The sequence below is a fragment of the Ananas comosus genome, linkage group 17, assembly GCF_001540865.1.
Source record: "Ananas comosus cultivar F153 linkage group 17, ASM154086v1, whole genome shotgun sequence".
Classification (NCBI taxonomy): domain Eukaryota; kingdom Viridiplantae; phylum Streptophyta; class Magnoliopsida; order Poales; family Bromeliaceae; genus Ananas; species Ananas comosus.
The window spans coordinates 7,627,577-7,699,665 of NC_033637.1; the positions used below are offsets into that span (position 1 = coordinate 7,627,577).

The following is a 72,089-nucleotide window of genomic DNA, read 5'->3' on the forward strand; positions in this document are numbered from 1 at the left end:
TGCACTTTGCGGAGTTCAGTGTCAGAACTCCACCCTCGTATCACGCCGAATTCGTTTTGCGTCCAATTCGCTCCAAAACGACTCCGACTTGTCCCGATACTCTCCAGACATGTCAACAAGCCTCAGATGCTGAAATCACATAGACCGCTAAACACCAGGGACACTACACCGGTGGCAACCTAGTGCGTTTTTGGGACTCCCAGCTAGTTCGGAGGATCGATTTCGGAAAATCGAATCCGCCAGCGGTTTTGGGTTTGTGAAAGATATGTTTTGAGTCTAGTGGATTGGATCTAACTCGGTAGACCTATCGTAGGTCTGGTCGGCGTCCCTCGCCTCGTAGGAGCTAGACGCGTTGACGGACACAGGTGGGTACTTCGATCCGAAGTCGGTTCAGTGTTGCACGCTCAGTGATGTTCCTTTCATCCCTACTTTTTACTGCTTATATATATATATATATATATATATATATATATATATATATATATATATATATATATTCGGTAATTAGAGCTCTTTACCACATGACTTCGTTCTTGCTCTACTTGGTATATTTTTACGTTTGCCATGACATAGAAGTAGATCGGCAGTGACATTTGCAATTATATTCCCATTGACCTGAGTGGTCGATGCCTATGTACTTTTAGTGTCATTGATTTCACGCTTTTCAATTGACCCGAGTGGTCAGTACTCGTACACTTGAGAGAATGCTGAGCTTGTCCATCCTAGTTGACTAGAGTAGTCGGTCCTTTTGGACATGTTGTCGTTGACCTGAGAGATCGATTCTCATGGATACATCCTAGTTGACTAGAGTGGTCGGCTCCCTTATACTCTTGTCGTTATTGACCTCGTACTTCCTTGTTGACTTGAGTGGTCGGTTCCCTTATACTCTTGTCGTTGTTGATCTTGTACTTTCTTGTTGACCTGAGTGGTCGGTACTTACATACACTTTAGAGGATGTTGAGTTGTTCCATCCTAGTTGACCTGAGTGGTCGGTACTTATGTTCCCCTACAGTTCGATAACCTATTGGTCGGTGTGCCCCGTGGAGCGAAGATTATCAGCTATTTGCTGACTGTTGGTTATTGATCATATTTGCATTGATCGCCACAACTTGACAGCATTTCACGAACACTAGCGGTCTTATCCATCGCAGGAGGGTGTTCTTTTCCGGAAAAGTGGTTTGTTGCCAACCTATGAACCCAGCGGCCATTTGCTAGGGTTATATGCCAGACAGAGTGGTTGTGGTTTGTCTGAGGTCCTTTAACCGACACGGCGGTATAGATTGGGTATACTTGTGCCATCAGTAGCAATTGACACATAGTCAATTTTCTATCTCCTTTTTGCAGTAGTAGTTATTCATACCATTATTACGGTTGTTTCCATTTCAGTTATCATGCTATTACATTAGTTTGACTATTGATTATAGTTGGTCGTTACTTTATTATCTCAGTTTATAGTAATAGCTTTTTTGGTGATTATCAATAGATATTATTCACTGTTATCATGGCCGATTTACTTGTTATTACTACTGTTTACCCATCTTTCTGCCGGTGGGTACGACTTGCTTTCGTCGACTTGCGGTACCCACTGGGATGGGGAGACATGTTTACATGTTCTCACCCCACACATTTTCAGGTGACGCAGGTGGGATTAGCTAGGATGCAGCGTAAGGCCGTAGCTAGTGGACGGTCCTAGAGGGCTCAACCTACGGTATACGTTCTTGATTACTTCATACTTAGTATAGACATACATGTGATAGTATAATTCACCTCTACACCTGATAGTGGATAATACATGTGGTTCAGTTGATGCCTTACTTGCGGATTTTTGGATGATATTGTTATGCGTTTTGGATACTCATGGCTTCGATCATTTGTGGTTTTCGAACAAATGTGATTTTAGACACGGATTTCTATCATTGGTTTTCTATCCCTCGCGGTAGTGTTTTCAAAATAATGGTTTCCGTGTAGGAAACGTTTTTAAATAGTTTTCTCGAGATTTTTTGCAGAATTAGAGTTTTAAAAAGAAAGTCTTCGTGTGGGAGACATTTTCAACATCTATAAATGATCGTGAAATTGAAGTGGAATAGTTGTGACTAAGGACGGTTAGCTATATGATGTGAAACTTGTGAAATAAAAATCTTTGTGACTCGTGATTATTATTTGTGTGAGTGAAAGCCATGGTTGACAATTGTACATGTGACATGCCGTGCAAATACTGGAAAGACTCTGTCCGCTTATTTCAAAAATCTCGTATATTTGTGGCGGTTCTATTGTGCGTCTTTGGGGTCAAGATTTTTTTTAAAAAAAATGGCAGTTTTCTGCTTATTATGAATTATAAAGATAGGCCAATTTCCAATTGGTTTTCAAAAAAAGACCCTGCGGCGTGACAGATCTAGAACCCTTGAAAATTTAAGAGAATGCTACTGACCTTAAACAAAATTTTTAATAGGATATAAATTTCGCTTTGTGAGACTATAGGTAGTTCTATATATTAAGATATAATATGGCTAAAACTCTTATTCCGGCTTAAGTATTTTGCGTGATTGCTAGGTCCAAGAGGTTAAGAGAATTTAGCGTGTTAGGATGAGAATAGTCTTAAGATGGGTGACTTTCTAGAAAGTTGGGGCATCACAATTGGTATCAGAGCCAATTACCAGCCAGAAGTGTGAAATGAGTTTTGACTGAGCCAGAATTTTACAGTGGGAAGAGTGAGACTCTCTCATACTGTTGACTGTCGTGAGTGAAGCGCAGCTCACCACAAAGTTGGTTTAGGCTAGCGAGATGAGTCTCACATCGCCAGGTACTTATGAGTCTGAGCCTGACGAGAACGTTAGGGCTTAAGGTAGGGAGAATGTGAGACCTCAGATAGTTTTATATATAAAGATATAAGGGGCAATTGCTTATATACCCCTGAAAAGTTTCCGACTTTTCGATTTACCCCTCTTAAAAGGCTAATATTGAAAATACCCTTTCTACATTCCAACCTATTTCTAATATACCCCTAGAGTTAAAATCTGTTAATGAACTCTATTATCTCTGTAAAATTACTATTTTGCCCTTTCAAATATACCCTTCCACTATCACTGACTTTCTTATTTGCCCTTAAAGTCAGGGGCACAAAAAGTATTTTGACTTTTGATCTTTTCCAATATACCCCGCTACCGTCACCAACATTTCTTATTTGCACTTAAGTTAAAGGCAAAATTGACATTTTAATTTTTTTTAACTGTGGTAAATGTTTAACTCACGTTTAACCCAAGTTAACTTAACAGAAAATAACTGCGGGGGCATTTTGCAATAACGGTGGAACGTATGAAGGGTATTTTAGAAAGAAAAAAAAAAGTAGGGGTAAATCGGATATTTTCAAACGTATGAGGTGTATATAGGCAATTATCCCAAGATATAATATGGCTAAAACTCTTAACCCGGTTTAAACATTTTGGGCGGTGGCTAGACCCAAGAGATTAAGAGAGTTAAGCGCGCTAGGATGAGAGTAGTCCTAGATGGGTGACCCTTTGGGAAGTTAGGGCGTGACAATTTTTTTGTACATGAAAAATATAATTTTCTTGATAAAAATATTGATGATGTTGTAGTTGAGTCGGTACATTTAATTTATTTGTGGCTATTGAATGAACGAAATGAGTTGAGATTAATATCGGTCATATTTTAAGATGTTTCCAAATATTGATTATATTATTAAATCACTACAACAAAAACGGTATATAGCGACACTTTTAAATGCCAGTACAGGTAAAAAAAGTGCTGCTGGCTAAATTACCGACACTTTTAAAAAGTGTTGCTATTTATGGGTCGCTAGGTATATAGTGACAGTTTAAGAGTGTCGATATAACCTAAAAAAAATGCTGCTAATTTACCAATACTTATTTAAGAATTTAGCAACTGTCGGAATCCTATCTCGTCGGCTGCGGCGCGGAGGAGGAGGAGAGCGAGGGGCTTTTCATCAAGGGTTTCATTAGATTGAGTGGGGGGAGAAGGGAAGATGGTAATCGATTTTTTTTTTTCTTTTCTATTTATAATCGGACCGAATGGGTTGGGTAAGGTGGGTTGAGTAGAGTAACCTTTATTTTTTAATTGGATTGGGCTTTATATTTAAGCCTTGGTAGAATTTTTTAAAAAATTTTGACATAAATGGAACACTTACACAAAAGTGTCCCAAAAATATGTCGCTATAACATAATTCTGTTGTAATGAATATTTTCATGTTTGTTTTACAACATGATTTCTATTTAGCATCAGTGCATGTAATTTTTTTTTTTCTCAAATTATAAGCGAGAGAATCACTCCAACGATTATACGTCTTACTTATTTCCAGAATAATTCAAAATACTACATTTACGAAATTTACTATGTTGAAACATTTGTTATTGTGGGCATAAAAATTATCAGTTACTTTGGATGCGTGGATAAGTTTATCTGTACACATTTTTATTTATTAGTTATAGTGCAAATTCAACACACGTTACATTTAAAATTAAATTTAAATTTAAATTTGAAGTTAAAATAAATATTGAATCTGTATTTGAAATTTAAATGATTATTGATGGCAAAATCCATTTTTTAATTGATTTATTTTTGAAATTTGATTTGTTTCTAAGCATGTTTCTAATTTAAACATAAATATTTTTATATGTGTTCTAGAATATACAATTTTTTAAATCTTTATCCAAAATTTAGAAATTTGAATTAATTTTAAATTTTAAATTAAAGTTTGAATTTAGATTAAAGTTTATTAATCAAATTCAAAATTTAAATTTAATTTGAATCTATTATTTAAATTTTAATAATTGTTGATTTGATAGATATTTTTTAAACCACTTTACTTTCTAAACCCTATTTATTTTTAGTTAGTTAATTATTTAAAAAAATGTATCCGCAGCCAGGCTTAAAAATGAAGCTATTACAGTTTTTCCTTTATTTTTTTGAAAGAAAAAAGCGATGCAATTAGACTTCAAAATTGGGATATGGGGCATCAATTATTAAGTTCTTTATCACTTGTGCTATAGATAGTTTATGAAGGGTCTTTTTTATAAAATGACCCTCCAGAAATTCGATTTTGGCAAAATAACCCTACCAAAATTTTATTTGTAAAATTAGCCCTCTTTTCGCCACGTGAGCACCACGTCTGGGATTCCTCAAAAAGACGGTGAATCGTTCACCATCTTTGTAATTTTTGTTGTAAAAACGGTGAATGGTTCACCGCCTTTAGAAAACGGTGAACCATTCACCGCCTTTAGTGCAAAATTTTTCTTTCCGCCCTTTCCCCTTTCCGCCCTCTCAAGTCCGCTGTTTCTGTGCCCTCGAGAAAATGGAGAACGATTCACCGTCTTATCAAAGACACCATATTAGGACTTGGAAAGATTTGCGCAGAGTAGGGATTTGGACTAAAGACGGTGAATGATTCACCGTCTTATGAAGACGGTGAACCATTCACCGCCTTCACAACAAATATCAAAGACAATGAACGATTCACCGTCTTTTTGAGAAATCCCTGACGTAGCGCCCACGTGGCGAGAGAAGGGTTAGTTTCACAAATAAAAATTTCACAGGATTAGTTTGGCAAATACGAAATTTCACAGGGTTATTTTCAAAAAAAGTCCTTATGAAGCTATTACACTACTACAAAAAAGCGAACCTAAGTTTACGGCCTAAATGCAATTTAACTTAACTAAACTATAATTACTTAAACACCGTGAGAAATAAAAGCTCGAGTCCCATTCACCTCCAAAAGGAAGTGCGAAACTAGCTCAAATAAGAAACGAAACGAAACCAATACTAGAGAGGGTTCACGAAAATATTTAAGACCAATATTTTCCCCGAATTACCGACTGTACCTAAAGCAAGTGATAAAGGGATTGGTGGTTGATACCCGAGACCCAAGTTCGAATCCTAGTTGATTCATATTTCCATCTAAGTTTATTTCTAAATGAAATAAACGAAACGGGTAGTGTGCTACCTATCTCTCAAAAAAAAAAATATTTTTCCCGAATTTTCTTCAGATCTTTCTACAATTAAACTTGCTCTAAACAGGATATATATGAAATCTTTTCTGATTCAAAAATAGGATCATCTTAACGGAGATTAGATATCCAGTATAAAATGTATGATCGACGAGCAACATATATATAAAGCAATGAAAGTAGGGTTAGTTGCATTCATACCACTCGAACTTTTATCAAAAATTTCATCTGCATGCTATTCTTTTAGAATAAACTTAATGACTCCTATTTGTCCCGCAAAGTATTGGGAAGCGGGTCAAAAGGTTGAAATGTTCGTTTGTGACGATATTTTAACCTCTGAATAGACAATCTATACAGTTAAATATAATTTAAAGAGTTTGAACTATCGAGAAATAAATTTTTTTAATTTTTTGACATCATGTGCCGCACAATTAAAAGACCTCAAAATTGATAATTTTATAGATGAAATTACACTTTTGGTCTTCAAATTATAAGGTGTATGACCCATGTGCCCTCAAATTTTAGTTTATTGCAACTTTTAATTCGAATGTTTCAAATTATTGCAATCTAGTTTTCTACTATGTGGGCAGCCCACTCTCCACCACTTGGCAACCCCCATTCACTAAGAAAATCTTCTATGTAGCAATCATACCACGTCTCTCATATCCTAACCAATCATATTCTTCTATCTGAGAGAAAAGTACAATATAAATATTTTCTAAAGAGCCATTATGGCATGTATAAAACTTTAGAGACTAAGGCTTCGTTTGGGATTGCGGGGAGATTGCGTTACGTGCGGTGAGAAAGTACGTTGGAAAAATATCCTGTTTGTTTCCGTACGTAATATTGTGTTCCGCATATTGCGAAGAGTCGGTTACGATATATTTTCTGCGGTTCCACCGGAGAACGCAGAAGTATATCCCTATATGCTTTTTCTCCAACTCCATTTTATCTAACAGCATTTCATAGGCCTCAATACCAAACTAAACCTAAATATGATTAGTTGGAGATGCCACATTATTCATGCAACCATCACATTTTAGATATTTTTCGTTCGCCACCCAACACTCCAGCTGCTGTCATCCTTCTCCTTCCCTGCTCTCCTCCACCTTTTCCTCTTCTTTCTCAATACTTTGTACTATGAGAGTATGACTAATCCTACTTACAAATAAAATTAAATTTTTGAAAATTTTAATTTATGTTGAATAAATACAAATAGCCCCTTATTCTTGAAATACATTTATATTTTGTAGATATTTTTATATAACTTAAAATCATAAATTAATTTAAATTTAAAAAATAAAAATGAACTTTAAATAAACCGACTATAATTTTTACTACTTTTTTGCCAAATTAGAAGATTATAATTATATAAAATTAATTAATATATCAAATTTATAACTAACATTTTAATTTTTAAATTTTAAATTCTTTTAGAGCAAAGCGTGGCATTGTAGGCCCACTTGTAATCAATTTAACTATAATTATTTTATTTAGTGCTAAAATCATTATAATTGTGATTTTGTATTTGTTAATATTATATTAAGTTTGTAAAACCAAAAATATTTTTTAGTCGATTTCGAATAATTCAAAATACATAAGATTCATAAGATGAGGCACATATATTTTGAAATTTAAAATTTGTGAAGAGAACAAATAGATAACGCCAAATACCTAAAAATTTGGAGGAATAAAATAATAATTTACAATGCTTTAAAGTCACGAATATGAACAAAAAATGATCGATATGTAACGTGTCATTTGTTAACGGCATTGTTGGGCCAATAAAGCACGGCTAGGTGGTACACCGATACTCTATCCAATTGTTCCTTAAGAGTAGAAATTTTTATGTACACCAGGAGCATCGAAAGATGCACCGCATATAACTGAGGGAAGTTACAGTAAACGCAAGCGGTTACAAGCGGTTCCGATCGGCTGAAAGTGGCCCCGAAAAATAGGGAGAGTGGCCGATCATGGGTGAAAAATAACTGATCAACATGGGCACGTTCTAAATAGGCAAATAACGCCCTGAAAAGATGTCTTTTTTTTCTGAGAACAGAAGATCACCTTTATTTTTCTCTGCAATTTTCTCGCATTTCCTAGAAGTAGTCTGCTTGTAATCCTTTATTTTCTCGCACTTACTGTTTATCCCTAGGAGTAGTTTTTAATTTAGATCAACCAAGTCTGTATGCTCTCAGGCACACTCGACCTTCGTACTGCTTTCACAAGTCATCTTCAATATATATAAAGGCATTCGACTCTTTCAGCCAACCAGTCGATGTGTATTCCATCCATTCGGCTCTTCGGCCGACCCTAGTCTTTGTGCAGTCCGTACATTTGGCTCATCTAGCCGAACCGGTTTTATAGTGTAGATTTTCGAACTCGGCTGATCTGATCCCTCATCAGCCGAATCGCTTGATCCAGTCGAAGGGCGCAAGCTTCGAGGGTCATTAACTGTAGCCGTTCCGCATCCCTACACTCTTCCCAAGGGAGATATTTGACCAGGTCAAGGATCAGGACATTCGGCACCTAATAATTTTTTGGCACGCCCGGTGGGACGCCAATTTAGGTAAATTTATATTTTTTGAAATTATGGCTGATATAACGCCATGAATTTACGCAATAGGGTCGTCCCTAGAAATTTCGTGAGCAATCAACCCAACAATTCTGATAATGCTGCAGAATGCCAAGCAGTCTTACCTGTCGAAGGTGAGACTAGTGGTCAATCTGACCAACAAAAGCCTAGTTTGGCTCAAGCGCTCGGTCAAATGACACGGGTCCTACAAGTATTGGACAAAAACAGTCATAGAAGCACTGAACGGTTAGATGCAGTGTTGGCCGCAATCACGACCTTCAATGAGAATATTGCCCGAATAGGGCAATTATTGACTCGTAATGAGCAACCTGTAACAGGCCTACAAGGGCATACAATGACACCGGTATTACAAAATCCCGTAACACCGGCAAGTGGTCAACCCCAATACCAGGGGGCACTACTTCAGGTAGCTTACAGACCGGTTGTTGTTAATGCCGGTCAGCAACCAGAAATAGCATGGGTATTGCCACCTCCTCGGCTAGTAGCAGCATATCAGCCCCAAAATGTAGGGGCTAGAGCTGGGGAGCAAGCTCCGAATATACAAGGAGCAAACCCTGTGGTACAAAATTTCGGACTACCACAAAGACCGAATGTAATACAAGCACAAGTTCCCTTGCAGGGGAACAATAATGAAATATACGCACAGATTGAAGAAGCCATCCGAAATACTTTAGAAGTAGGCGCAAGGCCGGCAATGCGGCCTGTGTTTAGATCTCCTTATCCTGCAAATATAGATGCAAAGCATCCTTATCCGGCAAATTGGAAATGCCGAAGTTTGACAAATTTTTCGGCGATGAGACCGAAAACACGGTCGAACATGTTGCTCGGTTTACGGCACATTGCCGAGAAGCCGCTGCGGACCCCTTTTTAAAACTTAGATTATTTAACATCTCGTTAACCAAGACAGCTTTTACTTGGTATACGAGTCTACCGGCTAATTCCGTCCGAAATTGGGACGAATTAGAAAGAAAATTTCACGAACAATTTTATAGATCAAAACCAGAATTGTTGGTAGCTGATCTAGCTCAATTTAAATAGAAAACAAGAGAATCAGTTGAAGAATACTTGAACTGATTCAAAACGGCCAGGAGCCGTTGTTTTGTAAGGATGCCGGAATCCGAATTTGCCAAAATTGTATTTAACGGCTAACATTTCAAAATAAAAGATCATTTTGAAGATAAATATTTTTCAAATCTTTTTGATTTGGGAGTTCGGGTTGCTCAGTATGAGCAGTTCCGAAAAGGAGATAATGAAGATCGGCCCAGATAGGGCCGAAACAAAGATTGGAACAAAGGGAAAAAGAGGAATATCTCTTTCCTTAAAGAATCTTCGGTCACGAGAAGCCGAATACATCTAAAGAAAAAGAGGATTCGGCTGATGAAGCCGAAATATACGTGGCAGAGATGGTAAGAAACCGCTAGCCATACAAATGTGCTTTGTTAAAACCTGTTAAATCAAGCGATGCAAAAGCACGAGTATCAGCATATACTTATTCATTTGATGTATCGAAGACCGATTTAATTTTTGATCGGTTATTAAAGGATGGTCAAATTCAGCTACAGGAAGGTCAAACTATACTTCCTGGAGAAGAATTGAAAATAAAAAAATACTGTAAATGGCACCACTCATGGAGCCATAGGACAAACGAATGCACTGCCTTTAAGAGGCAAATTCAAAAGGAAATAAATGAAGGTCGGCTCATTTTTGCCGACCAAGAAAACAAAAACATGGAGATTGGCAAGAATCTGTTTCCATCGCAGGTCAATATGGTGGATGTCAAAGTAAAGGCAGTCGCAGACAAGAAGACCGCCGAAAGCATTGCCTACACCAAGAGGACTCTTCGGCTTTGCATTTTATGCAAAGCCGAAATAACAAAGAAAGATTGGGAAGCAATCATCAGTGAGAAGAAAACGCACAATGAATGGAGAAAATTCATGGCGTTTCCTGAGGAATGGGAGGAAATTTTTGAAGAAGACAACAAATCAGAGGACGGCTCAGATGAAGCCTCCAATGAGTCCGAGTCAGAAGTCGACTCAATGAAAAACAAGAAAGATTTGTTGATGCAAAAAGTTTTGAATGACTATTACAACAGCCGGAAAGAGGAACACAACAGCCGATGGAGTTACCCAGAAAAACCATTCGGCTCAAAATAGAGATTTCCAGGGTATCGGCCACACTGGCAACATCATGCCAGGCCGAGACCAGAACCAGAGTTTGAGGGGATGACCGAGGGGGATATAGAATTCCTCGGTCGGAGATTAGTCTATGAGCTCGGCATACAACCGTGGCCGAAACCATGGACAAGAAGAGAAATTTTGAGAAACCATTTAAAAACGGTGAAAATACCGGCAAACGTGCCAATTGATCAATGGCACGAAGCCAAACCATCGGCCAAATGGCAAGGGCCGATGTTAACAAAAACACAAAAGCGTCGGCAGCAGAGGTTGCAAGCCGAGGCAAGGCAGCACTACGAAGAAGCGAAAGGGATAAGACTGAATGTATGGAGACGACCCAATGAACCATAGCTTCCCTTTTGTCTGATGCGGAATGATCACAAAGCAGGCGGTTCATCACCCATTTCTTGGCTAAAATCGAAGATAGAACGGCTAATTACGGCCGAACCGGAGGAGAAGATAAATCAGAGAGAGCTAAAGGAGAAAATAGCCTCTCTCGAGACAATTATCAAGTGAGAAAGATAGCCACCCAAGAAAAGGGAGGTGCGAATGGAAAGCGACTCCTCAGCCGAGACGGCAAAGGAGTCTGAAGAAAAGAAACAGAAGATACAGGAAAAATCGGCTAATGAAAGTCCAGCCGATGTGAATATGGTATATACTCTGCCTCAATCGCTCAAAGAAGAGTATATTGAATACGAGGAGATGGTAGATGAAGAAGATGGGCTCACAGTGGCCCAATTGTAGCTGGAGGACGCTAAGCGAGCCGATTCGGTAATTTTTGAAAAACCATCGATTATGCAAACAAGGTTTGTCAGGACTCTATTTATAAGGGCCTTAATAGGGGGATGGCCAGTAGGTCGAGTCATGGTGGACGGCGGAGCAATGGTCAACGTCATGCCTACTTCATTCTTCAAAAAACTGGGCAAGAGCGAAGACGAGTTGAAGCCTACCGACACAATTATGACCGACTTCACCGGAAGCGGTCAACAAGCCAGAAGAGTGCTCACAATCGAGATTACGGTAGGATCTAAAACCTTAAGAATGACATTTTTTGTAGTGGATGCAGATAGCCATTACAATTTACTGCTTGGGCGTGACTGGATTCATGCCAATGAACGCATACCCTCGATGCTGCATGGGAAGCTGTTCCAGTGGGTAGAAGATAAAGTGGAAGAAATTCGGGCCGAGGGGCGACCCCAAATGGTAGACATTAATGTAGAAGGAATTGGCTACATCAATTGGGCCGAAATTGTGACGCACTGGACTTTTGCAAATTGTAAGGTTCGAGTGTTTGTTTCGTGTTCTGAGCTTTTCCACACTTCGTGGAGGGTCGTTTACAGTATTCCGACCCATGGTTCAAACCCCGAGATTGGAGGTTTAAAATCTAGCACAAAAATCCAAAAAGTCGAAATTTTGGTCAGCTCTCGGGTAGCCTCAGCAGGGCTGTGTACCGGTACGGGGTTGATGGCTGTACCGGTACGCGCTGATGGCTGTACTGGTACGGGGCTGGTGTACCGGTACACAGACGGATTTCGTGCAAACCCGAGGCTCGGGTTTGACTGTTTCGCAGGTGTTGTACCGGTACGCGAGCCCATGTACCGGTACACAGTGCAACGCGAGCAATTTTTGGGCAGGGGTGTTTTTGCAATTGTTACAACACCTATATAGGTGACCCCAGCCCCCTTAGAGAGCCCTTTTGAGCCCTAATTCGTGGAGGAACCTGGTGAGGGCCTCTTCTTTGGATTTTACCCCATTTTGGCTTGGTTTTTATGGTTTTGATCTCTCTTTTCTCCTTCTCCTTACCTCATGTTGGATTTCCTCCATTGGAGAAGCTTTGAGGTTTTTGTTGGAGCTTGTTTGGAGGGAGAACTTCAACCCTAGAACCTTCCTAGCTAGGTTTGGGACTTCAAGAGAGGTGAGTAGGCTTGATCTCTCTTTTAGATCATGTTTTAGTAGATTTCACATGATGAAACCCTAGATTTTGGATTTTAGGGTTAGAAATGGGGATTTTGAATTTGTAGCTTCTAGAACCAAATTAATTGGTTTAGAACTTTGATTTAGGTTGGATTTGAAGGACTCTAGCTCCCTTTTGGAGATAGAGAGAGGTTCTTTCGCATTCGGTGGGTTTCTTCACCTTAGCTTAGATAGCTTAATGTTTGAGCTTAGCTTTGTTCGTAAGGTCCGTTTAACTCTCATTTCTATACCTTTAGGGTGCTAAGAGAGTAGCGGGCAACTTCGTCGGAGGTTACGACGCGCCGCGAAGACTTTGGTGGGTTTGGCTTCATTGAAATAGGGGGAAATGCCTCCTACGTGGTTAAATGTTTTCGTATACTATAAATGCATGCATATCCATGTTGAATAGAATTTATATGAATTTTAGAATGCTTAAAAGTTCTATGTTATGCATCATGAAAAACTGACTCTATGTTGTAGAGAGAAGCATCTGCATTGTTAGTATGCATGAGTTTAATGTTCGAATGAATGAGGTAAGATCATGTTTCTCGTGTGGAAAATGATTAGAATGACAAGCTTTTAGACTTATTATTCATATTGGGACATAGTAAGCAAAAGTGTCATAAAGGGGCACTTGAACTAGAAAATCGTTGAACTACAACTTAAAGACATGATGATAGGCCACTGAAAATCTGCTATATTCCATGTTTTAGACATGCATGATGACATAAAGATAGGCCATTGAGACAGTTACTATATTCCGTGTTTTAGACACGATGACATAGAGGCAGGCCTTTGGGACATGTGCTGTATTCCGGATTTTAGATCCAATGAAACAGTGATGAACCACTGGAACCTGAGACGGACTTATTCGCTTGCATGCTATTGTGCTCAATCGTACATACTTGTGAGGGTCGCTCCCTACAAGTCGGCACTCCGGAGATAGCCATCGCGACATATGCTCGCCCGTGCGAGATTGGGCGCCAAAATGGGATGCTGTGGGGGAGGCTCATTCCTAGAGTGGGGATGTTGACTACCACGGGGTCATTGTTGGCACGGCGCAGGCCGGACTACCTACGGGTAGCTTCCACAGGATTGGATTACTGGTGACATATTGTACCTTTTGGACATTGACTAGAATAGTAAACAATGACATCTGTACTATTTACATTGTGGACATTGGGTTAGTTGCATACTTATGCTTTTACATGTTGGATACTCTTTTGCACTTACTTGTAGTAGTTGCTTTGTTACTTATGCAAATCCATGCTAAGTAGGGAGCACGTGGTAGATTATTGCTGATGAAAGTAGAGACTTCATGCTATATTGAGCTTCCATTTCAGTGATTTATTTGTTCATATTATTCTCACTTGCCTTACTTACCCTACTTGCTTAGTTTTGGGCCTAGTGGTGCATTTCACTGAAGTCGGTAATTGCCCACTGGGAACTATTATTTAATGGTTCTTACGCCCTCTGTTTTATGTTTTCCTTTCAGAGCCCTCTGCACCGGCGGAGGCACGGGACCGCGGCAAGGGGATCGCTAGCTAGATAGCGAGGATTCACTTTTACTCTTAGGTGGTTTCCCCTCTCTTTGTATTTTGGGAGAGCAAGAGATTTTGTTTACCATGTATAGAGACCACCTATATACTCTTTTAGTATTTGGGTTTGGATCTTTGGTTGTACTACTTTATGGGTTATTTAGTTTTTTTAGCTCTCTACTCTTCGCATTGCTTTAGTCTCTAGATGATGTATATTGCTCTGATACTTCTAGATGTTTTCTTTTATTGTCTCATTTATCGTTTTGTTTTAGACGCCTTATATGTTTTAGACGTATAGCGGGTCTGTGCACGTGCCGGGCCGGCTTCCGCTGAGTCCCGGGGCGTGACAGAAACGGACCCTGATCAAATTTCTTTTGTAAGAGTGACCGAGAGGGAGTATAATTAATTCTCTCTAAAGATGAGGGAGCTATGGTGGCAACCGAAGAGCCACCAAGTTGGTTAAAATAGAGTACCAAAAATTAAGAGCCGAAGCTTTAGAAAAGCTTCGGCAGAATAGGCCGATCAATGAGGTCGGCTATGAAAATGATTCGGCCGACCAGGCCGATGAGATAACACTTAGCAAGACGGCCGAACTGGCCGACAGTGATTTGTTAGTGAAATCGGCCATCAAGGCCGATAAGGAAATATCTAATGAACCGAAGAGGCGAACAACTGAGCTAAACATTGAGGAATCACCTATTAAAGTCGGTGACAAGAAGTTAGAAACTCAGGATCCACTAATAGAGGTGAACCTGGAATCTAACGGAGACAAGCAACTGACTTACATCAGCGCTAAACTTTCAGCTCAACAACAGGAGAAGCTAAAAGAATTGCTGATGGAATACAAGGACTGCTTCGCCTGGAGTTATGAAGAAATGTCAGGCTTGAGTCAAGAAATTGTAGAACATAGGCTGCTTATTAAAAATAGGTATAAGCCTTACAAACAGCCGGCTTGTAGGTTTGAGCCGAGTATTGTACTTCAAATCAAAAATGAAATTAAAAATCTTTTGAAAGCCGATTTAATTAGAGCGGACCGTTATGTTGATTGGGTATCCAATATAGTTCCGGTACGAAAAAAGAATGGTAAACTTAGAGTTTGCATTGATTTTAGGAACTTAAATTTGGCTACGCCTAAAGACGAGTATCTAATGCCAATAGCCGATATGTTAGTGGACTCGGCGGCCGGGAATGAAATCCTATCCTTTATGGATGGGCATGCCGGTTACAATCAGATTTATATTGCTGAAGAAGATGTAGCTAAAATGGCTTTTAGATGCCCAGGGTCCATTGGGACCTTTGAATGGGTAGTTGTGCCGTTCGGTTTAAAGAATACCGGAGCTACTTATCAGAGAGCAATAAATTTCATTTTTCATAACTTGATTGGCAAGATATTGGAGGTTTACATCGATGATATCGTTGTAAAATCTAAATCGCAAGTCGGTCATTGGACAGATCGCAAGTCGGTCATTGGGCAGATTTAAAACTCACCTTCAAAAGGATGAGAAAATATAATTTAAAAATGAATCCTTTAAAATGTGCTTTTGGAGTTTTAGCAGGAAATTTCTTGGGATTCCTAGTACATAAAAAAGAGATCGAAATTGATAAAACAAAGCAAAAGCTATATTAGAATTGCCGCCGCCAAAGAATAAAAAAGAGTTGCAAAACTTACTGGGAAAAATTAATTATTTTCGGCAATTCATATCAAACTTGGCCGGTAGAATAGGAGTTTTCACTCTATTACTTTGGCTCAAAAGTCGGGAAGAATTTATTTGGACAGAGGAACAACAGGGAGCATTTGAAAATATAAAAAGATATTTGGCAAATCCTCCAAGTTCTTATGCCTCCTAAACAAGGACAGCCGATGAAATTATACATTTCGGCTGTAGAAGAAAATTTAGGATACTTGTTGGCTCAAGAAAACGAAGAAAAAGAAGAACATGCCATTTAATATCTAAGCAGGCGACTGTTAGATACCGAAAAACGATATTCGGCAATTAAAAAATTATGTTTGGCCTTGTATTATGCCTGTACAAATTAAGATATTATATTTTACCAACCGAAGTATCGGTGATATGTAAAACCGATCTGGTGAAATATATGTTATCTAAGCCAGTATTAAGAGGTCGAATCAGATGGTGGATGTTGGCCTTGTCCGAATTTTCTCTTAATTATGTTCCAGCAAAAGCTATTAAGGGACAGGCAATAGCCGATTTTCTGGCTGATCATTCATGTGTTGAGTTTGAAAAGTCGAAACAAAATTTAGTCGGCTGTCAACCTTGGATACTTTATTTTGACGGCTCAAAAACAGCCGAATCCGCAGAAGCTGGGGTGGTTATACAGTCTCCTGAGGGATATATTTATCGATTTGCTTTTGAATTAGATTTCGGCCGTTCCAATAATCAAGCCGAATACAAGGCCTTAATAATTGACCTCGAGATTCTACAAGAATTGGGAGTATACTCACTCAAGGTCATCGGTGATTCACAGTTAGTGATTAAACAAGTAAATGGAGAATACCGATGTGAAAACCGAAATTTGCAAAATTATTTGAGAAAAACATTAGAATTACTTTGCAATTTCGGGGAAGTTGAGTTTGAGCATTTAGCAAGAGAAGAAAATGAACAGGCTAATGAATTAGCCCAATCGGCTTTGGGGTATAGAGAACCGAAACAGGATTTAGTAAAAATAGAACGAAGATTATTACCATCGGTTCATATACGAGAACCGATTATTGCTCCTATAGCGATTAAAGAAGACTGAAGAAAGTCTATAATTGAATATTGAGAAGACCCTAACAAGCGAGTCGACTATAATATTCGAAGAAGAGCACTCGGCTATTGTCTATTAAATGGACAGCTTTATAAGAAAACAGCCGAAGAAGTATTATTGAAATGTCTAGGGCCTGAAGAAGCTCTATTAGTGATGGGAGAAACACATGAAGGTTTGTGTGGAGCCCATTTAGTAGGAAAAAGACTAAGATGGACAATTCGGCACCTAGGATATTACTGGCCGACTATGCATCAAGACTACAAAAAGTACGCAAAAGGTTGCCAAGATAGTCAATTCTATGGCTCAGTACAGAGAGTTCCTGCCTTTGAAATGTACGCGATAATTAAACCTTGGCCTTTCCGAGGTTGGGCTATGGATTTAATTGGAGAAATTCAGCCCAATTCTTCGGCTGGTCATAAGTTTTTGATAGTGGCCGTTGACTATTTCACTAAGTGGGTGGAAATAAAACCTGCTAGATTAGTCACTCAAAAAGAAATTATTGATTTTATTGAAGACTTTATAATTCATCGTTTTGGAGTTCCCGAGACGATTACAACTGATCAAGGAACAATGTTCACTGGAGGATAATTTGTTCGGTTCATTGAATCCAGAAAGATAAAGTTACTTCATTCATCACCTTATTATGCTCAGGCCAATGGACAAGCTGAGGCAGCAAATAAGGTAATCATAAGTCTTATGAAGCTGCATATTGGAAAATATCCAAGAAAATGGAATGAAAAACTTTCCGAAATATTATGGGCATACCGAACTACAGTAAAAATGGCAACAGGGATTACGCCATTTCAATTAGTGTACGGCCATGAGGCCGTGGTACCAGCCGAAATAACAATCCCCTCCTTGAGAGTGAAAAAATAAAAAGATTTGACGGTTGGTGAATATAATATTCTAATGAATGAAAGAATGGAAGAAATAAATAAAATTCGGCTGATAGCAATAGATCATTTATGAGCTTATCGGAGCCGAGTACGCAATGCGTACAATAAGAAAATTAGAGCTAGGTCCTTCGCAGTCGAAGACTTGATTCTTAGGCTAATATTTCCAATTGGTCGAAAGGACCGAGAATATGAAAAATGGTCTCCAAATTGGGAAGGACCATTTCAGGTTAATAGAATTACAAAAGAAAATGCATATTATTTAAAAAGTATAGATCGGTTAGAAAATGAGAAACCAATCAATGGAAAATATCTGAAAAAGTACTACCCATCCATGTGGGAAATTAACTAAGTTAGAGTTAGAATATTACAAGTAATAAGCCGAATCAATGTAGTAAATCCTTAAGTTGGTTCCATTCGGCTATTAGGTTGGCTTGAGCGGTTTCGGCTGCTTTCCTCCTGCGCTTCATTAAGGGATGTACTTTGTAGAGTTGAGAAAGTTTATCTTGAAGCTTCATCCCTTCGCTCTTCTTGATCTTCAGTTGATCTTGCAAGAGAAGCCGGCACTCAGAAGTGCGAGCCAGAGCCGATTCGGCCGCAGCTAGTTCCTCTTTAAGAGTTGAAATCCTTTGCTGCAAGGCCGATCTTAGTTTTCTAAGGCTTGATCTTCTCGGCTTATGTCAGTTATTGGAGTCATCACTTCAGGAACTGTCGATTTGAAGTGGTCGACTTGATGGAAGTGGTGGTCAAAAGATAAAAACTCGGCGGCTAGAGATTGTTGCCGAGATAAAAAAAAAAAGAAAGCTGAGATGATAAAGTCTCCACAAAGCATTTGCCAGTGGAAGAAATGTCAGGCTAATCGGCTAAATCAAACAAAAGTGCGCATAGCCGATCAAATTGCTCTGAATTTTGAGCCAAGGATGGAAGACCACGACTATACAATTTTAGACACTCATCAAATTTTTGTTGAGTGTCTATTGACATCACGATGGTTGATGAGTCGTCTCCCTCGTTGGAATTAGGACTCGAAACCAACAGAGCATGAAGAGATGCAGAAAGAGGGTCTTCAGGAACAGATGATGAGGCCTCAGGAGTCGAGTGAAGTACTGGGCTTGTCTCCTTAACACCCTCCTCCAAAGGTGTGCTTACATCTGCCCTCTCGGTTGTTGTCGTTGGAGTAGATAAAGGTGGTGCCACATCACTTGTCGGCACTTCCTTACGCATTTCTTGGGCGGCCCGTTTCTTTTCTGCCTCTCGCTTCTTCTCAAGACGAGCCTCTCGGCGGATTTGTCTATCAATCTTCATCTCCAAAGAAGAAGCAAAACGGGTTCTTGAAGTTTCTTCAGGAGGTGACTGTTTTATCAAGCATAAATGATGAAAAAGATGAAATAATATAGAAGAAAAAGAGAGCTCGATTAATTAAATCAATTACCTCAATCGTGATTGGCTCAGGAACAGAGGCCTTCTCTGGAACATCAGCCGAAGGTGTTTCTTCGGCTCTTCCTTCTAGAATATCAACCGAAGGTGTGTTTTCGGCTCTTTTTTCCAAAACATCAGCCGAAGAAATGCCTTCGGCTCTCATAGAAAGCGGTTTCTTAGCAACCGACTTGCACCGCTTCGGAGGCGGCGGGGGAGTAGAATGTTCAGGTTCCATTGGTCGTTTCTCTGAAGCTAGGACCTATGAAGAAGTCAGAATTGGCTATATATGAAACAGATATATAAAAGTAAGCAATAATCATATAAATAAAAGAAAAATCAAATCAAGAAAGAGTAGAGCTTACTACAGAAGAAGCAGGTGGGACGTCAGAATTATGATCGGAGTTCTCTTCCGATTCTTCTCTTGGTGCGGATAGAGCAGCAGTATCAACCGAACTGGTCGGAAAAGGCACCGCTGTATATGAAAGAAAAGTAAGTAGAAATCATTTTAAAGAAGAATAATTATAAGAATTAGCAAGGAATTTACCAAGTGGATGGATGGTCTTGCGATGTGCCCGAATAGTGGATAAATCAAAACTCGATCAGTAAACTGATCCCAAGTCACGGTATAGCGAAAAAACACCACACCTGTATAATTCGGCCTGAAGCTTACTAATTTGAAGAACCGCCGAAGACGGTTCCCCATGGCCGAAATCCGATCAGTTTCGGCTATACTTTTGGTAGGAGGCCGATTGACGGCTGTATTGGCCGTAAAGAATTTGGCTGGAGCAGAAATCGCTTGTACAAATCCAAATTGACGCGCTACGTATTGAGGGGAATAAACTTCAGTACTCGGTACAGCTTCGAGCGCGATTTCAGCCCCACATGCAGATCCCTTGGAGCCAAAAAAGAATACCATACGTCTGAATATTCACTGGCACGAGAAGAGGCCAATTCGCCTTGAATGGCCTCGTACCAAACAAGGAACAAGGATGGGGCCAGTGAGACGATCAGCGAATGGAGACCAGGAAATGGCAAAATGAGGACGCAACTCATAAAAAGTTTGAAAATAAGTAATAAAATCAAGAGGATGGCCCGATGTCTTCAGCTGTGGACAGCCGAGAGCTAACCTATAAGAATCATATTGAGCAGCCGAATTTAGATCTAAAGGATCTCGGCACAAATCAGGAATATAAATTTGCAAAACATTTGCAAAAACCAAAAAATACCACAACCAGAGCTGATGGTTACACCATCTCCAGAAGGTAGTGGTTTGATAGAATCAAAAATCTCCCTATAGACAAAAGCAAAAGAATAGGATCCTAAAGCTAATCTATCGTCGTTAGCTAAACCTACGGCAATCGGGACAAAATCTCGATTAATTTTCTGGAAATGGGTACAAAAAAGATTATGGCATAATCAATACAGAAGGAAGGCTGCGTGCTCCTTTCTCGTAACCGCAGCAGGAGATTCAATTGCAAACTTGCGGAGAAATTTGGACTAAGCCAAGTCATTGAGGTCAATGTGAGCCTCAAAATCAGACACGCCATCAGGATTGTAAGACATGGAGAGGGTAACTCCATGAGGGCATAAGCCAATGATGGCGGCAACATCAAAAAGAGTGGGAGTGAGGGGTCCTTTAAAAAGAAAAACGTTGGAAGCAGGAGACCAAAAGTAGATAGCAGCGGCTAAAGGAAGATTGTCGGCTACAGGGGGTTGTTGAGATAATTTGATCGCCTCGTAAATACCTACTTCCCTCCAAAAATTACCATAGGCAACTTCCACCCGGTCTAGCCAAGTCAGGTACGCATCTGAGACACTCGGCCAAGTCCGGAGGCTTTTTCCTGTTGAATCCGATAGATACCAAGACTGGAGATGAATGGATCGGGCCTTCAAGGGGAGGCCATCACTAGAATATGGGAAATTAGCAGGGGTCGGTTCATCTATGAAAGAAGGACATAAAATGAATCGAGAAGGGTCTGATTCGACGAACTGTCTAAGTATGGTATAATCTAAGGACGAAGAAGAAGGAAAGGGCGGAAGCGGCACCATTACTAAAACTAAGGAAAAGTGAAGAAAAACCCTAAGGATGGAAAGAAGGGGGTTAAAATTCAGATAGAAGAGAAAGAAGCGGAGAAGACGATAGAGAGAAACAAAAGAAAAAGGCAAAGAGAATGAAGCTTGGGGAAGAAGCTTAGCAAAAGGAAGCCGTCGCGTCGAATCGTCGCATCGAAGCGAGTTCCGAGGCCGGCTATAATGATGAAGAGACGGCGGCAATTAAGATGACCTAATTAATGCCGCATATAAGACAAAAAGGATGGCGAGATCGTGGCTGTAGAAAAGGAATGAACGGCCGAGACGAAACCGTACAAAGAATTTGAAATTGATTGCATCGGAAGTCGCGCCTCGGATCACGCCAACTACCGAAGCGTCCGTTCGGAAGCTGCCGAGGGGTAATTGTTGGGCCAATAAGGCGCGGCCAGGTGGTACACCGGTACTCCACCCAACTGTTCCTTAAGAGTAAAATTTTTATGTACGCCAGGAGCATCGGAAGGAGCACCGCATATAACTGAGGGAAGTTACAGTAACCACAAGAAGTTACAAGCGGTTCCGATCTGCTGGAAGTGACCCCGAAAATAGGGAGAGTGGCCGATCATGAGTGAAAAATAACTGATCAATATAAGCGCGTTATAAATAGGCAAATAACACCCTGAAAAGATGTCTTTTTTCCGAGAACAGAAGATTACCTTTATTTTTCTCTGCAATTTCCTTGCAATTCTTAGGAGTAGTCTACTTGTAATTCTTTATTTCCCGCACTTATTGTTTATCCCTAGGAGTAGTTTTTAATTTAGATCAACCGAGTCTGTATGCCCTCAGGCACACTCAACCTTTGTACTGTTTTCACAAGTCACCTTCAATCTATATAAAGGCATTCGGCTCTTTCAGCCGACCAGTCGATGTGTATTCTATCCATTCGCCTCTTCGACCGACCCTAGTCTTTGTGCAGTCCGTACACTTGGCTTGTCCAACCGAACCGGTTTTATAGTGAAGTTTTTTAACTCGGCTGATCCGATCCCTCATCGGCCGAATCACTTGATCCAGTCGAAGGGCGCAAGCTTCGAGGGTCATTAACTGTAGCTGTTCCGCATCCCTACACTCTTCCCAAGGGAGATTTTTTATCAGGTCAAGGATCAGGACGTTCGGCATCTAACAGGCATGTTTGGTTGTTCGAAAGTGGGTAAAGTGAAAAAAGTTACTTTTACAAAAGTGACTTTTCAGTTCGATTGTTTGGTTGACTATAAAGTAAAAATTAAAACTATAATTTTATAATTTTAATTATTAAATTATATATAATGAGGTAAATATTATATTTTAAAATTTAAATTTAAACTTAAGTCTAACTTGAATTTATAATAAAAATTTAAGACATAAATTTAAATTTTTAAATTTTATTCTTATTTAAATTTTTATTTTATTTATTTTTATTTAAATTTTATAACTTAAATTTTAAACTAAAAATTCAACACAAATATTAGAACATTTATTCAAATTTGAATTCAAAATTTTAATTTAATTTGAATCATATATTAATTTACTATTTGATCTTAAATTCCGAATTCAAATATGAATTCACAATTTAAATTAATATTTAAATTTAAATTTAAATTTAAATTTGAGTTTAAATCACAATTCTAATCGAACATTTGAATTCATAATTCGAATTCAAAAACTAAAATTCATTATGGAAATTAAATGTAAATAGCAAATTTAAATTTGAATTTGAATTTGAACTTGAAAATTTAAAATTTAAATTTAAATTTTGTTCAATAATTTGAATTTATAGTTTGAATAAATTTAATTCAAACTTCAAATTGAAGTTCTTAACTAAAAATAATTTGATTAAAATTTAAATTTAAATTTAAATTCTAATATTCAAATTTAAATAAAAATAAAATTTTAAATTTTAAATTTAAATATCAAGTCACAAATTTGAATTTAAAATTTTATGTTGAATTTTAATTTACAAATAAATTTCAGAATTTGGTCATATTTTTAATTCAAACTTAAAGAAAAATTGAATTTTAGAAGTAAATTTAAATATTAAAGTTAAGATCAAATATAATCTCTTGGGTAAGTTCTACACTTTTGGTGACTTTCGAATTTTTTGAGCCGAGGTCAAAAAGTGAGATTTAGTTATAACTTATTTTATCAGCCCACTTTCATAAAGTGATTTTCATATTCACTTTTCGCAAACCAAACAACCGATAAGACGTCATTTTTTAAAAGTACGTACCATTTTCCGTGCTCACTTTCGGCAAACCAAATATGCCCTAAGTAAATCTAAGGGCCAACAAACTTACTATTAAAAATTAAGAAAATAAAAATATTGTGGGATATTTGTGGATATAATAAATATAGATATCGATAGAAAAGAAAAATGTATGCCTATGGATGTGAACAGTGATATCAATAAAACAGAAAAATATTGCTAGTAGTTACACTCTTAGTTAGTAAATTCGCGAATTTTTGCCGAATTATTCACGAATTTTTGAAAAACCGAATTAAACAGGCGTTTTCGTATTTTTTCGAAAAATTCGGAAAAAAATGCGATTTTTTGGAGAAAATTACTTATTCGCGAATTATTCGCGATTCGTGAATAATTCCTTCAAAAAACGGCCCGTGGGCCAGCGCCCCGGCCCGCGCTCGCGGCAAGGCCCGCGCTCGCTCGCGGGGGCCTCGCAGGTCTTGNAAAAAAAAATCCTTTTGCGAAATGTCCGCCCTGCTCTTCCCTAAAAAAAAAAAAATCAGTCGACCAAAAAAGTTTAATCTTTTATGGACTATCTTAATCTCTTATTTGCTTAATTATTTATTTATTTTGAGGTATAATATAGTTTGCTATTTTTTTTACTTAATTAGCTTAATTTTTTAGCTCTTTGTTCTTATATTTATAAGAAATATAAGTATTTATGCTAATAACATAAATCTTGAGAGAAAAAAAAAAACTTAATTTAATAGCCGAATTTTTTATCCCGAATTTTTAATTGATGAACGTATAATATCCGTATAAATCACGTATCCGAATAATTGACGAATCTATTTTTTAGCCGTATTTTTCAACAAATTTAAAAATTAGAAAACGAATTTCATCCGAATTATGCCCGTACTGAATTTTTGTCGAATCCGAATTAACTAACTATGGTTACACTACGCATACTAACATGCAATGCCCAACATATATAACTTATCGCAGCGGTTCGCACTTGAGTAGGATTATGATTATCGATCCACCACCATTAATTAAAAGACAACTCATAATTTTTAATAATTATCCTAATCCTGTTAGAAATATGTTAGGTTTTTTGTGTTGATCTAGAACTTTTTTCTTTTTTTTGCTTTTATTATATATTTCTATCTCTCTATTCCCTCTCTTTCCCTACGTCTCTCCCTCATTCACGCATGCATTCAGTGATCGATTTCTTTTCCTCCTCCATATATATATTCTAGGGTTTGGCTAAGGGTTTATGGTCATGGCCAGGTCCACCTTCTTGATCCCGGCCAACCAAAGGCCTGTCGAGAGCCACCAGCTCGACACCGCGCAGTCGACGCATCACGAGCACGGCCCGACCACCCCAACGCCGGCAAAGAAAACGACCCCAACTCCGGCGAAGAAAACGACCCCAATGCCGGCAAAGAAAACGACCCCAATGCCGGCCAAGAAAACGTCAAACGGCCCCACACGGAAGCAACTGATGAGGAGCAAATACATGCCGAGCAGTACGATATCGACGGGGCCGTCGCCGTGGACCGCCCACAGGGTTGCGGTCGTGATGCTCTGGAGGCACAGGCACCTCAAGAAGTTGAAGGAGAAGAAGAAGGCGAAGGCGAAGGTGGGCGGCGCCAAGAAGGAGAAGGACTTGCAGAATGTGGTGCTGCCGTATGAAGGCGACGGCAGCAAGAGAGGGGGGCCCTTCGAGCACCAGGCTAGGGCTTCTGCTGAGGCTTCCGAGAATAATACCACATCTGGTTCCTCATCTGGCGATCGTCACCAGTAATTTTTAGGGTTTTGCTCTTTTCAAGGTTCATAACGGACTTCGTATTGTGGATGGAATACTTACTTTTCAATCCGATAACAGTATATATAGATTTAATGATATGCTCTCTCTTTTTCTTTCTTTCTTTCTTTCTTTCTTTCTAGGAGACAGTCGCGGGATATGTAGTAATATTCTTTGCACACCATCGATGTGAAGTACAGGATCGATATATATATATATATATATATATATATATATATATACGCAATGAGTTGCAATTTAATAGTTCTTCGGATGCTTTGGTTCTTGATTTTTCATCTTTGGTTTTCTCATTTGTGAAACGTATGTGGCTATGTTAAGTGGATTCGGTAGCAAAAATGCACATTTATTGAAAAAATTCAAGATTGTTTATAATAAACATATAAGATTAAGATCAACGAATAGAGAATGACATCACAGATGAAGAGAAACTAAAAACAATAATTGGTTTGGAATATCCCTAATCTGTTTTATCTCTTTTTTCTGATTAAAACAAACCGTTTGAGTAAATTTTATCGATTACAGAACCAAATAACATACATGCTAGCTTATCAATCCGCAGCGAAAGGCGTACATAAATACTTAAAAATTCAAAAATTTTGTCATACATATACATCACTGCTACTATTTCCAAACAAGAAATAAAACCTAGCTGTAATTCTTGCTGAATTTCATGAACAAAACGACTGATGTAAGAAAAGATGAGGCAAAAAAAAACTATTATTTTTTATACAGAGAAAGAACCCACTAATTTAACAAAACTCATTATTTATCTGCCCTGCTGTCGACCATCATCGTCGCAACAAGTCATGAAACACAACTAGCCGCATAAGGACTAGCTCTTCCTTTCTTTTCTTTTACTGATAAGAAAAAATGTGCATATTTAAAACCAATGAGAAATCTGGATAGTTATCTGTGGCGTTTCTGTACAAATTAAAGGTTTCAGGAGACCAACTTGAAGAAAACCATATATCTGCTCTCCTTTTTGGTCTCTTCTCCTCGGAGAAAGTTCTCCCGATTCTCATGACGCATAAGTTAGACGAAACTTATATAAGTGACTCTGACCACGGGGAAACCATTCCAGCTCGTACTTTTTGAAGTGTGTGCCATGCTCCTCTGACAGCGGTGGCGCACATTGACCGATAACTCTTGGTCTCGGTTGAGTAACATCCGCGTGATCTGTAATATTAATGTTGCTATCTTCTCAGGGGTGCCTTCTGACATACGATTCCATGAGACTCTATCATACAATTGCCGACTTTGGGATCCACGTGCTGCACAGAAACCTACTACTGTTTGTTCAGATATATTATACCGATTGCTGCTGCGACCTACAAGAGAATTCTCAATAGCAATTGCTTTAAAAAAAGATGGAATAGAAGCAATTGAGAAATAATATTTCCAAAACGCCGGACATTATAATTTATATTATATAGAGAGAGAGAGAGAGAGAGTGGAGAGAGAGAGAGAGAGAGAGAAAGTCCAGCCTACTACTCTAGATCATGTTTAACAGTGTAGATCGTCGAATCGAAAACCCCAACATCAAAAACAACTTTAGAGTAAAAGGGCTTTATACTCCATAAGAGTATACGTAGCCCTACTCTCTCTTCTCTCTCTCTCTCTCTCTCTCTCTCTCTCTCTCTCTACTATATATATATATATATATTATGAGCAGGGGGCTGCTTTATATATATATAATTAGAGAGAGAGCTGGCTCGGCTGTCAGGAGCACGGAGGCCTCCGGTGCTCCTGAGCCCGTTTTCGGATGATGGAATTTTTCGAATCGATCGATCGACGCTACCGTTAGACTTGATCTAGCGCATTTGAAGTTTCTAAAAAATAATTTTTGCGCTGAAAATAAAAATCCTATAAAAGTGGAGATATAGCACTAAAATTTTCAATCAGAAATATTGATCTTGTCGTAGATAGTATAAAGAATTTTCTATTAAAATTTCATCTGATTTGAATACTTCTACACCATTAAACTTGAAAACGGCAAATATCAACCATTAAAAATTATGGATTTTGAATCCTTTCGATCGCTAGGTAAATGATATCAAATCATCGCAAAAATTATTTTCTAGAAGCTTCAAATGCGCTAGATCAAGTCTAACGGAGCCGATCGTCGATTCGAAAATTCCATCATCGAAAACGGCTCAGGAGCACGGAGGCCTCCGTGCTCCTGAGAGCACAGCAGCCCTGCTCTATATATATATATATGGAGTCCGGCTTCTATACTCTTATGAGTACGATCGCCCTTGTACTCATAAGTTGTTTTCGATGATAGAGCTTTTGAATCGACGATCCATACCGTTAAACATTATCTAGAGCACTTAAAACTTCTAGAAATCAAATTTCATAATCTTTCGACATCATTTACCTTACGATCAAAAGCTCACAAAATTGACAATTTTTAACGGCCAGTATGAGAAACTTGCTAGTTTAACGGTGTAAAAGAATTGGAATAGGTTGCATTTTTGATAGAAAATTCTATTCACTACCTAGATAAAGATCAGTAACTCCGATCTTAAATTGAAGGATCCGATCATCCATTTTTACGATGTCGTTCGATTTTGACCGTTCATTTTATGCCCATTTAATGGACTTTATTATGATTTCGAAAAATTACGAAATTTATTTTTTTGAAGTTTCAAATACTCTAGATCATATTTAACAGAGTGGATTGTCGAATCGGAAGCCCCATCATCGAAAACAACTTATGAGTACGAAAGGCCCAATACTCATAAGAGTATAGTAGCCCTACTCTATATATATATATATATATATATATATATAGAGAGAGAGAGAGAGAGAGAGAGAGAGAGAGCTAGGCTGGTATATTATCGGTAGCACGGAAGCCTCCGTGCTACCAAGTTGTTTTCAATGATGTGGCTTCCAAATCAACGATCGGCTCCGTTAGACTTGATCTACACTATTGAAGCTGTTTGGAAACTAAATTTCATAATTTTTCGGCATCATTTACCTATCAAACGAGTAATCTAAAAATGAACGGCTGAAAATAAAAATCTCATAAAAAATGATGAAAAAACTTGAATTAAGATCAGAGTACTGATCTTACTCTAAATAGTGAAAAGAATTTTCTAAAAAAAATTTATCAGATTTGAATTGTTTTACACCGTTAAATTCACAAACGTGTTACATCTACCATTAAAATTGTCAATTTTGAGGCCTTTGATCACTAGCCAAATGATGTCGAAAAATTATGAAATTTAGTTTCCAAATACTTTCAATAGTGTAGATCAAGTCTAACGGAGCCGATCGCTCGATTTGAAAGCCGCATCATTGAAAACAACTTGGTAGCACGGAGGCCTCCGTGCTACCGGAGCCTCCGTCGTATCGGATAGTATACCAGCCTAGCTATATATATATATATATATTAATATATATATAATATATAGGTCCGGCTACTATACTATTATGAGTACGATCGCCCTCGTACTCATAAGTTGTTTTCGATGATAGAACTTCCGAATCGACGATCCACACCGTTAAACGTTATTTACAGCATTTAAAACTTTTATAGAAATCAAATTTTATAATTTTTCGACATCATTTACCTTACGATCAAGAGGTCACAAATTTGACAATTTTTAACGGCCGGTATGGAATACTTGCTAGTTTAACGGTGTAAAAGAATCGGAATTTGTTGAATTTTTGATAGAAAATTCTATTCACTACATAGATAAAGATCAATAACTCTGATCTTGAATTGAAGGATCCGATCATCCTTTTTTAGAACGTCGTTCGATTTTGACCGTTCATTTTATGCCCACTTGATGGACTTTATTATGATTTCGAAAATTTACGAAATTTATTTTCTAGAAGTTTTAAATACTCTACATCATATTTTGGATCGTCGATTCGGAAGCTCCATCATTGAAAACAACTTATGAGTACGAGGGCTCCAATACTCATAATAGTATAGTAGCCATGGCCTATATATATATATATCCCAACAAAATATTGAATTTGTGTGTTCATCATCTAAAGTTGATATTATCCTATTACATCTCCAAGTCCATAAGGAATAAATTCCTCCGGTTTGACAGCCATCATGTTTTTCTATAAATCTTTATTATGTATTTTTAGGGGGATGAGCAAGAAAGCAGCTAACAGTTATGATAGCACAAACGACCTAGCAGAAACGGACAACAAAAAAAAAAATTAAAAAAAATAAATATCATTGTTAAATTCTTGAGAGGAACAACTTGGCAAAGTACGTATAACAAGCATTTAGATGTATCATGTAAAACAAAAATCTTTCTTGAGAATTGAAACTAGTCAAATGGGAAGTATACATGCAAGTGGCAAAGGGCTTAGTGGTTGGTACCCGAGGTCCCAAGTTCGAATCCTAGTTGATTCACATTTCCAGCTAAGTTTATTTCTAAATGAAATAAACGAAGCGGGTAGCGTGCTACCTATCTCTCAAAAAAAAATATTCTAAATATGCAAATATACTCCTTTCCACTAATCTATAATATCTAATTCCCAATAAATTTACACATTCCATATTGTTCACATGTTTGATATATGCCAACATCAAAGATACAAGGCACTACAAAGGCATGATTGTATTGAACTTGTGCGGCAAGACAGATATGCAGCACACTGATTTAGTAAAATTTCTCAAAAGTTAAGTGGCATAAAACAATTACCCCAAACAGGTAAGAGGTTGGTCATTTTGTGTTATTTGGAATCACACATATCATAAATTTATTGGGTTTGGGGGTGAAGTGCGCAATTTCTCCCATCCTTCTTAAGTCATGACATACAAGCATTCCTTCTATACAAAGGTCTCTATATTTTATTAATCTATTTAAGATGCCACAAGTGTTTTACATACAATCTTAAGCGCCTTTTTGGCTTCCCCAGGTATGAACTGTTTTCTTTCAATCTTTAACTACCAACATAATTCCCTTCAGGTTGTTGTTAGTAAAAAGAATATATATTAGCATGAAAAGCCATGTCACAATGAAATCACTTCGTTTTATTTCATTTTAGTGATTAAAATCTTCTGTTATATAGGGAAAACCAAATAACAATGGAAATAATAGAACATAAAGTAATTACCTTTAACCAGTTAGGAAACCCAGTTGAACCTCTTTCGCGAGACTTCAATACACGTTCATCCTCAATCGCAGTGGACAGGTCTTCACACATAATTTCAAAACCAGCAGTGCTTGTCATGGATTTATTAGTTATTCTAATAATGGAGATATCTTGGTTTTGTAGGATGATGTTGCTAATACTAACAGCTGATTCTGGAATCACTTGCAGTTCTTCAAATGACGACCTGACTTTCTTATTTGAAGAAATTATTTTTCCAAACTCTTGCCTCCTCGTAATTTCATTGGTATGTGCAATATCAACACTAAAAACAGACTTTACAGGTTTATGATCACTGTCATTCACATCGATGCAAGCTTTGTACCTGAAAAATTAAGGCACCGAGTCAAGTTAATTAGGATAATGATGCACTTTTATCTTTTCTTGTACATTTAGTACCAAAAACAACTTACATGGATATTGAAGAAACTACAGGGCATTCTAAAGAGCATTGAGCTCCTGACACAGATTGATTGTCACGATACAATATTCTGTCGCACCAGGCTGGAATGCGCTTCTTATCACTAGAATCATACCCTATAAGAAATTTCTATATTTTAGCGTCATGGTAATTATTAAAAACCCAGAAAAAGATGAATATGCAGAAAATAGTTCTAGTCAGGTTTTTTTTAATATTGATAGATTCAGTACTAAATTGTCTATGAACATTCAGTTGCCTTTTATTAGAACATAACAACATACCTGAAAGACCTGCTTGATTCCTTTCAAATTTGTATGTAGGAGGAAAATCGATTTGTGCTTCACGCAGTCCTTGAAAGACTCTGCCCGCTTTCATTTCGGCCCGGAGCTGGTCTTTTTCTCTAAGACGGTCAAATCGTCTTCGAGAAATCAACTCCATTGCTTCTTCATAGGAAACATCATGAAGACGGTAGTTGAAATCACCCAGAAACACGACCATGTCTGCTTCCGATAATTCAGGCTTTCTGTTATTAGTAGCCTGCCATTGCAGCAAAAAAGTTTCTTATAATTGCATAAATTGCCATAGCAAATTTTAGTTTCATGAGAGAGACAACATGAGATGTATTTTTGCATACATTCGCTGCACGGTTCAGCTGAACAGAAGTGCAGCCTGCAACAAACAGAAAAATTAGAAAGTCATTACAAAGAACCTATATGTTGCAACCAAGTGGCGCGTGTGCAATTTTTAAAACTAGTATTTTGCTAAAAACCATGGAGAAAATGCAACACTAACATAAGACAAAAAACTATTTATTTGGACTTGTATTTGTATCAAAACCTGCTGCAGCAAGAAGCCCACTGGACAGGGAATTGAAAGTCATTGTACGGAAAACATGTTCAAAGTCCTCATTCCGCCGGTCCACTGCTTCCATATGAGCAGCAAAGTGGCAATTCACGAAGCATATATTTCTGTCATATATTCTCATCCGCAAACCTACAGCACCCTAAAATAAGCATTTCACCACATATTAGGAAAATCAACATGTCATAAACAAAACGACATACTACGAACATTTACTCATCACAAAAGAAGAAATAAATCTCAAAAAATCTTTTGTGCATTATTGATGAAGATCTGTGGCAGATTTCTGAAGCCATGCAAAGAAAGTGTTGGATTTTATTTGACACACTGCAATATTCACTATGGTTGGATACTCATTATAGAGCCACAAGAATATCCTGACTCTGTCGCTAAGATGAGACACCAAATAACCAAAAGGCACAAAAGTTTTAGAAACCAGTTTATTCTGATAATTTTTCAGAGTTAATTAAACGTGATAAAATAGGATAGTTTACACAGATGTAAGCAATCAATAAAATGAGAATTGTTATACTTGTACAGAAAGAGATTTTTTTTTTTTTTTTTTTCATAGCAAGACTGACTCAACACCGATATGGTAGAAAAAAATGGAAAAAAAAAATGTATCGAGACCCCTTCAACTAAAGGACATTTTGAAATGGGACCCCAACTTTCATTTTTTTTTCATTGACAACCTTTTTAACTTTTAATTTTTTTCGAATTTGAGTCTTCTAGTTAGTCAAGTTGAAAGTTATGTTAAATTGGGCTTTTTCACATTTAGCCCCCCTCAAAACTTTTTTTTTTTTACAAATAGCTCTAGCAAATTTATATTTGCATATATGGCCCTCTCCTTACCACGCGAGCGCGCCACGTTGGTATTTTTAAGTTGAACACGATGATTAAATCACCATGTTCATATCCACGCTCTAGTCTCTCTTTTTTAACATAGGGACGGTAAAAAATACAAAAAGAAACACGACGATCCAATCACCGTGTTTAAACATCGTGATTGAATCACCGTGTTCAACAGCGTGGCAAGGAGAGGGCTATTTATGAAAATATAAATTTATTAAGGCCAGTTGTTAAAAAAAAAGTTTTCAGGGGGCTATATGCAAACAAAAGCCCTAAATTGATCTATTAGCTATTAGCCATTAATTATTTCAATTTCACTCCCAAAAAGTGATTAAATCGTTAAAGCCATTAAATTCGACGAAATTCCCAATGAATTAACAAAATCACCAAAATATTGACAAAAATTATTTAATTCTACAAAATTAAAAATTACGGGGTTCTCAATCAAAAAATTTGAAGTTGATGTCATTCAAAATGGTCTATAGTTAAGGGGTCTCCATACAATTTTACCAAAGAAGCCTGCACTGCTCTCTGACCAACCAAAAATTCTGCTAAAACTTCTGTGCAGATAAAAGCTATATAACCATAAACTTTTAATTAAAAGGGAGTAACCAGTGGCAAGTTGTGCTCACAATTACTTTTCATGATCAGTTGCCACATGAGTGAAAAGGTACAGAACTCTGTGAGCAGTGGATAGCAAATGATCACATGCCTCCATTACAAAACAGAAAAAAAAAAAAAAAAATCCCACCAAGTAACTCCAAGAAAAAAGTAAGAGAAAAGAACCTTGTTCCCAATTGCGCGCCCAAACCCACATGGTACTGCAGCAGAATCAATGTCACCAATGTACTGCTTAAGGTTCCTCCTAGCCCTAGAGAAATGTGAAAACCAGGTGAATGAGTATAACCATATTAAAAACGAAAAAGTTAAAAAAAAGTTTTTAAAAAGTATTTAAAAAGCTTTTAAGGATCTACATGCAAAAAAAAATTCGTAGTAAAATTACCATACAGCAATAAGTAATCCTGCCAACTGCCTTGAACCAACACGCTCGAAGGAGGCTCCATTTAAGACATTCCCAATAGAATCCAACCACCACTGCCCGTTTGGGCTTCCTTCTAATCCTACCTAGAAGTCAGTTAAAAGCCATCAAGATAACAACAGCAAAAAGGGAGAAATATACCCACCAATCTTGCAAGACCTGACAAATCAAAGCATCATACACTTGGTAAAGCAATTCAAACTCTCTAATATAGCTGCATAATAAAATTTGGCCAACCACAACTTGGCTGCAAATATTTCACTAACGGCAACATTTAACTACTACAAATATTAAAATCCACACTAGTAATGCTAAAATTATTAAGGCCTATTTGGATATTATCACTAAATAACTTGTCTACTACTATGAGAGAATTTCTTCTGTGATTGCAAGCTAGGAGTTTGATTTTAGATCCTCGGAAGGCCTTGGAAACCATGGTTTACCAAAATAGTATACCTTACCTATAAGGTGATTTATCTTATTCTGATGATATAATTCAAAGACCAAATATAGTATATGTAACACCCCATACTTTTATTTCTTTTGTTTGGACCCCAGTTCTTTTGAAATTTGGACCTTTTCGTAAATATTAAAAGTTGAGAGACTTGGCAGCATTTTGTGTTAATTAAATCCCTAATTTCAATTTCCTCTCCTGTTCGTATCTCAGCCATCCCATCTCTCATTCTCTCTCCCTCCCACGATCCTCTCTTATCTCGTACCGTACAGGCATCCCGCACACGCAACGCGGCGCCCATTGGATCACCTCCGTCCTCCATCACCGTCATTCGCCGCCACCGCCATCAACCGCCGCACTTCTCAAGCATGGTCGACATCTTTGGTTCACTGTCGACGGTATCTCGTCGTCGTTGTTTCCGCATTTGAAGAGGTTTCTTTCCTCTCTTCTCTTTTGTCTCTTTTACCAAATCTTGAGAACATCCAACCTCCTTGTTCATGGTTATGTTACGATCCTGACCCTTTCGCAACCCGATGCTAATCGTAGGAAGGCGAAATGGAATGATGTATCGCTTACCTGATCCGATTCTTTGATCCGATGACGTTGCGCGCAGAGGATCGAAGAAGAGGAGATGATGGGATTCAGAATTTGACTGAATCCAGATCCTTCGGTATCAGTGGGAAGAGATCGGGGAGTAAGTATAGATCTGAGATGAGAAGAGAGATGGGGAAGAAGAAGAAGAAGAGGGGAGAAGAGTGGAGAAGAAGAGAATTGGGGAGAATTGGGGAATTTTATTCAAACTTCTCATAGTTCGTTACAGGCGTAGAGTTGCTACTTATACTCCTCAGCGCGAGGATCAAAATGTAAGAATTACAATGGCGAGGGTTAAACTGTAATTGTAATTACACTCAGTGGGCTATAGTGGGCCTAATCCTGACTTGGGCTGGGCTCCTTCACTGGCTTCAGCTTCCACCGCCTCTCTCTAAACCTTCCGGATTCGGGTCGGTGTCACACAGTAAAAGGTAAGCAGACCCGTTACCGCTATGGCTCCATACTGCTTCAGAGACGGCCCGTCACCCGTTAGCTGATCCAGAGGTCGGAGTCGGGCGCGGTGATGCTACAGTGAGGGAACACGAACCCGTTGCCCGATAACCCTTCTTCTATAGATTCCACCGCCGCGCCGCTCTTCTTCTTCACCTTCGATCCTCTCGTGTCTCACCCTCTACTCCGCCTACTTACCCTACTCGTCTATCTGATGCAACGGTCGTGACAGGTTATGTGATTGTTTTTTGAATATTTATCTCCTGATGGTTCGAATTAAAATCATTAAAATATGATTTATATCAATCTACAATTGTTGTTGATTCTACTGTTATCTTTATCTTGTATCTTCATGAATTTTGGTTGTGTGATTTCCCTACATTCTACACGTTAGTCAAAATGCCCTCTAGGTGTTCGACAAAATGCCTAAGAGAAAGAATATGTCATTTTTGTTTCTAATTTTGATCCCATCTGGTTACAGGTTGCAACCTTATGTTTCAACATCTGAAAAATTGTTGTTTCGAGCACTAGAACCTTCGTTTAATAATTAAAGTTCCATTCATGTTTTCTTGTTCCATTGAATTGTCTAGTTCCTTGGAACCCTTTCTTTTTCTTGATTAATAATTAAATTTTCGTTGATTTATTATTCTAAATCTCCTTCGTGCTCCGTCTCAAGCTATTTGCAGGTATTTGTAACCGACCTTGTCAGCTTATGTGAGCCTATATGAATTTAATTGTTTGTATAAGCTTTTCTTTCTAAGTGCTTATATCATCTTTATAATCTTATTTTTAGTAGCTTATAGAGAATCGTAATTTTTAATTTAGGTTAAGGTGATTGACTTCCTGTGCATTTTCGACCGGATAGCTTCTTAGCTTCGAAGCTGCTTTTAAGATAAACGACCAGACACTCGTTAGTTTTTCGCAAAATAATTGAGAAAAATATTCTGATTGTCGAAAATCTTTATTTTGATGATTTTAAATTAAGGGTTAAGCGTATTATTAAATATTTCTAAAAAGTTTCAACTGTGATTGACATATTCTATTAGCAAAACAACTTTAAAATTTGATAATCTGTTCTGCAAATTAGTGGCTGGATAAGTATTTTAAATTATAATGTTTCTTGCACTTTTTTGGTATTCTGCTATGCTAATATTGGCCATGTCGACATGTACTCTGTTCTAAAAGCTAGTTTCGTCTCTGTATTGCGCCTTCAGGTACTTGCGCCTATCTACGCCTCTATTCTGTATTTGCAATTTCTAGTGCCTCTGCTCTGTATATGTACCTTCGGGCAAGGATTTAAGTGCCGTGGTACGGGATCATGCCGAAAACTTACCGGTACGGTACGATATGGTGCGTACCCGGCTGTGCCGATGAGTGCCGATCACAAAAATATGTCCCGACACGTAATGGCATTAAATATTTATTTTCTTTAGCAACAAAATATGCCAATTATTTACTACGTATTTTTATCAAATCTTTTGAACTTTATTAAGAAAATTACTTAGTAATTTCAAGAATAAAGAGTTTTGAGTTATGTCATTGGTAGGGAGGTTGTATCGTGCCAATATCTTGCTAGCACGATACGACACGGTGGATACGGCCCCTACCGATAGGCACTTTAATCCTTGCCTTCGAGTGCCTCTATTCTGTATTTGCGCCTATAGGTACCTCTGGATCTCGTTAACGGATCACAACTATATAGTTAGTTACCGAGGCCTTAATTTTTATTTCGTTTAATTACTGCAAGAGAAAAAATACTTTGTTTATTGGGTTAATTTCATACAGCTCCCTGTAAATATATCGAATGGCAAATATGGTATTCCTACAAAGTTTAACTTTTCATATTTATCCTTGCAAAAGTCCAGTTATATTCATATGTGCCCCTCTGGTTTGTTACAATTAGAGCACTGTTTATTTTTTAACTGAAGATAAGTGAAATGACATTTTTACCATCAGAAATATGTCCCTCCACAAGTAGGGGTGGAAACGTGCCGAGCTCGAGCGAGCTTGCCTCGGCTCAAATTCGGCTTGAAATTAATTTCGAGCCTAAATTTAAGCTCAAGCTTGGATTGAAATTAATTCGAGCTGAGCTCGAGCGAGCCTAATTTCGAGTCGAGCGAGCTCGAGCCCTAAACGAGCCGCTTGAAATTCTCAACATCATACGATCAATAGTTTAATTTGTATAGAACATTATCTATAATTTGATACAAAAATATGTTTAATAGCTCAAAGTATAAAATAATTATATAAAATATAGTATTATAATATGAAAAAAAAAAATTATGAGTTGAATATCTAATCTTTTCAGCCTCACATGTCTTTTCTTCCGCCTTCAATCTCCATATTATTCATTTTCATTTATGCAGTCAAAAATAAATAAATTATATAGATAAATATTGGATTAAACTATCCAATCATATATAACTAAAATTAAAATTTTATATGAACAATAATTTTTTACTTTAAAAATATTCTGTATATTTTCTCAAGCATACAATTAATAGCAAGATAGGCAACGGCAGACATATGCTGCTACTTGGTAACTTGGAGGGCTTCCGGCTTGGCCACATAGGGTGAGAGACAGAAAAAGAGAGAGAGAAACATATTGAAAATTTAGAGCTCTGTGAAAGAAAGAAAGGAAAAATATATAAATTTAGTAAAATTTTGCTCTTTTATTTGTCTATTGGGTTTGTTTTTATGGGCCAACAATATTGGCCCAATTTTAACTAAACTCAGATTATTCACTCAGCCTTTATATAATTAAAATATATTATATTTATATATTTTTTAATAAATATATATATATATATATATATATATAGAGAGAGAGAGAGAGAGAGAGAAAGAAAGGGGCAGTAGGTGTAAGATCATTTGGGGAGCTAATTAAGTGTTTGAGATTTGTGCATGCAGGTGCAAGGATGAAGCGAATCCACCAAAGAAGGGGTACAAGTTCAGCAACCAGAGGCTCCAGGAACTGGGGATTGAGTTCACTNATGGTATATATATATATATATATATATATATATATATAGCTTGTAGGTTTTTAGCCGTTAGATCTGCATTGTTGACCATTTACACCCTTTAGATTATACTATTGGACCAACCACCCACTCAACCCTAGGGGGCCCACATTATCCTAACCATACATTTCTTAATCCAAAGGCTGAAAATCTACAAGCACCAATAACTTGGTACTTTTAAAAGCATAGGATAGAAGTCATGATATAGGGCTAGGATGATATATAGTAGGTCACTTTGGATGAAAAGTGGATTGTTCCCGAGAATAAGAAAAATAGTGTTTGGATAGGTGCGAAATAAGAAAATAACGGGGAGTTATAAATAAAAAAATTATGATATTACTCCTCTCATTAAACTTGATTTTAAAATTTTAAATTTTATATTTGACTTTTTAAATTTAAAATTTTAATTTTTAAATTAAAATTTGAATTTANATATATATATATATATATATATATATATATAGAGTTGAGCTGGAATACTATCGGTAGCAAACGAGCTCCGTTACCACCTATTTGTTTTCGATGATGGAGCCTTCAAATCGACGATCGGCACCGTTGAAAATGATCTATACTACTTGAAGTATCTAGAAATCAAATTTCATACTTTTCCGATATTGTTTTCTTGTCCATCAAGTGGGCGTAAAAATGAATGGCTGAAAATGAATATCCCCCAAAAAGTGATAATAGAAATTTTGTAATCATGATCGAGAGTATAGATCATGTTCTAAATAGTTTAAAGAATTTTCTAACCAAAATTCAATTGATTTGGATAGCTTTACACCGTTAAACGAGAAAAGCCCTCATATCAACCATTAAAATTACTAATTTTGAAACCTTTTGATCATTAGGTAAATGATGTCGAAAAGATTTGAAATTTGATTTCTAGATACTTCAAGTGATATAGATCATGTTCAACGGTGCCGATCGTCGATTTGAAAGCTCCATCATCGAAAACAAATGGGTGGCAACGGAGCCCGTTTGCTACCGATAGCATTCCAGCTCAACTCTATATATATATATATATATATATATATATATATATATATATATATATATATATATATGTATAGAGTCCGGCTATGGTACTTTTAAAAGCACAAAGCACTTGGTGCTTGTAGGTTTTTAGCCGTTAGATCTGCATTGTTGACCATTTACACCCGTTAGATTATACTATTCAACCAACCACCCACTCAACCCTAGGGGGCCCACATCATCCTAACCATACATTTCTTAATCCAAAGGCTGAAAATCTACAAGCACCAATGTCTTGATACTTTTAAAAGCATAGGAGCTCAATTCTATATATATATATATATATATATATATATATATATATAGTGTAGAACTACTATGCTATCGAAAATATAGAGGATTTGATGTTTTCGAATTTTTGACCCTTTGATTAAGAATTGTATGGTTGGGATGATTGCGGTCCCCCCTAGGATTAAATAATATCCCTAAGATTGAGTGGTCCCTACAAGATAATAATAGTATTAATTCAAAGAAATGATTAGTTGATCTAAAAATCAAAAAATCGAAAGCACCAGATCCTCTATACTTTCGATAGCATAGTATATATATATATATATATATATATATATATATATATATATATTCGAGCTTTTCGAGCCTAATTCGAACGAGCCGAGTAATACTCAAGCTCGGCTTGAAATGAATTTCGAGCCTTTTTTTTTGTTCAAGCTCGGCTCATTTAATTTCGAGTCGAGCTCGAGCGAGCCAAATATCGAGTCGAACGCGAGCCGGCTCGCTCATTTGCCAGCCCTATCCACAAGCGCCAGCTCTTAAAATTATGCAAAATTTCTTCCCAAAAATCTCCAACTATCATTTTCTTCTTTTCCACCATCACAAATAATATAAAAGAAGCAAAAAGGTCAATGTACCTCATGCACTAACCAGAGTTAAGTATTTACCTATGGTTAACTACATTTTTCTAATGGATCATAACAGCTGGGATATATTTAAAAACATTAGGATTTTTGCAAGGATAAATATAAAAAGTTGAACTTTATAGGGATATATATGCTATTCGATATATTTACAGGGAGCTGTATACAATTAACCCTTGTTAATTTATAGTCCTTATTGTTGGCTATTTATTATTGGGCTAAAATAGGTCCAACTTCCTGCCCCGTGACTATAGGTCTAGGAGACTAATAAGTTGAGTTGGGTGAACCTAATAACTTGAGTGAGGCTGTGGTCCACCAGAGACCTAATGGCAAGAGGCCCAACAATAGACCCAAGTCCGGGTAGGTGAGTTAGGTCGAAGCCACCTGTAATATACTGAATTCCCCATATGTTGTACCGAACTTTAGTCAAATTGACCGAAGTGTGGTGAGGGACGATTGCAGAGGTTTATGTAATGTTCCAAAAGGCTTCGGAGCTGCTGGAAGAGAGTTTGGGGAGTATTCGAGTGTTTTCGGCTCAAATTGGGCGCAAATACAAGCTCCGTAATGCCAAATCCGTCAAAGCTGTAGGCTTTGCATTGAATACCGGTATTGGATTCTAGGTACTGTACACAATACAAAGTGCAGAAGAACTAGCTCTCGGATTTTGCGGAATTGAACCGGGGGTACCGATATCGGAAGGTTGAGTATCGGTACTGGAAAACTGTGTATCGGAACCCAAAAGAAGACCCAAAAATCCAACGTTCGGGTTTTGAGGAACCAGGTTCGGGCTACCGGTATTGAAGGCTCGTATACCGGTATGCCAATTTAAGTACCGGTACGTAGCTCTACAAGATGCAGAAATACAAGGGGTGTAAATATTGAAATAAGAAGGGTTAAATTGCAATTGTTTGGGGCTTATAAATATGCCCAATACACACCTCTTATTCTCCACATGAGAACCCTCTTTCTTTCACTCTCACTCAACTCCTCTCCCTCTCTCTCTAGAATCTCTCCAAGAGCTTGGGGAGTAAAGGAGGCAAAGGTGAGGTTTTGAGATTTTGAGTTAGAGTTTGGTTTTAACTCTCTTTTAATGGCATTTTGGGAATCCCTATGAAGTCCTAGCCTAGACTAAACTTGAAATCCCAAGAGATTTTGGTGTTCAAACCCTATGACTAAAATTGGGGGTTTTGTGGAAATGGGGTTTATGGTGAAATTGATCCCTTATTTCCCTAAGTGAAGGGTAAATCGACACGTAAGGCAACTCAAATTGGGATTCCTCCGAGCCTACGGCATCCGATTGAGAGAATTGTCGGTTTCGTCTTCGTTAGCCTTGGGTCGAGCCAAATCGGCGACGATAAATTGTGAGGCTTGGTTTCTCGCTTCTAGACGACGACACGAGGTGGGTGGTGCTATCCGAAACAGTTGGATTTTTTCCTATGTCTATGTTGCCATTGTTGGTATGTGTGTAGAAATCATGCATTATAGGGTTATCATTATATTAGGCTTTCAATTCCTTGCATGCTCCTAAAGTAGAGTTAGATAACTTGAATCGGAAACTCGGACATTGGACGCATAAGGATTGGGTCATTGAATATTGGGAACCCTATAAGTGCAAAGAACCAAAATGTGAACCTAGATAACATAGTGAAACATTGGTAGCATTTTATGACTAGATGTGTTCAATAGCACCTTGTGGCATTAGATGCTTGGGATTGGTAGATTTCCGAATGTTAATACCCTGGTTAGTAGGGTATCCTCGAGATTAGAGGATTGAATCATACTCACATAGTCTGTTTGGCTTGTTGGTGGTCGCGACACCACAAGCAGTGAGCTCCGGAGTTGTCACATATGGGTGTAGCGGAATTCTCCCCAACAAACAATCTCAGAAGGGTTGTAGCGGAATTCTCCCCAACTAAGGGCCTTAGTTTTGTGAGTTGGGCTTGACCCTCGAGTTAGCTGGTAAGATCGGGTTAAAAGAACATGCATCATGAGCATAGTTGTATATTTGTTTATTCAGTTTCATACCGTAGAGGCATGGCAGTTGCATCAGCTGTGTATTATTATTTCCCTTTCTTACTACTCATGCTTGATTAGACCTAGTGGGAAAGTCGGCGGGGTCGGTGGCTGAACCTACTGGAAACTTCTTTTAGTTCTCACCCCTTTGTTTTCCAGAGTCTAGCGTGAGTGGTGCGGTCGAGGATTGCGGCAAGGGCATAACGCCCTAGGTAGTGGACTTCCTTGTGTTGGCAATACTTTATGTTGTGGAGAGATGTCTTGTATATTGTGAGAGAACTTGTAGAAGCTTCACTGGAGAAATGAATATGTATATGTCATGTAATAAAGTATGTATGTAATATAAGTAGAGATGGTTGTATTTTGGATTGATGTATGTGAAGCTTAAGTGTTTAGTTGTAATAGTTAAGTTATTTTTCTCTCGCTCTTGCAAATTTTGCTCGTGCAAATCATGTATGTTGTTGTTTTTCGTGGGCGAAACTCTATGTCATGATGTTGTTGAACCTTGGGCGAACAGGGGAGACTCTGTCAGTTCGGTGGTCTGTGTACGCGCCCGAACCAACCAAATTGGCGGCCCCGGAGCGTGACAGACTAGAGTGGTATCAGAGCGTAGAGAAGTCTAGGAAGGACCTAGGAAACCGTAGGACGGTAACCGTAAGGGCATACGTACGCGAGTGACGTTGATTAATAAGTAGTGGCAGAAGTCAAGTAAATTGAGTCTAGTTGTTAGCATGTCTCTAATGGTGGTTGGAGACTGATTCAAGGTGTTATTTATTCTCAACTCAAGAAGGTTATGTTGGCGGCCGACAATATGATACCTAGGGATGGGAATAAGTACACTTGTATGCTTTCGCCTAATTTGGTTTTGTTTGGTTTAGCTCTTGAGTTGCGTGGAATTCGTGGGTCAAGGTGATTAATCTAGTTGTTGCGTTTTAGAAGGTAATGGTGCCGAAGAAACGCCCTGCGACGAGATCTACTCCGACACCACCTTCTGAGGTGCATGGGTTATCTGGGTCTGGTGAGGTTCAGGATTTGCGTGCTCAAATAACTGCATTAGTTTGGGTGGTGCAGCGACAGGAGAAGCAGATTGGGAAGCTTCGGGAATTGGTGTCGCAACCTGCAGCGACGACGACGGTGACGGTGACAGCACTCAAAAGCCAGGAACCGCCTGCGACTTCGACACACATTACCAGTGCTACTCAGGGAGCGAATGTGACAGCGGTGCCAGTGACGACTCGCCCTGTTCCGGCGAGCACTCCTCCGACGGCTTCTAGCTCCTCGGCCCCCGTCCCCGAATTAGCGGCAGTGAAGGCAAAGAGAGAGCGAGCGCTTGCAGCCCTCATAACCTTCAAGAGGTTCAACCCTCCTACTTTTGATAGGGAGGTAGTGGATCCTTGGGTTGTGGAGACTTGGATCGCCTTGATGGAGACCCTGTTCGAAGATATATATACTCTGGAGCGGGACAAAATTAATTTGGCCGTGCACTGCTTTGAGAAGTCAACCCAAATCCGGTGGAGGGGAGTTAAGAAGAATCGATCCCCGGACCTTCCCCCAGTTACGTAGGAGTTTCAAGGGTTGTTGTTCATTGAGTGCTTCCCCTACAGTGACAAGAGGAAGCTGAAAGAGGACTTCCAAAAATTGAAGGGAGTCGCTCAGTAAGGGAGTATGAACGAGAGTTCTCGCATATAGTGAACTGTGTCCCAGGCGTGGTTCAGGGAGACTAGGACAAGGCGGAGTGTTTCGAACGAGGACTTCGGCCGAGATTTTCAGGGTTGTGTACTCCTTCAAGCTTCAAACCTTTGTTGAGGTTTTGAACCAGGCTCTTGGATGGAGCAAGGAAATGCGGTCGCACGAGAGGAGCGCGAGTCGTTTGAGAAAGATAAAGGAAAGAAACGGACTATGAGTGGTGTCGGGGAATAGTCGAGTTCTAAGAAGCCCCCTAAGTATCCGCGAGCATAGTCGAGAAGCCGCGGAGCCCTTCGGTGTGTTATTTGTGGCGGGGATCATCGACCGACAAGCTATGGACGGCGAGACGGGAGGTGTTATAGGTGTGGCCAGGCTAGACACATCAGTCGTGAGTGCCCGAGTGGACTATCACCTGTCCCGTCATCTGCTTTGGTTCAGTCAACCCCTAAACAATATGCAGGAGTTTCGCCCACCACCATATCAGCTAGGCGCGCTATGATGCCGCATCAATCCGAGGAACCCAGATTAGCGCCTAATGGTCGTGTATTTGCCGCTCAGGTGGAGAAACCTGTCGTGGTTGACGATGTCGTGGCAGACATTGTGTTAATAAATAGAATCGGATCTAGAACTTTATTTGACACGGGCGCATCTCATTCATTTATTAGTCAACCATTTGCAAGTGTACATGGCATAGATGTTAAATAGGGCATGCATGCTAAGTGGGTCCATATTTCTGATCATGCGTTTTGTGCTACGGATGTATGTGCAGCTTGTCCAGTGCAAGTAGGTGATTGGATTATGTCGGCGAACTTGCTTATGTTGAGGCAGTTGAAAGGGTTTGACCTAATTTTAGGTATGGATTGGCTCTTAAAGTACTACGCGACTATTGATTGTGAGAGCAAGGTACTAACTTTTCGTGAGCCTAGGCAAGAGGAGTTCACCTATCGTGGGTGTAAGAGCTCACTCTTCGCCATGACGATGACTACATCCCGTGCGAAGAAGTTAATTAATAGTGGCTGCGTAGCTTATTTGGCAACCGTGGTGAAGACTTGTAGGGAGATTCCGGTGCTCGAAGACATTCCAGTGGTCCAAGAGTTTTCGAATGTATTTCCCGGAGAGTTGCCAGGAATGCCATCAGACCAGGAAATCGAGTTCATGATAGACTTGGTTCCTGGGACCGCGCCAATTTCGAAAGCCCCGTATAGAATGGCACCGGCCGAGTTGAAGGAGTTAAAAGCTCAATTGCAAGGTCTTTTTGATAAAGGCTTCATCAAACCAAGTATGTCACCTTGGGGAGCCCCGATACTATTTGTGAAAAAGAAAGATGGTACGGTCCGGCTTTGTGTGGATTATCGCGAGCTAAACAAAGTCACGATTAAGAATAAATACCCGTTGCCCCGCATTGACGACTTGACCAATTGCAAGGGTCTCGGGTGTATTCGAAGATCGATCTTTAGCCGGGGTATCACCAGTTGAAGAGCAAGCCGGAGGATGTACATAAGACCGAATTCCGTGCGCGATATGGATATTATGAATTCATGGTTATGCCGTTTGGGCTTACCAATTCCCCTGCAGCATTTATAGATTTAATGAACCGTGTCTTTAAGTCCTTCTTAGATCAATTTGTCGTAGTGTTCATAGACGACATATTAGTCTACTCTCGAAGTGATGAAGAGCACGAAAAGCATTTGAGAATTGTGCTACAAGTTCTTCGGGAGGAGAAGCTTTATGCGAAGTTGAAGAAGTGCGACTTCTTCCTTCAGTTGATCTGTCCTTCATGCTCACTAAGCAGGATCACTTGATAGAGGAGTTTCGTCGGTTGGAGTTGGAGATTCTACCCACTGGAGCCACTGCCCAGCTGTTGACTCTAGTAGTGCAGCCTACCTTGGCAAACTAGATTTCGCTCGGGTAGCAATCAGATCCGCATCTATAGAAGATTCAGGCAGATGTCAAGCAGGGTAAAGTGGGGGATTTCACGGTCCACTTCGACGGATCGCTTCACTTTCAAGGCTGGAAGTGCATGCCTGAGGATCCGGATTTGAGGAGAGACATCCTATCAAAGGCACATCGATCCCCATACACTGTGGCAGGTTTAAAGTGTCGTAGCACAGGGGTGTGCCGCTGTCTGCCTGGCACAGTACGGCACCGGCACGCTTCCGTGCCGACACATGGTACTCTTGTCTGCCAATGGATACGCGTAACAGCCTACTGGCACGCTTTGGCACGGACTTATTTCAGTTTTTTTATTTTCAATAAGCTCTTATAATATTATTTTGAAAGATTTAATCAAATAATTATGAATATGTGCTATGTATAACTTACTATACTCATCAATTAACATGCTTGTAAGCTTTTTTGTATGTAATATAATTATATCTAATGCAGAACAAAAATTTTTAAAGGTTAGAATTTTTAAAATGCAAAGACATTTTTTTTTCTTTTTTTTTCTTTTGACCATATTAGTCTTTCTTTTATAAAAGAAAAAAAAATTTATTTTAAAAATTATTTTAAAAAATATTTTAAAAAGTATTTGAAAAAATTATTTTTTTAATGAATTTTTTCAATAAATTAATGGATCTATCAAAAAAATTAAGCGATAAATTATATGACAAATAAATTAAATAAATTTCAGTATCAATTGATTTAATTTAGCTTTTAATTTTATCAGTATTTTCAATCTTCTAACGCAAAAATAAAATTTTATATTTGATGTGACTCAAAATTTGTTTATTGAGTTCAATTTTGTTCCCTTAATTCGCCAAAAATTTCGTGGTGCGACAAATTTTGATAAAATAATTTGTGAAAAAAATAGATGTCTGTGGTGGAAGCGAAGGGCTAGGACAAATCTTTTGTCCGTATATTGATAAACAAAAAAATTAATTTAATTTTTTTGACTTACCTAATAAGTAAATTTTCGATTTGCAATGTCTTTGGGGGAGTGTGGGATACCCAGAATGCTATGAATACTTCAAAGAACAAAACAAAAATAAAAAAAAATAAAAAAGCAAAAAGAATAACAAAATAGCAAAAAAAATTAGTATAGTGCCGGCACGGCACTGTGTAGTGGCACACTACGCCGTGCTGCTCTGTCTCGTGCGGCACAGCGCTGCGTGCCACGGCACGCAGGGAGGTCCGAGGCCCCCCGTACCATGCCACCCCATACCGTACGGCACTAGTCGGCACTTTAAACCTTGCACTGTGCATCCCGGCGGAACCAAGAAGTACCGCGACCTGAAGCAACACTTTTGGTGGCCCAATATGAAACTGGACGTAGCTCAGCACATGGCTCAGTGCCTGGTTTGTCAGCAAGTGAAGGCTGAGCACCAGCGACCTACTAGAAAGCTACAACCACTTTTGGTGCCTATGTGGAAGTAGGAACAGATTACCATGGATTTCGTCACAGGTTTGCCTCAATCATAGCGAGGCCAAGACGCGATCTGGGTTATCGTGGACCGGTTGACAAAGTCGGCCCACTTTCTGCCGGTGCACACGACTTAGTCCCATGACTGACTGGCACAGCTTTATCTCGACGAGATCGTCAGGCTTCATAGGGTGCCAGTGTCGATCGTCTCGGATCGGGACACTCGCTTCGTATCCTAGTTCTGGAGGAGCTTACAACAGACCTTGGGTACAAAGCTGAACTTCAATATGGCTTTCCACCCACAGAGCGACGATCAGTCCGAGCGAGTCATTCAGACGCTCGAGGACATGCATCGTGCTTGTGTCCTGAACTACGGCAAATGATGGTTCAAGTACTTACCGCTGGCAGAATTCGCCTATAACAATAGTTATCAGGCGAGTATCGAGATAGCGCCGTATGAGGCATTGTATGGACGTCGATGTCGGTCCTCTATCAGTTGGGACGATGTCAGTGAGCACCGGGTGATCGGGCCAGACTTGTTGGAAGATGTGGAAGCCAAGAATCACATTGCGAGGGACCAGCTACTGACCGCGCAGAGTCGATAGAAGAGCTATGCGGACCAGCGACGGTGTGACTTGTTCTAGGTCAGCGAGCATGTGTTGCTTAAGGTGTCGCCGTCTAGAGGGATCAAACGGTTCAGGTTGCGGAACAAGCTTAGTCCGTGATTTGTTGGACCGTTTGAGATCTTAGAGCGTGTTGGTCCGGTGGCGTATCGGTTGGCTCTTCCTCCGAGTCTCGCCCAAGTGCATGATATGTTTCACGTGTCCATGCTTCGGAAGTACATCCCAGATCTAGTCCCACATTATCAGTCCAACAACTATTCAGCTACAGGAGGATCTGAGTTATGATGAGGCTCCGTTGCGGATTTTGGCACCAGAGGTGAAGCGGCTGTGGAATCGGAGTATTCCGTATGTGAAGGTTCTGTGAGAGAACCACAAGCGTGAGGCTACCTAGGAGCTTGAGTCTGCTATGCGGGAGCAATATCCTCAATTGTTTAGAGGAGCTGAGTGATTAAATTTCGGGGACGAAACTTCTTGTGGGGGGATGATGTAATACCTAAGAATTCGAATTTGAAATTTGAATTTGAATTGTTATATATATATAAATATATATAGGTATACTTGTGGAGGTAGAGAGAGATGACTTTTGTCGCAAATCGACAACCAATTCTGGCGAAATAAAATCACAGGTTTGATGGTCGGGCAGTGCCGGAGGTGCTAGCGTGATCCATTCGTAAATCCGACGAACCGATTGTCCAGAATCGCACGTTGTTTGAGGAAGGGTCAAGATTGCATATTAGGTTTTCCGCGAAAAAGCTAATATTTTATGTACCGAATCGCGAGGGATCGCGCGTATTACACGTGCCTAGAGGGACTAGGGTAGAAATGTTGAGTTTTTAGGGAGTTACCTGCAATTATACTTCTACGTATATAATGGCATTTAGGGTTTCCTCCTCCCAAACCCTAACCCTAGCCTTCCCTCTCTCCTCTCTCGAGTCCTAGCCAGCTCCCCACCCTCTTCTGGCAGCGCCGTGCACTTTCCCAGCCGCCGGCAAGCCTCCTCCGGCCGGCCAAACCTCGGCAACAGCACCCTCTCCCTCTCTCTCAACTCTCTCCCTTTCCCTTTTTCATTTGGCTAGGCCTACCTGGGAGAATAGCAGCACCCTGCGGAGAGGTTTTAAGTGCCCGTCGGCACGAGCCGTATCCACCGTGCCGTACAGTGCCAACAAAATACCGACACGATACAGACCCCGTGCCGATGGCACAGCTGAAAACCCTCTATTCTTTAAATTAGTAAGTAATTTTCTCAATAAAGTTCAAAAAATGTGATAAAAAGACATAAATAGTTAGAATATTTCGTTGCTAAAGAAAATAAATATTTCATACTATTATGTGTCGGCACACAAGAATTTTTTTGACCGGCATGTATCGGCACGGCTCGACACGCACCGTGCCGTACAGTGCCGACAAGTTTCCGGCACGACCCCGTGCCACGGCACTTAAATCCTTGCTGCGGACCTCACCTCTGGCAGCACAGGGCTCCAATCCTACTCCCTCCGGCAACCCCGTCGTCGCTGAGCGCCACCGCGGGCTCCACAGTCATCTCGGGCTATCCCTAGCAATGGCAGCTCCACCTCCTTGCAGCGACGCCGTCGCCGCCCCTAAGCAGTGCCACCACCTCCCTCCGGTCCTGGGGAACACGCCACTCCCCGCCGCTGGCCAAGGTGAGCATTGTGTTCCTTCCCCCCCTCCGCACTCACCCCTAGGTCACACGCCGACAGTCGATGGCCGACCGAAGCGAGCAGCTCCCTTCCTGGCCCAGATTTGAGCCTTTTTGGCTCTACTTACTGTTCCGAACATCTAGGAGCTCCCCGACTCTCCAGAAAGTGAGCACGGTGACCTAGAGTCGTCGATGATCACCGTGCTCACCTCGGTTTATGTCTGAGGAGCTCCGACTCGCTGTTTTTGCATTGTCACCCCCAAAGCCTTTAGTTAATTGTAGTAATCTTGGCCCTGGAGCGTTCCTCAGCTGACTTTCTTACCCCAGAAAGCGAGCATGAGCTTCGCTGCGTCAAGACCAATCCGCTGGTGCTCTTGGTTGGTCTAGCAGACGCACGGTGTTCTCTATCGGCCCTAATTTGCATGTAATTTAACTTATTTTGTGATATATCTCTTGTTTAGGGGCCTGTTTGCAATTGTGATAGCAGAAGCTGTCTTGGGCAGCATGAGGCCACTTGGTGTGACTCTCTAGACTGGTTGTCCAAGCTTTCGATGCCCTCGCGGAATCAGAGTTAATTCCTGAAGCGTTTTTCGATAAAATCGTAGGCGAAACGCGGTGACTGTTGTGGGGTCCACTTGTTAGTAGTGTTATCACCCAGATGCGTCGCAGAACCTTGTTGGCTGGTTACACTCGTTGTCTCGAGTTTCCAAAGACAACGAGTGAGCGACGGAGGGTTCCGATGCCGAAAACGGCATTTCCGGAAACCCAGAATGGCATTAAGTGCTTTGGTGTATCTGTATTCCTTTGGCTTATGTTTGCTGTCCGAACACCTATGTCGGTGTGTTTCGGGACAGCGGGTGTCCAGGATTATGCTTGGGTCCCTTGGGAAACACTTCGTTGAGTTTGAAAGTGTTTCGGCGGACTTTTTGAAACTTTTGACTGTTCCGGGGCTATATGTTTAGGGTTTTGGAGTCGACCTAGTGAGTCTTGACTTGGTGGGTCGTTCATAGGTCCAATTGATGTCCCAGAGCGCCTCGAGTATTAGACGCTGCTACGATTACAGGTGGGTGCTTCGATTAGGAGTCGGTACAGTAGTGCTAGCTCGGTGATATTCTTCCCTTACTCTTTCCCGTTAACTTGCATTCTCTTGATGAGCATTTTACCACTAGACTTCTGGTTTGTTTACTCTACTTCTGCTCGTTCACATATTTGTAGTAGAGAGGTGTTGGATTTATTGCATGATCTCTACTTGTGAGACCTGATTGGTCGATGCCGATCGGTTCGCCGATCTGGTGATCTTGTTTAGAAAGGTGTGGATTGTTGACTTCGGCTATTTGCCGTATTGATTGACTTTTGAGCATTTTGCATCGATCGTCACAGCTCATGTAGCATATCATGTACACCAGCAGTTTGGCCACTGCGTGGGTGTTCTTTTCCGGAAAAGTGGTCGTCTCTACAACCTACGGGCCCCTGCAAGGGTTTTGTGCTAGGTGGGTACGCATACTGTGACACTTCCTACGGTCTTTAAACCTATACGGTGAGGTGTTTGGATACCAGTTTTCATACAGTTGATGTATATGTTATTGTTTACAGTAGCGGTAGGTGATTACTATTATGCATATCTATATTTCCTTAATCCGCTATTGTACATGAGTATCTATCTATCTATCTTAGTTGTTTTTCTCCCGCAAGTGAGTACACTCGCCCTCGTTGGCTTGCGGTATCCACTGGAAGACCCTTGTTGGTTTCTCATACCCCCCTTCAGATGATCTCGGTGGTGGGAGTCGAGACGGTGCGCGAGGTGCGATAGCTAGCGAGCTCTAGAGGTCCCGACACATCTGCATTGGTTACGGTTACTCCGATTAGACCGATTTTATTTATGATTAATAAATTAGAAATTATAGTTAAGTTACATGTTTTCTTGACTATTGGTTTTAAAATAATCCTGGTTGTGGACGATCATTTAGTTGCAAGTATTTGAAATAACAATTCTTTTGGAATTTTCGGTGAGATGGTATTTTAGTTGTATGATATGTGGTTTTCTAACCCTCGAGGTAGTCGGCATTTTCAAAAGATGGGTTTCCGTGTAGGAGACTGTTTTCAAAAGGCTTTTTCGGTTTTATCGATCCTTAGTATTTAAAAATAAAGTTTCCGGATGGGAAACACCTTCAAACGATAGAATTGATTGCTGTAATGTGCATTTGCATCATCCTTCGTCTAAGGAGTGCTTAGAACATGCATCATTTCAAGGATTGCTAACTGAATGATTGTCGTGAGCGTATACATTGTGAATGCTGCTTGTGTGATTGAATGTAGTGTTGCAACGACTCTTGTAGTAGTACACCGTGTAAATATAGGGGAGACCCTGTCCTAATGGATAGGGGAAAACCTATAGTTGTGGCAGGTCTGGTCTGTTCTGTCCTATGGCATGTTTGTATTTCAAAAAAAAAAAAAGACATTTTCCGATGGCTTCACTTTCGAACCGGCTTCTTCTTCGAAAAAACTTTACAAAAAGAGCCCCCGGGCGTGATAGATTAAGATGGTATCAGAGCCAGGTTACAGCTACACACTCATTCAAGGTGTTTAACTAAACCACTGGTTAGGTTGACCCATAAGAAGACCTAAGGTGTAGATGCGCGAGTACGGGGTGTTTGGGGTTGAGTTCCAATGCGAGTCGAGTCAATTCTTATCACTTGACAGTGTTCTTTGTTGATATAGATGGCTCGTGGTAGACCCCCACATCCAGGTCGCGGTGCTGGACGTACACATGAGGAGGCATCCGACAGTGCGCGGACTCGTGTGTCTTTGGAGGGTGTCTGTGGAGACTAGATGGGCGCCGAGCAGCTGGGGGCTTCTCATAAACAATAGCTCGAGGCCGAAATAGCCGATATGAGTAGTCAACAGACAACCCTCTCAGGCATGTTTCAGCAGTTCTTGCAGGAGCAAGCTATAGCTGCTGTCGCTCCGGTCCCACCTCCGGCGCAAAGTACTCCAGTGACCACAGACCCCCCTGTAGCACCAGCACCAATCACGACTGCGGCCATGACGACGACAACTATGACGACTCTTCCCTCAAGGGTGCTGACTTACTGTCAGCAAATGGCACCCGTATCAGGGCTAGGTTGTCAGAGTTCAAGGAGTTCGACCCGCCGTAGTTCGATGGCAAGCATAACGACGGTTGGGCAGTCGAGCGTTAGATCGCCCACATGGAGAAGCTGTTTTGCAACCTCACATCGACAAACAGGATAAGGTCCCGTACTCACGTTAGCCGCCCACTGCTACGTCTCGTTGAGAAATTAACTTTCTCTACATTGTTTCTCTGTTTAACCACTTAAACATGAGACCCAAGCACAACAAAAGTTATAATTAACATGAATAACTTACTGTATTTTAGCATTGAATGGCTTGCTTGAACTTTTATATATAAGTACCATCAGAAAATTCGATAAAGTTTAGATGTCAACAAAGTAAAACCATTTAATGTTCAATAATGCCTTATCCACTCTAATAGTCTTGCAGACCACCTAATTCAGGTAATGAACTCGACAACAAAGTACGTTTCAGATCTTAGATAAGAATAGGCCACCAAACTAAAACTACCAGTTGATATGATCTGGATGGACATAACAAAAGCTACCATTATCTGTTTGGACGGATCAAATTGGTTCAAAAATTGCACCATGGACCAACATTCGAGTCAAGAAGCAATTGTTCAGTTAAGTTCTAACACAGTTTAAAACACAGAATGGTCTGACGAAAATCATGCTTCAATTTTTTTTATGATCATCTGGTGGACTATTCTTGAGCATTATCAACTAAGGCTAAGCAATACAAGCTGTTAAACTGAAAAAATGGTCAAAGAGGTGTCTTACTTTCTCTTTAGCAGCAGCAATCGCAAGATAACCAGCACCCATTTCAACCTCTTGCAGCCCAACAACAACTAATCCAACCTCTGATTCAGAGAAGTCCAGCAAAGCTGCAAGTGAATTATAAGATGCTCTTTCTTGCCCAACATTCCAAGTACCCACTAGAATTTTCAGATGTTCAAATTTGCTGTATAGTGTCTCTTTCTGTATCAACTCGGATTGCAAGATGTTGTCAATAGGCCCTGGAGAGGACAGATTCCATCCACAAATCCCCCCGTGATTAGCCAATGTAAAAATATACAAACCAGCAACAGCCATTTTTATAATTGGATTGTTATGGGCTACCCATCCTCCTATCAAATTTCCTTCAATATCCATTAAATGGACTGTACCATCCATGTAACCCACCCACACTCTCAAACCGAATGTACAAATGCACAGAATAGAAGAAGCGTGATGTTGAAACTCTTGTAGCCGATTACCATTACCATCCCAAAGAGCAAGTGAGCCATTTGCACTACCAGTCCAAATCGTTCCATCCATTGACATTGCTAATGCCTCTATTCTTCGATTATCATCCCCAAATCCAGCCTTGACTGCAACTCTCCGAACAGCATCAGCTGCTCCTATCAAGGCATTACGCGACCTCTGGAAAAAACTGACAGAACTTTGTGATTTATCCTTCTTAAAAGAGGAGAAAAGGTTTATCTTTGTATCATCCTCTTCATAAGCACCCTGAACAGACAAGATATCAAACCGAGTCTCAACCTGGACGTCTATGTTAATGACCTTGAGAAGCTCCTTTGTACGAGAGTCCCTGTTTGGTTAAATAGTGAACATTTTGAGTCGATAACAGTTATAGTCAAAATTAAACTATGGTATCTTATTTAAAAATAGCAAAGGAAAGGGAGCTAGTGATGGCATACCAAAGTGCAAATGAAAGATAACCACCACTCCACACTTTTGATCTAGAATTATCAGACAACAAATGTTTAACATCTACAGTAGGTAAGGGGCAGACTCCTCCATAAGTGACTAGGCTCTTAAGGTCAACATATGACCTCTCAACCAATTGAGAAACTTTATGACTTTCTTCTATTGCTACAGAGAGGGAGTGCTCAAGAGCATCCTTAGACCAAACTTTAACAATTCCAACTTCAGATCCGGACCACAAGTCACCTGGAACAAAGGAAGTAAAGAATAACAGAGTAAGAATAGCTCGATTGAAAAGATCAAATAATTTCAGCTAACATAAGTAGGAAAACAGGACTCCTAGTAGAGGCACTTAAGTTAAAGGAAATCCCAAGTCTATGCCAACCGTCATTTCCATGAGCTTCACATACTTATATGCACCAGGGGATATGTGTAAGAGCGTAAAGAAGTTGTCTCTTGTCAAAGCGATCCTTCAGACACAAATCATTCTTGGCTGTGCATATCAATCTCTTTTGGTTCAGTGTGAACCACATAAACCAAGAATACTTCCACCCGTTAAACTCCTTGTTTATGAGATGATGTCATTGAAACATCTTAAAAGAACTTTAATCACCTTTATCTCACCTTCATTCCTAAATCACTAGAGTTCCTAAAGATACAAAAGAAGAGCCACCTAATCAAATTAAATGTGGAAAAAAAGAGAGAAGAAAGTAGCTTAAAAGCAACAATTCAGAACTCCCAAGCATTTCATTAATTAGCATACAGATGAACATATAACTCTTCTTAGAGCATGTATTACCTACTCAAGAGAGTGGAAGAGACACAAGGAGAGAGAATAGGAAGGTAGAAAGTGGATATTTGGAAGAGGAAAGCAGAATTTAGGGAAGAAATAGAACAGGCTTACTAAGTAGTGGGGATTAAATGCAATTTCATCGAGAAATTATTGCCTGCACCCAATGGATCCTTACGCTCCATTCACCACATACAATCTTTGATGATCAATGTCGTAAAATAAAATATAATCTGCTAGATGTGATCTGCAACATCTAAAGGTCCTAGGTATGAAAATCATAAGTTTTAAAAGCCTACTAGCTAGGCATCAAGTAATTTCAAAGATCAACAGTATAGAAGGGGACCATTTTTTATTCACCAGAAGTTAGTGTCCAAAATTTATGAGTTTTTATATATAGGCCTTTCAAACATCATAGAACACATCAAGCGAATTAGATTTTGATTTTGAGACCTCTAGCAGGGGAGTTTTAGGGTGCGGTGTATGTGATGTACTTATACACCTGGTGCAAGCAATAGCTTCTCCTTTTCATCTCCTGATACTAAACCCGCTCAAAAAGACTTTCCAGGACAACTAATGTGCACAAGAAAAAATTATCTGAGGGACCATCATGTAAATAACAAGAATTTAGAGAACTATAGCAATATTGGAAAATTCCAAAGGATAATACAATAGTTGCCTAGAAAGCAGAGAGTTGTTGCATTTTGTAATATCCCAAACTTGTCGCAACCCGCCGATGACGAGAATTTGCCGAGGCGTGGACGGCGACGAGGATGATGGTTGATGTGGGCCTTTGAGCTAGGGTCTCGCAATGGGAATTGAGAGGAAGAAGGGGAAGAATTAGAGGAAGAAGAGAAGCTGAGAGGAAGAGAGAAGGGAATCAGATTGAGTGGGATGGAGAAGAGAGGGGAGAGGATGAGAGGAGAATTAGGAAGGAAGAAAAGCTCTATTCATTTTCTATAATCCCAAAATTACATCTGCCTGCTACTTAGTAACTGTATTTGTGCTGAAATGAAAATTGATTACATTGGTTGATTAAACTGTAAAAATATGGAAAGAAATAGTATAGGCCTGGTGGGCCCAAACTGATGGAGTCGTGGGCCTTCTGGGCTGTTGGAGAGCCCGACACCTCTGGCTTCTAGCGGGTTTGGATCCGATGCTCGACCAACCCGACCCGGTTGGAGGTTTGAGATACTCCACTTCCAGCATGGAATTACTAGATCCTGTCGTTGCACATCTTGTCTCTTGACCAGGCGATCTGAACCCTAGGTCTGCTCCGCCTCCCGCCAATGATCTCTAGCCTCCTTCTCTCTTCTTCAAGAACAAGCAACATCAAAATCCCCTAAAAAGCTACGGTCTCCATCTCCTTCTTGTTCCTCACCATGCTTGATCTCTCTATATATATCTATATGTATATATGTGTACTTATGCTTCATGCTCTTCCCGGCAGATGTTACACATTTTCAGAAGAACAGTACTTCAACCATCCAAAGGATCAACCCTTTGTTTTCCATGACAATTAGCTCTTGATAGGAAGTTAGATCTCCGTTCCACTAGTCAAAAATTGCTCGATGTGTTCGATAACTTATACTTTTGTGGATTGTTTAGTTGCTGTGATTTCAATAATTCCCTGTTCGCACGCATTTTAATTTTTCTCTTTTTCGTCGGATGTAATAAATTTTTTCCACAAATGCTTAAAACACGTTTCATCCAAACACAATACGGCGCGTTCTGAGTGCTACTTTTCAGTCGTGCAATTTCCAAGCTATGTTATCTACACAAGTTGCTGAATTCATATCTCGAAGAGAAAGAGCAAGAGTAAACAAGAGTTATCTACACAAGTTGCTGAATTCAGATCTCAAAGAGAAAGGGCAGGAGTAAACAGAGAATTACCGTACGGAGTAACGACCATCGAGAGGACCGGAGCACGGTGGGCGTTCCACGCGAGGCACTCCTTGAAATCGCCGCTCTGATCCACCGACGAGTTTGGCGGCGGCGGTGGCGGCAAAGGGCCCCTCGACTCCGTCCTCCATCCCAGGATGCGCCCGTCCCGGTGCCCGCTCCACACGACCCTGCGGCCGCGATCTACGGCGAGGCACAGGGCGGGCGCCGTGCGGCACGACTCCCAGAACGGCGCGCTCTCCTCGTCGCCCCTCCTCGCCCTCCCCCGCGCGCCTCCGTCGCCGAAGGCCTCGCAGAGGTTCCAGAACCGGACGCCGGACTCCTGGGCGGCCCAGATCTGGTCATCGTCGGCGGCGGCGGCGATCGCGCGGAGGAAGGAGCCGGCCTGCGTCTCGCGGAGCGGGCGCGGGCGGAGGTCGAGGGAGGGGGGGCGGGACGGGCGGGGCGGGGGGCTGAAGATGCCGTCGGCGCGGCCGGAGAATTCGGGCAGGGGGCCGGCGGGGCCCGAGGGAGCAGGCCAGCTGGTGTCGGCGGGGGCCGAGGGAGGAGGCCGGAGGGGAGCGGTGGGGGTGATGGTGGCGGCGGTGAAGAATTCGGCGGGCAGGTCGTCCCAGTCGCTGAAGAAGTCGGGATTTCGGGACATTTTGGTGGTTTGTGGGAGGTGGGATTTTGGGGGGGAATATGAGGGGAGTGAGAGGTGGAGTGGCTTTCACGATGGAGGACGTGGGGGAGTGTGACCGTACGTTATTAAATTATGTAGTTTTGGTCGTCAGGAGAGGTGACCGTCAACAACCGGCGGCGGTAATCCATGAGTTTGGTTTCCGAAGGGCTTAGTTTGGAGTTTGGAGGTCATTTGCTGGAAGGGAAACGATCAACAATTCCTAGTCCGAGAGTGTTAAAGATTTACTGTTCACTTTTCGGTCTTTAGTAAAAAATAATAATAATAATGATAACAGATTTAGTAAAGAAAAAAATATGTGTTAGGGCTAATAATAAAATGTCACTTGACGGGTTGGTGCGTGATTCAATCGGGATTCAGGCTTAAATAATATTTGGTGCTGTTGCGTGCCGAATTTTTTGACCCTTGATCCGGTCAAAAATCCTCCTCGGGGAGCGCATCGGGATGAAAACGGCTTTGGATAGTAATCCTCGAAGTTTGCGCCCTTCGATTGATCAAGTGATTCGGCTGACGAGGAATCGGATCAGCCGGGTTCGAAACCGAATGCCTTTATATTAACTGGTGAAGAGCCGAATGACTAAAGAACACAAAAATTGGTCGGCTTGAACAGCCGAATGCCTTTATATTAACTAGTGAAAAATACAGGATTTGAGTGTGTCGGATGACATGCAGACTCGGTTGATCTACTTAATGAACTACTTCTAGGAAGAACAGTAAATGCGGGAAAGTAAAAGTTACAAGTAGACTACTCCTAGAAAATACGAGGAAATAAGGGTAGTCTTTTGTTCACAGGGAAAAGATCCCTTTTTAGGACGTTATTGACCCATTTATAGATCGCCCCTTGTGATCAGTTATTGCCTATACAGGATCGGCCACTATTCCTGATTCTCCGGACCGCTTTCAGCCGATCGGAACCGTTTGCAACTGTTTGCGGTTACTGTAACTTCCTTTAAATCGTGCGGTTTAAGATCCTTCCGATGCTCCTGGTGCATTGCGAATCAATGCAACTGAATGGAGTACCGGTGTACCATATGTCCGCGCCTTATTGGCTTAACAATTACCCCCTCGGCAGCTTTCGAAGTAACGCTTCGGTAGCTGGCTTAATCCGAGGTGCAATTACTTTTCAAATTCCTGGTACGGTTTCGTCTCAACCGTCTGCTTCTTTCTACCGCTAAAATCCCGCCATCACTTCAATAACAAGCGCGATCCGAGGCATGGTTCTCGATCCAATCAATTTCAAATTCTCTGTACGAGTAGCTGATGTAACCCGAGGCGTGATTCCAAACCCTCTGTACGGTTTAGTTTCGGATGTCAAATTCTTTTCTACGGCCCTGATCTCGCCATCTATTTTTGTCTTACCTGTGACATTAATTAGGTCATCTTAATTACCGCAGTCTATTCATCATTATAGCCGACCTCGGAACTTGCTTCGATGACTATTCGACACGACGGCTAACCTTTCTTCTTCGCCAAGCCTCTAATTCCCTTTTATACTCAACCTTTGTCTTTTTCATTTCTCTTTACTTCTTCCTCGTTCTCTTCGACCTCTTCTCCATCTCTCGTCCACAGCTTTTGCTCACTTTCTTCTTCCTTAGCATCTTTTCGCTTCGAGTAATGACGCCACTTCCGCCTTTACCGACTCGTTCTTCGCTAGATTATACCCTGCTTGAATCATATCTCGCCACGGACCCTACTAGATTCATTTTGGGTCCTTCCTTTACTGAAGACCCGTCTGTCGATGATTTCCCTTATTCTAGCGACGGTCTCCCATTGGTGGCCAAATCCATTCATCTCCATTCCTGGTACCCTTCGGCTTCAACAGGAAAAAGCCTTCGAACCTGGCCAAGTGTTTCAGATGCTTATTTGACTTGGTTAGATCGAGTGGAAGCTGCCTATGGTGACTTTTGGCGGGAAGTCGGGATCTATGAAGCTATTCAGCTATCTCGGAAGCCTCCTATAGCCGACAACCTTCTTTTGGCCTCTGCTCTTTATTTCTGATCCCCTGTTTTCAATGTTTTTCTTTTTAAATGGGGACCTCTTACTCCGACTCTCTTAGATGTAGCTGCCATTATTGGTTTACGGCCTGATGGTGTTACCCTCTCCATGGCCTATAATTCTGATGGCGTATCTGACTTTGAGGATCATCTTGACCTCACTGATTTGGCTTTTCCAAGTTTCTCCATAAATTTGCAGGTGAATCCCCTGCTCCTGTCACTAGGAAGGAACACACAGCGTTCCTCCTATATTGGTTATGTCACAATCTCTTATGTACTCGTTCGCAGAAGATTAATCGGGACTTTGTCCCAATCGCCGTTGGTTTGACTAACGACGACAGATTAGCTCTTAGGCCTTATTTTTTTGCCTTTGTTTATAGAAAAATTTTTGATTCCATCAAACCTGTCACGCCCCGCGACCGCCTGCCTATTTGGCCGGGTCGCTGCATCGTCAACAGACAGCCGAACGGACAGAGTTTTTCCTGTACGTCCTAGGTGTCGCAATCAAAACAAAACAAAGAGTCTTCCAACCAGGAACTGATATCAATCAAGATTGCATAAAGAAGTATCAATAACAAAAAACTAACTGATATTACAACCATTCATTTCATACAACATTTTTCTCTTACATTTACTTAACTTCCAAATACAATCACATTATTACATTTAATACAAGTTGGTTGTTGTCATTCCATTCTAACCCCTAGGCCCTGCTGACTCGGGGTACTGCTAGCTCTGGTCTCTGGGGTAGGGCGCTATCTACGAAGCTACGCCCTTGCCTTGCGCCGCCGCGCCGCTCACGTGCGAACCTGAACGTGGGGTGAGAACCAACTCCATGGTTCCCAGTGGGTACGGCCACCCAAGGAAAAAGCTCGACCAATAGGTCCGAGGAGGCACTGCAACATGTTAGTTCAACAATATACAACAGATACATATATTCAATTGAAATACATGCCATGCCTCATGATATGCGATATGAAAATCATGCAACTCTATGCAACAACTAGTAGATCAATTGATTCTACACTTTACTTGGCTACTCTTAGCTCATATCATTCACTCTAAGGTTTCCATTACCTTAGTATCTCACTCAAGTCCACTGGCTACTAAGGTCTCTATCCCCTTAGCCCAAGCCTCTATCTCTAGCTCATAAAGGTTCCACTACCTTATCGAACCTAACCACCCGACTCGGCTTAGAGTCAATCATCCGCGGATAGTCTGCGCACTGGCTGCTCAACAGCCTACCGCTCTCCGTGACTTAGCCTCTTAGCGGCGAAATCATCGCACACGTTGAACCCGGCTCAAGTCCCTTGACATAGCCATTCTGGCGACGAACACGTTGCACTTACCCAGCGAGGACTCAAGTCATGACCTATCCATCTGGCGGTAAACTAATCGCACCTTACCCAACAATGGTTTCAGTCACGACTCAGCCACCTAGTGGCACCCGCACCGTACTTACCCAGCAATGGTTTCAGTCAATCCTAACGGTCTGATCCACAATCGGCTTAACCATCCGGCGGCGAAATCGTCGCACACGCCACGTCGATGGTCCAAGCCCCGGGCGGTGATCTCCATGCGATCGCCCCCAATCCTCCCTCGGTATCAACCTCGGCGGTGAAGTCGTCGCACACGCCCTAGCCTTGATACCACAGTCATCACAAGTCCTGGGATTCCGGAATCCACTTTTCGCAGGTCAAGGATTCATAACCAACCCTATGCTGTCGACCTAGAACATCCTAGTGGCTAATACCACTATACTCAACAACCTAGATTCAATACCACTCTAGGCTCCAAGTCTCAATCACATAACCTAGGGACAAATGCTAGGTTCCAAGTCATCTCTACCTAGATGTCAATTTCTAGGATTACTTGTCCGACCTATGTTTACTAACACTAGGTTCGATGCCACACACCTAGACTTGTTCAACTCTAGGTTTACTCGTTCAACCTATATTCTTTAACACTAGGTTAGGTGCCACTCGATCTAATTGACATCCTAAATGTCCAATCGAGTATTCTATTGTTCTCATGTCATTCAACTCTACACTTCTAGAGTTATCACCTAGTTTACATGCATATATATATATATATATATATATATATATATATATATATATATATATATATATATATATATATATATATATATATATAGTCATGCTACTCATGCATTCATGCGATCCTTTAGCATTTATACATCATGTTCATCATGCATTCTACTTAGCATTTTAATATATGCATTATCACTAACATGTATCATTTAACATTGTCTACATGCATCAACATGAAAACGTATGTTCTTAGACATAAAGGGCGACCTAGTCGCTTCGGTAAGCACCTTAGCTAGCTTTCCGATTGCTCGACAACACTTGCAATCGGCCTCCCGCGGCACTCGGCACCCTTTTGGACCCGATCTTGTAGTTGCACTCTAATAGCGCGTCGCTTTGCCGTTTCAAAAGTTAAAGGTCTTTGCCTTGCTATTACGGCGCTCGGAACTCGATTTCGCGATTTATGGACATCGCTTCGGCCTTCCAGGCGGAAACGAAGCTCCAAATGTCCGTTCCTTCAATATCTTTGTAACGGCTTGTTGGATTGCCAAACCGACTTCGCCAACGCGTTTCGTTACCTATCAATTAGGTTAACAGAGGGTCAAATGAGATCAAACTCTCCCAAATCACAAAACCTCATTTTGGGTGCCCTAGATGCTATTATAGCCAAAACCACCAAATCGATTCATGATTTGAGCACAATACATCTCAATAGCATGCTAGGGTACCAAAAATACCATTTCTAGGGTTTAAAATCCCCTCCTTAAAGATTCACCATGAGAGGAGGCAAAGAGCTTACCTCTCTAGGTTGCTCCAAGCACGAGGAAGACGAAGGAGAGGATGAAGATCTCCTTCTTGATCTTCTTCCCCCTTCCTTTCTCTTTTTCTTCTTCTCTTCTCTTCTCTTTTCCTTTCATTCTTCTTCACGATCGGAGAGAGAGAGAGAGAGAGAGCAGTGAGGGAGTGAGAGAAAGAGAGAGAGAAACCCTCTCTTAATCCCCTTTCATATTGTAACAAAATGCTAAGAAGCCCCTCAACTTTCCATCTCTCAACTGGCCTTCACTGGGCAAAACCAGCGCGGAGGGACCGGTCTCCCCGACATGGGACCGGTCCCAGAGGACCTTCCTATTTTCCACGCATTCGGGGACCGGTCTCTCAGGGAGAGGCCGGTCCCCCGGAGACCGGTCTGCCCACCAGAGACCGGTCCCCGAGAGCTCTTTCGCGGGACTTAGCCAATTTTTGGCCATTCTCGCTCGTGTCGCTTGCAGGGACCGGTCCCTCCCTGCCAGGGACCAGTTGCATCGGCAACCCCGCAACCCTCGGCCGATGGGACCAGTCTCTCCTGCCAGAGACCGGTCCCCGAGAGCAAATCTGCTAAAGATGCAGATTTTGCATCTTTGCTCTCGCGGACTCCATTCCAATGCACTTTTTGTGTTTCGTGCATCCTTAGCTTTTCCAAAGCCTACCAACTCGACCATTAGTCGATTCTGTACGAAGTCCAACTCTCGGATTTTGAGAATTCACATTGTTACAAAACCACTACCCTCTGGAGATGGTGTAACGATCAGTTCGGGTTGTAGTGTTTTCTGGTTTTTACAAATGTTTTTATAGATTTATTTTCCTAATTTGTGCCGAACTCCTTTGGATATGGATTCGGCTGCTCATTTTGATTCTTACGGGTTAGCTCTCGGCTGTCCTCCGCCGCTAACATTGGGACACCCTTCTGATTTTCTCTCTTATTTTAAAATGTTTTATGAATCTCGTCCTCATTTCTCTATTCATTGGTCTCCCTTTGCTGACTGTGTCACCGGCCCGTCTTGGCTTCTAGCAAGGTATGAAGCCTTTCAAGGCGAACTTGCTTCTTCTCGTGCCGGCGAATATGCAGATGTTTGGTACTCTTTTTTGGCTATAAGGGATCTGCACATTGGCATGAAATCGCGCTCGAAACTGTTGCCTAGTACTGAGGTTTATTCTCCTCAGTTCGTAGCGCGCCAATTTGGTTTTACCCAAGCAGTCCCCTCTCCAGCCAAGTTCTTCATGGCCAATACTGCCGTTAACCGAGCCCCTACCAAAAGTACAGCCGAAGCTGATCAGATTTCGGCTATGGGGAATCGCCCTTGGTGGTTCTTCAAATTAGTGAGCTTCAGGCCGAATTATACAGGGGCGGTAGGTTTCCGTTATACGGTTACCTGGGATCATTTCGCCAATCGCATCTTCAGCTTATCCGCGACACAGGCGTACCGCCAGACCATTCATCCTATTGGTACAACTCTTACTTATAATTATTTTCCTTTCTTTTTGTAACAATAGTTCTTACTTACTCGTCTCTCAGCTACAACAATACCTTTCCTAAGCAAGGATCTTCCAGTTGATCCCGCTACTCCAACTATACCGAAAGAAGAATCAGAGGAGATTTTTGATACTGCCTCTGATGTCCCACCTTCTTCTTCTGTAATAAACTCTGCTTTACTTTAACTTTTCTCTTTTTAGTACAAGTAATGCTTATTTTTCTTTATTTGTTTTTGTCTATAGTCATTTCCAGTTTCTCCATCGGGTCCCGGCTTCAGAGAAAAGGCCGATTGAAACTACACAATCCACTCCTCCACCGCCCCCAAAGCAGCGCAAGTCGGTCGTCAAGAGACCACATTCGCATTCCCAACAGGCCGAAGGCGCTTCTTCGGCTGATGTTTTAAAGAAAAGGGCCGAAGATATACCTTCGGTTATGATTCCAGAAGGAAGAGCCAAAGAAATACCCTCGACTGATGCTCCGGAAGAAAGAACCAAAGTACCATCTTTGGCTGCTGAACAAAGCTCTGTTTCTAATGAGCCGATTGAGATTGAGGTAAACCCATTTAGTTACCTACACTCAATCCTTTTGTTTCTACATCTATTTATCATTTTCTGTTAATAAAACAGTCATCTCCTGAAAGAGTCCATTTTGCTCATTCTTTGAAGACGCAGATGGATAGGCAACTCCGTAGGGAAGTTTGCCTCAAAAAGAGACAAGAAATTGAGAGAAAGAGGGCTGCTGAGGAAATGAGCAAAACACTGCCGACAAGTGATGCAGCACCACCTCTTTCCACTCCAGTGCCAGCAACAGAGGGAGAAAATGTAAGTGCACCTTTGGAAGAAGGCGTTGAAGGAACACGAACAATGTCTTACTCGACTCCTAAAGCCTCATCATCTACTCCAGAAGACCCTATGTCCGCAATCTTTCACTCTTTATTAGTTTCGAGCCCCAATTCCAATGAAGGAGATGATTCGACTACAATTGTGATGTCGACAGACACTCGACAGAAATTTGATGAGTGTCTATAATTATATAGTTAAGGTCTCCCATCTTTGGCTCAAAACTTAGAACAGTTTGATCGGCTATTTGCCCTTTTGCTTGCTCTAGTCGATCAATCAGATATTTATTCTGCTGCTAAGTGTTTTATAGAGACATTATCGTCTCAACTTTCCTCTTTTTTATCTCGGCAACAATCTTTAGGTGCCGAGCTTTTATCTCCGGATCAACATTTTCATCAAATTGATCATTTTAAGAAAACTATCCCTGAAGTAGCGGCTCCTATCACTGATGTGAGCCAAAAAGATCAAGCCCTAGAAAACTAAGAATCGGCTTTGCAACAGCGAATTTTGACTCTTAAAGAACAGCTAGCTGCAGCCGAATTAACTTTGGCTCATACTTTTGAGCATCGACTCCAACTGCAAGATCAATTGAAGTCGAAGAAAAGCAAAGGGATGAAACTTTAAGAACAACTTTTCCAACTCTATAAAGTGCATCCCTTGATGATACGCAGAAGGAAGGCCGCCGAAACTGCCCAAGCCAATTTAATAGCCGAATGGAACAAGCTCAAAGATTTACTATCTTGATTCGGCTTGTAATATTTTAACTCTAACTTTGATTATCTTCTCACATGGATGGGTAATACTTTTTTAGATACTTTTCATTGATTGGTTTCTCATTTTCCAACCCATCTATATTCTTTAAGTAGTATGCATTTCCCTTTGTAATTCTGCTAACTTGAAATGATCCTTCCCAATTTGGAGACCATTTTCCATATGTTCGGTCTTTTTGACCGATTGGAAAAATTAACCTAAGAACCAAGTCACCAACTGCAAATGACTTAGCTCTAACTTTTTTTATTTTATGCATTACGCACTTGGCTTTGATAAGCTTGCAAATGATTCAATGCCATCAACCGAGTTTCATGTATTTCTTCCATTTCTTCCTTTATCAACTTACTATATTTATTAGCTGATAGTTCTTTATGTTTCTCCACTCTTAACGAAGGAACTGTTATTTCGGCTGGTATCACGGCCTCGTGGCCGTATACTAATTGAAACGGTGTCATTCTCGTTGCCGTTTTTACTGAAGTTCGGCATGCCCACAGTATTTCAGATAGTTTTTCATTCCATTTCCTTGGATATTTACCGATATGTCGCTTCATAAGATTGATGATTACCTTATTTGCTGCTTCGGCTTGTCTATTCGCTTGAGCATAATAAGGAGATGAGTGAAGCAACTTTATCTTCCGAGATTCAATGAACCGAACAAACTGTCCTCCTGTGAACATTGTTCCTTGATTGGTTGTAATTGTCTCAGGAACTCCAAAACAATGAATTATCGAGTCTTCAACAAAATCAATAATCTCTTTTTCAGTGACCAACCGAGTGGGTTTTATTTCTACCCACTTAGTAAAATAATCAACGACCACTATTAAAAACTTATGACCAGCCAAAGAGTTCGGCTGAATTTCTCCAATCAAATCCATGGCCCAACCTCGAAAAGGCCAAGGTTTAATTATTGCATACATCTCAGAGGCAGGAACTCTCTGTACTAAACCATGAAATTGACAATCTTGGCAACCCTTAGCATATTCTATACAATTTTGATGCATAGTCGGCCAATAATATCCTAAGTGCCGAATTGTCCATCTTAGTATCTTTCCTGCTAAATGGGCTCCACACAAACCTTTATGTGTTTCTCCCATCACTAATAGAGCTTCTTCAAGCCTTAAACACTTTAATAATACTTCTTCGGCTGTTCTCTTGTAGAGCTGTCCATTCAACAGACAATAGCCAAGTGCTCTTCTTCGAATATTATAATCGACCCTTTTATTGGGGTCTTCAAAATATTCGATTATAGATTTTCTCTAATCCTTTTTCACTTCTATGGGGGCAATAATCGGCTCTCGAACATGAACTGAAGGTAATGGTCTTCTTTCTATTTTTATCAGACCTCTTTTTGGCTCTCTATATTCTGAAGCCGATTAGGCTAATTCATTCGCCTGTTCATTTTTCTCTCTTGTCAAATGCTCAAATTCAACCTCTTCGAATCTGCAAAGTAATTCTATCGTCTTTCTCAGGTAACCTTGCAAATTTCGGTTTTCGCATCAGTATTCTTCGTTGACTTGTTTAATCACTAACTGCGAATCACCGATGACCTTGAGCGAGCGAACTCCTAATTCTTGTAAGATTTCAAGACCAATTATTAAGGCCTCGTATTCGACTTGATTATTGGAACAGCCGAAATCTAATTCAAAAGCAAACTGATAGGTATATCCCTTAGGAGACTGTATAACTATTCCAGCTCCCGCGGATTCGGCTGTTCTTGAGCCGTCAAAGTAAAGTATCCAAGGTTGACAGCCGATTAAATTCTGTTTCGGGTCTTCAATGTCAACACATGGATGATCAGCCAGGAAGTCGGCTCTTACTTGTCCTTTAACAGCTTTTGTTGGAACATAATTAAGAGAAAATTCGGACAATGCCAATATCCATTTTCCGATTCGACCTCTTAATGCTTGCTTAGATAACATATACTTTACCAAATCAGTTTTACATACTACCAACACTTCAGTTGGTAAAATATAATATCTTAATTATACAAGCATAATATAAGGCCAAACACAATTTTTCAATTGTCGAATATCGTTTTCGGCATCTAATAATCGCATGCTTAAATAATATATGGCATGTTCTTCTTTTTCTTCATTCTCTTGGGCTAACAAGCATCCTAAATTTTCCTCTACAGTCGAAATATATAGTTTCATCGGCTGTCCTTGTTTAGGAGACATAAGGACCGGAGGATTTGATAAATATTTCTTTATATTTTCAAAAGCTCCTTGTTGTTCCTCTGTCCAAATAAATTCTTCTTTACTTTTAAGCCGAAGTAATGGAGTAAAAACTCCTATTCTACCGGTCAAATTTGATATGAATCACCGTAAATAATTGATTTTTTCCAATAAACTCTGTAGTTCTTTTTTACTCTTTGGTGGCGACAATTCTAAAATAGCTTTCGCTTTGTTTTTATCAATCTCGATCCCTTTTTTATGCACTAAAAATTTCAGGAAATTTTCTGCAGAAACTCCAAAGGCACACTTCAAAGGATTCATTTTTAAATTATATTTTCTCATTTTTTCAAAGGCACGTTTTAAATCCGCCCAATGTTCGACTTGTGATTTGGATTTCACAACTATATCATCGATGTAAATCTCCAACATCTTGCCGATCAGATCATGAAAAATTAAATTCATTGCTCTCTGATAAGTAGCTCCGGTATTTTTTAAGTCGAACGGTATGACCACCCATTCAAAGGTCCCAATAGACCCCGGGCATCTAAAAGCCGTTTTAGCTACATCTTCTTCAGCAATAAAAATTTGATTATAACCAGTATGTTCGTCCATAAAAGATAGGACTTCATTACCGGCAGCCGAATCCACTAATATATCGGCTATTGGTATTGGATACTCATATTTAGGAGTAGCCAAATTTAAGTTCCTAAAATCAATGCAAACCCTAAGTTTACCATTCTTTTTTCGTACTAGAACTATATTGGATATCCAATCAACATATCGGGCCGCTCTAATAAAACCGGCATTTAAAAGATTTTCAATTTCATTTTTAATTTGAAGTACAATACTCGGCTCAAACCTATGAGCCGGTTGTTTGTAACCCCTTTTTAATAGGTAGCCTATGTTCTACAATTTTTCGACTTAAACCTGGCATTTCTTCATAGCTCCAGGCGAAGCAGTCGTTGTACTCCAAAAGCAATACTTTCAGCTCCTCCTGTTGTTGAGCCGAAAGCCTGGCACTAATATAAGTCGATCGCTTGTCTTCATCAGATCCTAAGTTTACCTCAATTAGTGGATCCTAAGTTTCCAATTTCTTCTCACCGACTTTGATAGATGACTCTTCTAAGTTCAATTCAGTTGTTCGCCTCCTTAATTCATCTGATATTTCTTTATCGGCCTTAACCGCCGATCTCACCATATTTTTCGTATCGGCTTTAACAGCCAATTTTACCACATCATCATTACGGTCATTTCAACCGCCTTCCTAACTTTTTTGTTATTGGCCTATTTGGCGGAATCATTTCATAATCGATCTCGTTGGTCGGCTCCCTCAGCCGAAGCTTCTCTAAAGCTTCGGTTTCTAATCTTTGATGTTCCATTTCAACCAATTTGGTGGCTCCTCGGCTGCCACCATAGCTTCATATTTAGAGAAAATCAACTGTACTCCCTCTTCAGTAACTCTCACAAAAGAGTCTGGATCAGCATTGGCCCAATTGATGTGGCCGATTTCTCCCGCGTTGATGTCCACCATTTGGGGCCGCCCTTCGGCCCGGATTTCTTCGACTTTTTCTCCAATCCACTGGAATAGTTTTCCGTGGAGTGTGGAAGGTACGAACTCGTTTGCGTGGATCCAATCACGCCCAAGTAGTAGGTTGTAATGACTATCTACATCTGCCACAAAAAATACAGTTCGTAGAGTTTTAGAACCTACCGTAATCTCGGTCGTGAGCACCCTTCGAGCTTGTTGACCGCTTCCAATAAAGTCTGTCCTAATTGTATCGGCGGGCTTCAATTCGTTCTCGCCCTTGCCTAACTTTCTGACCATTTGGGGTTACCCTTCGACCCGGATTTCTTCGATTTTTTCTCCAATCCACTGGAATAGTTTTTCGTGGAGTATGGAAGGTACGCACTCGTTTACGTGGATCCAATCACGTCCAAGTAGTAGGTTGTAATGACTATCTGCATCTATCACAAAAAATGCAGTTCGTAGAGTTTCAGAACCTACCGTAATCTCAGTCGTGAGCACCCTTCGAGCTTGTTGACCGCTTCCAGTGAAGTCATAATTGTATCAGTGGGCTTCAATTCGTCCTCGCCCTTGCCTAACTTTCTGAAGAACGAAGTGGGCATGACGTTGACCATTGCTCCACCGTCCACCATGACTCGGCCTACTGGCTGACCTTCGATCAAGGCCCGAATGAACAGCGGCCTCACAAATCTTGTCTGCATGGCCGAAAGTTTTTCGAAAACCACCGCATCGGCCGGTTTGGCATCCTCTAATTGTAATTAAGCCACAATGAGCCCAACTTCTTCATCAACTATCTCCTCGTCATATTCAATATACTCTGCTTTGAAAGATTGTGGCAGAGTATATACTATATTGACATCGGCTAGTCCTTCGTCAGCCGATTTCGATTGTATTCTTTGTTTTTTTTCTTCAGACTCCTTAGCCGTCTCGGCTGAGGAGTCACTCTCCATCCGTGCCACCCTTTCCTTAGGAAGTCATCTCTCTCTCTTGATTATTGTCTCGATGGAGGCTATTTTGTCCTCTAACTCCCTCCTAGTCATCTTCTCCTCTGGTTCGGCCGTGGTTGGCCGTTCTATCTTCTATTTTAACCAAGGGACGGGCGATGAACCACCCGCCTCATGAACGTTTCGCATCGGCCAAAAAGGGTGTGGTGGCTCATTAGGTCGTCTCCACACGTTCAGCCTCATCCCTTTCGCCTCCTCATAATGTTGTCTCGCCTCAGCTTGCATCCTCTGCTGCCGGCGCTTTTGTGTTTTTGTTAACATCGGCCCTTGCCATTTGGCCAATGGTTTGATTTCAACTTCATGCCACTGATCTACCGGCACATTTGCCGGTACTTTCACAGTTCTCAAATGATTCTTTAAAATTTCCTTTCTTTCCCAAGGTCTCGGCCAGGGCTATATACCGAGCTCATTGACTAATCTCCGACCAAGGAACTCTATGTCTCCTTCGGTCATTCCTTCGAATTCTGGTTCTAGTCTCGGCCTGGCTTGATGTTGCCAGTGCGGCCGGTACCCAGGAAATCTCTGCTTTGAACCAAATAATTTTTCTGGATAACTCCATCGGCTGTGATGTTCCTTTCTTCTACTATTGTAATAATCGCNGGTTCTAGTCTCGGCCTGGCTTGATGCTGCCAGTGCGGCCGGTACCCAGGAAATCTCTGCTTTGAACCAAATAATTTTTCTGGATAACTCCATCGGCTGTGATGTTCCTTTCTTCTACTATTGTAATAATCGCGCAGGACTTTATGCATCAATAAGTCCTTCTTGTTTTGAACCGAATCAATTTCCGGTTCAGACTCATTGGAGGCTTCGTCTGAGCCATCCTCCGACTTGTCATCTTCTTCAGGAATCTCTTCCCATTCCTCCGGAAAGGCCATCATCTTTTTCCATTCGTTGCTTCTTTTCTTGTCGTTGATGATGACTTCCCAGTCCTTCTTTGTCATCTCGGCTTTGCACCTTATGCAAAGCCTAAGCGTCCTCTTGACATAAGCAATGTTTTTAGCGGTCTTCTTATCTGCAACCGCTTTTCCTTTGGTGTCCACCATATTAACCTGCGAAGGAAATGGATTCTTGTCAATTTTCAAATTTTTATTTTCTTGGTCGGCAAATATGAGCCGACCCTCATTTATCTCTTTTTGAATCTGCCTCTTAAAGGCAGTGCACTCATTTGTTTTATGGCTCCATGAATGGTGCCATTTGCAATATCTTCTTCTTTTTAATTCTTCTACAGGAGGTATAGTTTGACCCTCCTGCAGTTGAATTCGGCCATCTTTTAGCAACCGATCAAAATTAGATTGATCTTTGATACATCAAACGAATATGTATATGCTGAAAAGCGCGCTTTTGCCTCACTTGATTTAGCAGGCTTTAGCAAGGCACATTTATATGGCTGTCGGTTTTTAACCATCTTGGCTGCATATATTTTAGCTTCATCAGCCGAATGTTTAGCCTCTTCAGACGAATTCGGCTCTTCATGAGCCGAAGATTCTTTAAGGAAAGAAATGTTTTTCTCTTTCCATTTGTTCCACTCTTTGTTTCGGCTCCATCTGGGCCGATCCTCATTATTTCCTCTTCGGAATTGCTGATATTGAGCAACCCGAACTCCCAAATCGAAAAGATTTGGAAAGTACTTGTCTTCAAAATGATCTTTAATTTTGAAATGCAAGCCGTTAAATGCCATTTTGGCAAATTTCGACTTTGGCATTCTCACAAAATAACGGCTCCTAGCAGTCTTGAATCGGTTCAAATATTCTTCAACCGATTCACCCGTCCTCTGTTTAAACTGAGCCAAATCAGCAACCGATAATTTCGGTTCTGATCTATAAA

The 72,089-nt window shown here is 40.4% G+C and overlaps 1 protein-coding gene across 1 annotated transcript; it reads right to left on the bottom strand.

Annotated features, from left to right (window-relative positions):
* Positions 30,946-57,701, bottom strand: LOC109723258 (type II inositol polyphosphate 5-phosphatase 14-like; the record flags this gene model as incomplete). Its single annotated transcript, XM_020251571.1, is given in 9 exon segments — positions 30,946-31,052; positions 31,218-31,473; positions 31,571-31,605; positions 31,774-31,939; positions 33,433-33,517; positions 33,650-33,771; positions 53,320-54,130; positions 54,240-54,492; positions 56,930-57,701. Coding segments are annotated over 9 exon segments (2,487 nt in total), but the record flags the coding sequence as incomplete, so codon positions are not given.